This window comes from Nuphar pumila, chromosome 16 (genome assembly GCF_984573655.1).
Source record: "Nuphar pumila chromosome 16, dmNupPumi1.hap1.1, whole genome shotgun sequence".
NCBI classification, from domain to species: Eukaryota; Viridiplantae; Streptophyta; class Magnoliopsida; order Nymphaeales; family Nymphaeaceae; genus Nuphar; species Nuphar pumila.
In genome coordinates, this window is record NC_143264.1 from 19,565,837 (window position 1) to 19,637,925 (window position 72,089).

At 37.8% G+C, this 72,089-nt stretch overlaps 2 protein-coding genes across 2 annotated transcripts in view; one reads left to right on the plus strand and one right to left on the minus strand.

Annotated features, from left to right (window-relative positions):
• Nucleotides 1-16,790: 16,790 nt before the first annotated feature.
• LOC149813058 (putative 6-phosphogluconolactonase 2) lies at nucleotides 16,791-29,045 on the minus strand. Its single transcript, XM_089992020.1, has 4 exons — nucleotides 28,654-29,045; nucleotides 27,778-27,961; nucleotides 27,443-27,578; nucleotides 16,791-17,435 (listed from the first exon to the last, which is right to left on the minus strand). The coding sequence occupies exons 2-4, from the start codon at nucleotides 27,948-27,950 to the stop codon at nucleotides 16,956-16,958; spliced, it is 789 nt and encodes a 262-aa protein (XP_089848146.1). The 5' UTR covers nucleotides 27,951-27,961; nucleotides 28,654-29,045; the 3' UTR covers nucleotides 16,791-16,955.
• Nucleotides 29,046-69,912: 40,867 nt separating this feature from the next.
• LOC149813059 (protein DROOPING LEAF-like) overlaps nucleotides 69,913-72,089 on the plus strand; it is a 3,090-nt gene continuing 913 nt past the window's right edge. Inside the window, exons 1-4 of the mRNA XM_089991743.1 lie at nucleotides 69,913-69,981; nucleotides 70,442-70,582; nucleotides 70,671-70,758; nucleotides 71,907-71,955. Coding sequence (XP_089847869.1) covers nucleotides 69,913-69,981; nucleotides 70,442-70,582; nucleotides 70,671-70,758; nucleotides 71,907-71,955 — 347 coding nt within the window. The remainder of the gene's footprint in view (nucleotides 69,982-70,441; nucleotides 70,583-70,670; nucleotides 70,759-71,906; nucleotides 71,956-72,089) is intronic.

A 72,089-nucleotide genomic window follows, 5' to 3' on the forward strand; every position in this document is an offset into this window, starting at 1 on the left:
AGTGAACTGATGTTGTTCCTAGTGAACCTATGTTGTTCTTAATTGAACTGATGTTATTTTTAAGTGATTTGATGTTGTTCTTAGTTGAACCGATGTTGTTCTTAAGTGAACCGATGTTGTTCTTAATTGAACCAATGTTGTTCTTAAGTGAACCAATGTTGTTCTTAGTTGAACTTGTGTTGTTCTTAAGTGAACCGTTGTTGTTCCTAGTGAACCAATGGTGTTCTTACGAAACTGATGTTGTTCCTATGAAACCAATATGAATTCCCTTTTGAACCATCCCTTATGATCCGATCTTTCATTAAGATCCTAGCTCAAATAATCAATCAAGACTATGGGTCACCAATTTTATCAAGCCGACCTCTGGGTCACCCTTTTTTATCAGCCAGACCTCTGGGTCACCAATTTTTGTCAAGCAAGCCTTCGGGTTATCAATTTTATCAAAATCAATCATTTTTTGACTTACAAGTCACATTTGCCAATCATGGTCTTTCAAGATTCGACCTTCATATCAAACTCGACTGTCAATTGGCTCAATATCAGTTATCAATCATTTTTCTTACAAGGGACCCTTTTTCCAGGGAGAGTTTGAGGGAGCTCGCTCCTTTCGCATGCAATTGTTTTTTGTTCGCTGAACTCCTTTTTTAGGGATAGTTTGAAGGGACTCATGTCTTCGCAAACAATTTGCAAAATTATTTTTATTGTTACACAAGAAACCTTGTTTCTAGGGAGAGTTTCGACGAAAGCCCATTTTTCTTATGGCCCCCAAATGTTTTTTGTTAGGCCATCCCACCATCGATACCCTGTTTATAGGAAGAGTATGATGGACTCGCTCCTCTATGACAATTCATCAACCTTATCCAATCGACCACCTTTTCATAAGAGAATCCTAAAGCTAGGGAGTTTTGACGAAAACTTAATTTCTCTTCAAAAGTTTATTTTACAAACACCTCTTCAGGGAAAAGAGGAGTATTTTTTTATTACCCGTTCTGGTAAGGGTCAAGTCTGAGTCTCTCATTTTGGGAAAAGAGAGAAGAATTTAGTCACAAAAATGTCAATCAGACGTCAAGTGGTTTCTTTCATCAAAGATTTCAAGGATATATGTCAATTTGCTATAAAAAATAGTTGTTGATCTCAAAAAAATCTTATTGCACAAAAAATTACCTCATATTACTTTTAGTATTCTTTTCAAAAGGACAAGACTTTTGTGAAGAAAGGTTCAAAATTCAAAGCTTTTTGTTGGTCAATCAAAATGATCAAGAAAAATCCTTGATATGATCAGTAAAGAAAAAATTCAATGATATTGAAAAGCCATAAATGAATCAGTATTGATCATAGCTATGACACATTTTTAAAGACAGTTCTCTAGTAATAAGGCAGCAAAAATATCCTGGGTAATAAAAAGAATCCACTCAATCTCAATATCTCTTCAATCATTCAAGCTACAATTAACTATCTGCAAAAGGAATCTCTCAATCATCGTCAAGTTGAAGACTGATGGATGAGTTAGACCCCCAGGGCCAAAGAAGACTCGAAATATCTCCAAGTTAAAGGAGCATGTGACGTGTCCTTTGCGGGAAAGTTCAAATCATCGTCATGTTGAAGGCTGATGCGATAAACCTCCTGATAATCCTTAAAAGGTATTTAATTTATATTATCATCAAGAGATTTACAACCAAAGGGATTATACTATCCGTCTAATTTTTGAGACCAAAGAAGACTCCGATCAACTCCAAGTTGAAGAAGTATGGGACATATCCTTTCAGGAAAAATCAGAACATCACCAAGTTGAAGGTTGATGTGATGAAATTCTTGCCAAATCTCAAGAGAGCTTACTTTTCATGTCTCAAAAGTGTACAAAAGACCATCAAAAGACCTCAATAAAAGAGACGATATTATCAATATAATTCTTGGGACTAAAGAAGATTTGAATAATCTTCGAGTTAAAGGAGTATGTAACATGTTCTTCCAGAGAAAATCAGAACATCACCGAGTTGAAGGCTGATGTGATGAGATTCTCACCAAACCCCAGGAAAGCTTAATCTCTATGTCTCAAAAGAGTGTAAAAAGATCATCATGGGTAAACCCCATATATCAAATTGCCCAAACTGCCAAGAATTATCTTTACTTATATGAAATTCTTTTATCAACACCCTTTTCAGAAAATGCTTTTACGATACTGAAAACAAATTTTCTTTCTTTGCATATCAGGGAAATGGATAGTTTCCTTAAAGAAACTCAATAACAATAATTTGAATTTGATTGTTAATTCTATGAAGTTAACCCAGTTAGAGGTAATACTCTAGGTAGAAAGAAGGAATATATTTTCGCACAGATGTGCTCACTTTCAATTATTTAGAATCAACTATAATTTTTATCATTTTGGCAACATTTTCTAGCTATCCCGACATGAAGTGAGAGCTTGATGTCTATTTTGATATATCCTGGTGTTGTTATTATCCCTCTTTAGGAGTTGATAACATGAGTTTTCAAGATCCTTCCCATCTATTTTTAATCTGAGCGCCTAGGCTCTCAGATTCACACACTTCCTTGTGTTCCTCACTGTCCCACCACAAACAGTTCATTTTTTTGTTTTTGGTTCAAGGTCGAGCCAACAAAATGTTTTTTCAGCAAAAGGTCATTTCAAAAGCTATTTAGTCTCAGCAATGAGATGCCCAAAATCAATCCCTTTTCAAAGCTTTAGGGAACCCCATTTTCTTCCTTTTGCAAACTCCTCTAGGATTTATTATGCGAAACTCAAAGGTTCCATCATGGTTTCTTCTTTCGAGGATTCCATTTTTCTGTTTAAGTTAAGGGCCAAGCCTGAACCTCGTTCTTCCATGAGGTGTTTTCTCCTTTGAGGGTAAGGGTTAAACCTGAATCATTTTTGCAAAAAGGTCATTTTTCAAAAGCTATTTAGTCTCAGTCATGAGACGCCCAAGATCAATCTCTTTTCTAAAAGCTTTTAGGGAACACCATCTTCATTGTCTTTTTTGTAGCCCTTTATTTTTTATGAGGTATTTTTAGTGGTTTCCTTAATCTTTTCTCTTGAGGACTCCACTCTAGCCTTCCGTTCATGTAAGGGTTAAACCTGAGCTTCCTCCATGAGGTATCTTCTCCCTATTCATGTAAGGGTCAAGCCTGAGCCTCATTTCAATGTGGTGAATCTTTTCCTCTATTTTTTCTATTTCATATCTACCATCATCACCCAGGATAATTCTTTCATACCCAGTCAGATTCTTCTAAATGGGGCATTTTTATATCCCAAATTTGGTATGTTTTTCTTTACCACTAAGTTCTGCCTTCAACCGACTTATTAGCATAAAGGGACATTTGTAAACACCCCAAATTTTTCTCATTCATCCTCATACGCCCCTTTTAGCAGATGCCAATCCCCTTAGGAGTCTAACCCCTAGGTCCAGTCTAGTTTAGGTGTCATTTCACCCCCCCTTTCTATAAATGAAATTACTATTTTACCTTTGGGTCACCTTAGATCTCAGTCAATCAGAGTCAACAAAGCTCATTTTAAGTTCAAAATAGTTAGAATGTCAGTCATTTCTAGCTCACGATGAGTGAACCCTATTCATTTTTGACCATTTCGACTAAAATTGGTTCATTTCCTCATAAATGAGCTCAATTCCTACTTGAATTATAGTCAATTGTTCCCGAGTCGGTCAATTCCAGTCGACCCTATTCCTTTAAGTGTAACCTGAGCTCACAAATAGTTCAAGTGGCTCACTTTCAGTTTAAATCCATTTCCCGCAGTCTAGGAGCCCATTTTAGCTCATTTCAGCTAAAATTAAGCTAAATACAGTCAGTTGAGTTGGTGTTTGAGCTTCAAATTTAGTTCATCTCAGTATTATTGATCTTCATTTCAGCTCAAACCCAATGAGTCTTGTTACCCATTTCACTCCAGTGGTTATTTCTCATCATTTCTCTAAGAATTGTACAATTTCTCAGTCAATTAGTCTAGGAGTTTGGTTGAGTCAGTATTATTTTAGTTCCTTTGAGTTTAGAAACCCTAAGATCCAGTTTAAATTAGTCGAAACTAGTTCAAACTGCATTCTTCAGTGGCACTTTATGCCCTGCAAGGGCAAAATCATCTATCAGATTATTTTGTCTGAAACATTATTGTGTCATTTCCCAAGCTGGTACAACTTCTAATATGGGCTCAAAGCAATTCCTTTTCTAAAAATTTTAGTCATAGTCGAGACCCAATTTACATTTGAATCAGATCCAATGTCGGGTCTGATGTTCAATTCTCAATTTTCATCCACAAACAGAAATGTTCAGTTCTTTGTCTCTGCCAGGGGTCTGGGACTTCAAATCCCACATCCAGGGTCTGCATTCTGCATATCATTTCATATCATTTTGTATCCTTTCATATCATTTCTTGTCATTTCATATCATTTCATTGCATTTCATGTCATTGCATGTCATTTTCGAGATCCAACACTCTTGTTTTTTAAAATCTTCAATCCAGATTCAAGTTTTAAAACCCTCTTTCGAAATCAATTTCAAAAACCTGGGTTTTAGATTGATATTTGTAATTTGTGAACCCCAGGATCTTATATTTCTTTATTTCAAAATATTTTCCTTCGAAAGCGATCTGGATTCGTTTTAAACTCAAATTTTAACTGATCTCAATTCTCAGACGGGGCCCATCTAGGTGGCATCGCTTCTGGATCAGTTCTTTCATTTCTCAATTTTTAGTTATTTCAGAGTTTTAGTTGATTTAGGACTCTAGATTTTTACCTTTTAAACCATTTTCAAAATTTTATTTTGGTTTTAAATCAGAGGTATCCTGACCCCTTGCCCATTTCTTTCATTTGGCCTTTTTTTTAGAATTTCAGTGGAACTAGGACTCTATCCCGGAGTTTCAGTCAGATTAGAACTCTACCTTTCATTTCAATTTTTACGTGTTTTCAAGAAAATCTTGTAAAATCTTTCAAAAGAAACCAAAATTTTAGAGTTTTAGTCAGATCAGGACTCTATTTCAGAGTTTCAGTTGGATTAGGACTCTAACCCTGACTTTATTTTTTAGAAAATCTTTCAAAAACTTCTTCAATTGTCTTTCAAAAAACTAAATTTCAAAGTTTTAGGACTTTATCCTAGAGTTTCAGTCGATTTAGGACTCTAGACTGAAGTTTTAGTTAGTTTAAGACTCTGTTTAAACTTTCAATTTTTATCTGATGATCCCTTTTTTAATCTTTTCAAAACCCGAATGTGGGACCCACATGGGTGGCGCTACATTTGAGGGATTTTCAATTCATTTAGGACTCTAGTTGATTTAAAACTTTGTTTTTATCTTTTGTTTCAAACCCCTTTTGAAAACCTTATTTTTAATCCCTTTATTTTCAAGTTTTAAAATCATTTTTTGAAAAAACAAATGAGCCCACAGTAGGTGATGCCACATTTGAGGATATTTAGGTTAGTTTAGGGTTTAGTTAGTGTTCTAATTAAATTAGAAGTTTGAAAAAGCCAAAATTGATTTTAAAACTCAACCTTTATTTTCACATTTTAAAACCTTGTTTTTAAATCTTGTAATTAGGGTTTTAAAACCAAATGTGGGCCCATATGGGGGGGGGCACATTTGAGATTTATTTAAGTTAATTAGGACTCAATTAGGTTAATTAGTGGTTTAGTTAGGTTGAAACTCTTCTTAGAAAACTGCCCCCCTTAATTGGGTTAATTAGGAAGAATTTCAAAGAAACAAAACTCTTTAATTAAGCCCTAAAAAAAATCTATATAAAGAAGGTTATGGAGGTCGACCAAGCCATGCTCTCTCACCCTCTCTCTCTCCCAAATTTGTGGCTCTCTCTCCTCCAAGTTTCTCCTCCTCCATTGGTGCAAGCAAGGTAAGCTTCTCTTTTTTTCTAATTTTTTATGATTTTTGCCATTGCCCCCCCCCCCTATGCATGAGTTCTTTTCATTTTTTCATTCAAGCCCCATGCTCCATGATTCAAGATGATGCTCCACTAATCATCCATGATTATTTATATATTTTAGATCCGTTGGATTCGTTAGAAAATCAATTACTATGTTAAATGCCTGAAAAGATCGAGATTCAACCTTTTTATAGGTCAAATCCCTCTTTTAATGGCTAAATCAAAATTCTAATTGTGCTTTCCTGATTTTTTTATTTATTTCATCATATTCATGTTTATTTTAGTTGTTCAAGCGTCAAATCATGATTTATTGCATTATTTACATATTTTTTTTATATTTTTAGCATAAATAATCCATTTTATTTCATTCTAGGGTTTTAGATTCATTATTTATGATTCTGACCATCTGTTAATCTATTTATTTTGCTATTTTATATTCAGCAATAAAATTGGAATTTTTTATGATGAAATCATGCATATGTCTAAGGTTTTCAATAAAAAAGTCGAGATTTTTAGAGGTCTGTAACCCTATTTTCAAAAATAAAAGTCGAGACCTATTTTCTGAGTCAGGAAAATGCTATGGAAATACAAGAGTACCTTTTTGAGGTGATATCTCCTTCATCTAAGATCCGATCGATGATCCATAAAACAAATTGTTTTTGTATGAATCTGTAGTTTGTTTTATAAAATTTCTGAAAATTTCTATGGTGGGTTGCTATTTTATTTTAGTTAAGAATCGGATCTGTATTTCTGTAACTGTTAATCATTATTTAGAATCAAAGCCAACTTACCAGAATGATTTCTCCCTAATCGAAGATTTGATTAATGATCCGTAAATAGGATTGTTTCCGTCTGAATCTATATTATATCTATGTAAAATCTTATAAATTTTGAATATTGTTTGCTATATTTATCTACACCTGAAACCAGATCTATCTATTTTACATTGTTATGCATAAGTCGGAATCAGGTGTCTATTGCCAGAATCATATCTCCCTAACCAAAGATGATTTTTTCAATCTATAAAAAGGGTTATTTTTATTCATCTGTCTAGTTCCTCTATAAAAAATTTTATAGTTTTTCATTACTGTTTGATACCCAATTAGTGTCTGACACTGTGACTAGTACATGCCCGTGGGCAAAATCTTATATTTTTTATTTTTTATTTAATTTTCATATTTAAATAATACCAAAATTATATTTTTTGATTTTATTTTAATTTTAGGGTTATTAGAGGTGCCTATATCATTTTTTATAAATTTTGGAATTCATTTGATGTATTATTTAGTTAAATCATAAAAACAGGATGCATGCGGAGTCTCGATTCAACTAAAATATGGGCAAAATTTGATTTTTTATAATATTTCAAAATTTTCATGAAAAGTTTTGTATTTTTAGGGTCTTATCATGTTCATAGTCATATTAGGGTGTACTCTACCCGATTTTGCATCATTTTGAATCTGTTTGATCCTCAGATTAAGCATTTTACAAAAATATTTTTTAAGAAACCCTGTTTTATAATAAAGGTCAATTTCTAAGGGTATTTTGGCCATTTTTCTCAAAATTTCAAATTTCAAAGTAGTTTATTTTCATTATTTATTCAATTCTACATCATCCTTTATTATGTTTATTTCAGAGAAGCATGGAAAAAAGCTTATATCCAGATAAATCTCTCAATTCCGGATATTGTTGGATAAATCCTGAAAAACCAACATTTGTCCACTAACAAGTTTGCTAATTTTTTAGGGACACTCAATATTATATTTTTCTTTATTTCTCTTTTCTTTTCTTTAATTTATTATTGATGTAAATTATAATTTGGAATAAGAATTTACTTTTTGTGCTTAGATTAGGGTTGCATTGCATATAATTTACTTTTAATATTATTTATTTGATGGATGATGATTCATGCATATTCAAATCCACCATGGTCAACATAAATGCCACATGCACTTGCTTTTAAGGAGTTAATAAACTCGATTGAGTTCGTATTTGTGGCTTTATAGTCAAAATACAAATAATATCCAAATTTATCTTCTTTTAAACCACAAACAACCTACACTCTTAGGCTATCTTCAGAAATCATTGCATACTTTCAAAGTTTTTCAAAGTATTTCCCCTTTTAGAATCAAATAAACTATATTCAATATGTATTCGTGGCCATAGTCAGGGATACATAACAGATTTATTTCATCTAAATTCTATAAGGCACAAAAATCATTTTAATTAATGATTTTCCATAAATTCTTCAGAAAATATTTTCTCAAATTGCTTTCATGCCTCATTTAGGTTTAGATTGCATCATAAATAGTTTTCATAGGGCCACACACCCATCCTTTTGATCAATTCAAGGGTTCAATCTCAGAAAAATCAATTTTCTTAAAGTCACCTTGGTTTTCCTCAGAAATTGATTTTCTCAAAACTTCAAGATTTTCTTTCCTTAAAATTGATTTTCAAGGTTCCTCCCCTTTCAAATATTTTTCTAAGTCTAGATTCATGATTTCCCAAGCTTCAATATTTCCCAAGTTCAGAGTTCAAATTCAGAAAAATCAACTTTCTCAGAGTTGTTTGAATTTTCTTCAAAATTGATTTTCTCAATACATCAGGACTTCTTCAGAAATCAATTTTTCTTTCCTTCAAAAGTACTTTTCCAATGCAATTTACGATTTTCAATGTGTCCTCTTTTCTAAAGAAAATTCCAAATATTCAAAGCATATATGTTTTCAACCAAAAATTTTCTAAGTCATAGCGCATGCCTGATTTTTTGTGCATTTAGGAATAGAACATTGATTTATACAAGTTGAGCAAAGCATAAGATTGATCCTTGGTTCGATTACCCCTGGTTATAATGCCAGGAACGGTTGAACCTCGTACCGACAGGCGAGTCCCAATCTTTAGAATTTTTCCGTATTTTAAAATGGATGCGAGTTATTTTCAAAATCTTTTTCAAATGTCAGTTTGACTTGCAAAAGTAAAATTTTGCAATGATAACAACGATCTTCTTCATCTTATTCTTCAACCCTTTCTTGCATCGGCTTCCACATAAGTGTAGCATCGTAAAATAGAGTGCTACATCCATTAAAGAACGTGTGTGCGTGCGAACCAACTCTAACTAATCGCTCTACCTCACCCCTCCCTCGTCGGATCACCCTTGAGGTTGGTCTTCTCTTCCTCTTCGCTTCTAGAGTAGATCGAGTGAACCCGTATGTGTTATGTCATGTTTGGTCCAGTCGCGAGTTAGTCTGTATTTCATTTTTGTTAGTCCAAGTCCAATATTTTTACAGCATAAAATATCTGTTTGATCAACTTCTTGCATGTGCAAGAATCAATTTTGGGTTTGTATTTTAGATTCAACCAATTGAAACACCCGATTTTGATCTTCCAAATGCAATCAGTTGAATCGGTACATGAGATGTTTACAAATTTCACTTTTGTTTTTCATTAAGTAATTTAGGTCTGTATAGTCATTTTTAACAGACTGGTCATGATCTTGCTGTAGCTAGATCCGACTACTGACATTGCTTAGTGTTAGCCGTATAGTGTTAGGTGTTAGTCTAGTGTAGAGTAATGTTAAGTTAATGATGGATTTTATTTATTTTAATTTTCTTGATGTTAATTCTGATCTTTAACAACATATTGACAGTACATTAATGTTAAATAATCAGGCTTTGTGTGGCTGTTTTGTGATTAGAATGAATAGAGTTAGTCGGTTAGCTTAGCATAACTCGGTATGTTCAAAATTTAGAATAGCATGATTGTCTGACATTTTTCTTTGGGGTAATTAATTTGTATTCAATATCATGAAATTAGGTTAACTAGCTGGAGACTTAGGTTAACATTTCTTTTGGCAGCCACATCATTAGATTAGTATGGAGAGTTTTCTTGAAATTCGATGTTAGTAAAATTTGACTTTTGATTAGGGTTTCCTTTAGCAATTTTTGTGTAGTGCCATTTTAGGTAATCTTTGATTTTGTTGTTCAGCCCTTAGGAAGTTAGACATTTTAAATTATTAGGTTAGCATGTTCATGTTCATGTTCATTGCATTTTATTATTTTAGTAAGAATTGACTTTTTGGCATAGGAATTTCAAAACCGCAAAATCGTGCATTGTGCTGTCTTAGGTAAGTATTGTGTGTCTTCTTTAGTATTAGCTCAAATTCCATATATGTTTTGTCTTAGGTTAGGTTAATTTGAATAGACTTAGGACTATGTCTTTGATGGTAATTAGCATATTAATTTAGCATAGGTATTTTCACATGTCATCTTTTTGGCACAATTTGACTTTTGAATTTGGTTTTTAAAATCGTGTCTAGCAATTTTAGGAAATTTTTAATTCATTTTTTCAGCCTTATGTAAGTTTATTAAGTGCTATCTTTAGTCTTAGGTAGCTGTCATATTTTGAAGGGTTTGCCTTGTATGAAAATCGGCTAGTGTATATTAGGTAAGTAAAGGATTTTTCTTCCTTAGTCTTAAAGAGTTTCCATTCTTCATAGGCTAGATTTCTTATTTTAATTTGACTAGTATATTTTCCAGCTTTCTCTTGAATGGTTGCCATTAGGATAGCATAGAAATTTTTATGGAATTTCATTTTTAGTAAAAGTTGACTTTTATTAGATTTTATTCAAAACCGTGTAGTGTAGTTTAGGCAAGTCCTTTGAGTCCTTTGTTTAGATTTAGTTAAATATGGTATTTTGAATCCTTAGGTTAATTACTAGATGTTAGTTCTTTATTTTAATTCTTAGCAAGTAGTCAATTTTGGTATGTTCACATTAGTGATTAGGGTTAGTAAATGAGTGTTATTCAAAACCGTGTAGGGTGTTAATTTAGGTAAGTCAATTATTTTTTTTCCTAAAGATTAGTTGCTCTTATTTTGAATGTTTAGTTTAATTTCAAGATTTTATTTCTTAGTTTGTAAGTAGAGCAATGTTTATTTTGGTAACTTATTTAGGAGGAGTTAGTACAGGTAAACGTTTCAACCCTTACCTTTCTTCTCGTAGCATTAATTCTAGTAATTTCTTTGATTGCTTTCTTTAATTACTAGTCCAGGTTAAGCTTTGAATTTTGGTAATTTGAATTAGCTGTAGTAGGGTCTGCTAAGGGGAGGGGGGGAGCCTAAGTCAAAATCAAATCTAAATCCGTCCCTCTTAGTGTCCTAATTAGAGTAACTAACCCTAGTTAGGTCTAAGTTAGCTTTTAACTGTAATTTAAAGTAGTTTTAAATTCAATTGTCTTTTTAAAGTTAAGTAGTTAGCTTATATTAAGTGAATTACATTAGGTTAGTAAATTAGAATATTATAATTCATAATTATATTTTAGTTTAATGTAGTTTAGTTATGGCGAGTAATTTAGACTTGATTTAGAATTAATTTGTGTAAGTTTTTGTGATGTTTATGTAATTAGTTTAATTGATTTCACTCACTAATTTTTAGTCTAGTCTTAGGTTTATAAATTATTGTTATTGCATGTGCTTCAATGTAGTGCATAAATTGAATTAGTGAATAGTGCACTAAATTTCAAAACCGGATTTTGCCGCATTTTGCACTCATCATTTTATGTGCATTTTTTCTAAGTTTTTTTGAAAATTTTGTTTTATTCTCTTTATTGGTGTGTTAATTGTCTACTGACCAAAAATCAGCTCAATTGGATTTGATTTGGTCTGATTTTTAAGCATTTTTCAAAAATAGGTTTTTAGGTTTTTTAAATTTTGGGACAAACAATTTCCAAGATTTTATCAGATTTAAAACACTTATATCCAGAGCTTCCAGATAAATTTTTCAATTCTGTAAATTCTTGAATCTGTCAGAAAGAGAATAGAAGAAATTTCATCAAATTCAGACTTCATTTTCCCCTCCAAACAGTCTGTTTTCAAAAACCTATCAGATTTCAATTTTGCACTATATTAAGGGCAAAATAGACATTTAGCTAATTAGTTGATTTTTGGTAGTTTTTCTTATATTTTTGCATATTAGTTAGTGTATTTACAGTAGTTAGCTTAGTTAGATTTAAATTAATTAGTTAGTTTAATTAAATATTGCATGCTATTTTATTTTTAGCTTAATTATAATTTAGATTTAGTAATTAATTTCAGAATTAGTTTTACTATAATTATTAGGATTAATTATCATAATTGTTTACTAACTTCTTATTTTTTTTGTGTTTAGGTTGATAAGTTCAATACAGGTCAATAGGTGTATTCATATTGAGAGCGCGAATGTAGTTGTGGTAAAAAGATGAAAATGCTCCTAGCGATCTCGAGAAGTCTTAAGCAACCTATTTTTAGTTAACTTTTATTTTTAGTTTATAACTTAATCATAGTTATAGTATCTTAAGTAGTTGTAAACATTTATGATATTAATAAATTGAAATTCTTAGATTTAATTTGAGTATTCTCCCATTCCTAAAGGATTTGACCTGTACTTGTCATATTCATGGAAAGTCGATTTTTATACTTTTGGTTGACGATTTTCCAAATCTTTTATTGAAAATTATGTTTTAAAAATACCACTATAAAAAGATCAACCAAATTTTGGCACCGTTGCTGGGGAACAACAATTATATTATGTTATTTCTAATATTTTAGTTTATTAATATTTGTTTAGTTAGTTGTTTTTATTTGTTCTAGTCAGTAGGATTAGTTAGTAAATATAGGTTTTAACATAGTTAGTAAATATATGATTCACTGGTTGTTTTCTTAGGATTAACTGAATTACATACCTCAATGAGTGAATAGACAGATGAGTTTTAGAGAACATAGTTTATGATTTTCTATATTTACTAAATTTGCTAATTTAGATTTATTTTTGTTTCATAGAGTAATTCTGACATAGTTTAGATTAATTACTGTTATTTACCTTGTGCTTTTGTGATTTTATTTTTGTGTTTAGCTTAATTTAGATAGTTTTACTGTCTTTACTTTATGTTTTTGTGCTTTGAGTTTATTTAGTTTAATTTAGATAAATTTAGGTTCCTTCCATATATCTGGTCTTAGTACCAGTGTATGCAGGGGCGAAGAGCTCTAGGAATTCTCTTGCATACTTTTATCGAAGACCCAAAGAGAATTTTATATTCTCCTTGAAGTCCTAGAAAAATGGGTGACATGGATCCTCCAGTTCTAGCTCATCTCCACGCTCTGAGGGAGTACTTCACTCTCACATAGTACATCCAGGCATCCTGCATTCGGAAACCCGATGTAGGAGCACCCCATTATGAGATTAAGGTCAATGTTATTCAGATGCTTCTATCCTTCTATGACCTTAGTCACGAGGATTCCTATAGGCACCTTAATGAGTTCCTCAAAATCTGTTTTACAGTGAAGATACAGAATTTCAAGGACGATGCTTTGAGATTGAACCTTTTCTCATTCTTATTGAAGGACAAAGCCAAGTATTGGCAGAAATCCTTAGATTCTATAGAAATAGGGTCCTGGGATCAGATGCAGCAGGAGTTCCTGAGGAAATACTTTCCCATAGGTAGGATAAACAAGTTTAGGCGAGCCATTACTAGTTTCTCAGAACTAGATGGTGAGAAATTTCATGAGACCTGGGAGAGGATGAAGGATCTCCTTAGGAAATGTCTCCATCATTAGGTACCGAGATGGCAACTGGTGTAGAGTTTCTACGATGGATTGTCTGATAAGAATTGTCAGATGATCGACTCTTCTTGCGGGGGGACATTCATGTTGAAGAGCGAAGATAAGGCATAGAGATTGTTTGACACGTTAGCAAAAAATTTGTTGCATCATGCCGCTAGCTCTCGTTCTGAGAGACCCACACCTAGCATTCCCAAGAAAGGTGGTATTCTCGAGATTAATCTGACTGCTGCGCTGCAAAACAAAGTGGATATGCTTTCGCAGAAGCTGGATCAACTTCTCGCGAGCCCATCCCCCATTCTTCAGGTGTGTGCTCTTTGTGCCAGTCTGGCACATTCTGTCACTGAGTGCCCTTCGGTAGCTCAGTACACTGAATTTGTTCACGAGCAAGTTCAGGCTACTTAGGGGTTCACCAATCCCCTGAATGACCTATTTTCATCTTCATACAATTCGGGTTGGCGAAACCACTCAAATTTTTCATGGAAAAACCAACAAGCCCCAGTCCTAGCCCCTCAGTCTCACCAGGTTAGGCCTAGCTCTTTCACTCAGACATTTCATAGGCCGAATTACCCCCAGCCCTCTCCTACCTTTCCCATGGTTACCCCTCAGGAGACAGCTTCACATTTGTCTTTTGAGGAGAAAATTCTTCAAGCACTGTAGGAGATGAAAACCTCTAGTCACAATGCTATGGAGAAATGTAACCAAATGATCAACTCCCATACCCAGTCTATAGCCAAGCTTGAAACGCAGATGGGCCAATTAGCAAATGCTTTGACGAGGAGAACCAAGGGTAGTTGTCCGAGCCAACCTCTGATGAATTCCAAGGGCAAGGAACTTTAGGTTTTCGAGATCTGAGCAGAGACAGTCTATCATATATACATAGTAGGAGTAGGCTGTTATTTATTTTGATTTTATTTTGACTTGAATTTCATTTTTGTCATGCAGGTATGTGTATTATTTGGTGCTTCAGTGTATGAGTACAGGTTACCAGACACATGACTTGGCTTCAGGAGCAGACCATTGACCAGATCAACAGAAAACTATGCATTCGTATATGCATAGTGGTGGTACAAAGTCAAGTCAATCATCAGCTCAAGAGGCCCTGCACATATTAGGTTATATCTATCCTTTCTCCCATATTTATTTTTTTGTTCTTCAGTGTGCATCTGCATTGCGTGTTTACATTTTTGTATGCCACTAGGGACAATGTCATTCAAGCATGGAGGGATGGTTTAGATGCATAATGAAAAAAATTCTTCTGTTCACATAGCTTAAACTCATAAAAATTAGGTCTTTAAGAAACAAGTTTGTAGCATATATGAATGTTTTTGACATAATCTGACAATTTAAAAATTTGTAAGCCCCATGCGAATTTTTTTTCTGAACTAATCTAAAAAAGGAGTAGTTATTTATGTAAAATTCAAAAAAAAGATAATATTTGAATGTTAGAATTGTTTTGAATAACTTTAGTATAAGTATGCACAGTATGTTTTAAAAAACTAAGCAAATGAAAAATATACAAAAAAAAATGAGCTTAAAAAAAAAAGAGAATACGTTTAGTTGTTAATATCTTTGCGATTCTCAGTAGCTGAGCTCAGACACAAGTTGAAGTGTTTGAATCTCATGACAAAAAGGATAACGAAGAAGATCATCTTTTTGTCTAGTCAATATATGTGGCCTATTTGGTTCAAGCATGTAGAGTCGAAAGGGTATTTTACACCTGGTGCCCTAAAGCCACCTGGTTTGGGAGCCACCGGTTCGAAGGCTCGTTACATAGACTTTATAAAAAGTCTAATAGATAAAGACATTACACATGACAAGAGGAAGACTATACATAAACTATTAAAATGAAAGGTCCAGTGACTCGAGCAATTAAGTCTGAGGGATACTCTGTATCCGGTGCCCTAAGGTTATTTGGTCTGGGAATCACTAACCCAAAGCTCGCTACACGGGTCACGAAAACTGAATATTTGAAATAGTGCTTGACTAAAAAATTTTAAAAATTTGAAAATTAAAAATTAAAAGAAAAAAAATGAGCTTAAAGAAGATTCATTGCTTAGGAATAGGTGTGAAATACTGTGTAGAAAATATACAAGTGATGATAGATGGATAATAACATGATAATACTGGATTTTCTGAGGAAATTCATAAATAATCATAATTTTTAGAAAAGTGAAAGGAAAAAGTTTGAGAGTGTAAATTACATTAAATATTTGCTTAAACTGATTTCTTAATTGCTTAATATTTTTGAAAAAACATTTTTATTTCATGTATGACATTGATGTTTGTGGGTAGCATCTCTGCAAACCCTCACGAGACCTTACTCGTCCACTAAAGTAACCAAGGAGTTTAAAGGGCTTGTTGCATGAGCTAAATGCAACTGTAATTCCTACAAAAGTGAGTTAGGCTATTTAGGATTTACATTTTATTTTTGTTTTTATTTGCATATTTGTTATTTTTTAGTTTCATAACGTAGGTAGTTTAGTTTAGTTTGTTAAGGGACTAACAAACATTCAAGCATGGAGGTATTTGATAATGCATGAAATGCACATCATTTCTATACATAATTAATGCATTTTCACGTATTTTAAAAGCTTAGAACCCATGTATTGATGCAATTAGATATAAGGAGGTCTCAATTCAAATTTCACTCGAATCGGAGTTAAAACGAAGAAAATATTGCATTTTTAGGGTTTTGGATTGAATTTCAAGGTAAACTGGATCCAGTTATAACCCAAGAGCTTCAATTTGGATCTTGTACTAGACCCAAACCCTAAATATTTCAAACCCACATGATCTAAAGTGTTTTTCATAAATACTTTTTGAAAACCCCCTCTTTCTAACTCATTTTGGTAGTGTAGTGCAAATAACAAGTAATTTAAGATTTTTATTAAAATATACTTTTTAAGTAGATAGTTTTTAGAATTTAGCCTAACTTATCTGTTTGATCAACTTCTTGCATGTGCAAGAATCGATTTTGGGTTTGTATTTTAGATTCAACCGATTGAAACACCCGATTTTGATCTTCCAAATACAATCTGTTGAACCGGTACATGAGATGTTTACAATTTTTATTTTTGTTTTCCATTAAGTAATTTAGGTCTGTCAGGTCGTGATCTGGCTGTAGCTAGATCCGACCATTAACATTGCTTAGTGTTAGCCGTATAGTGTTAGGCGTTAGTCTAGTGTAGAGTAATATTAAGTTAATGATGTATTTTTTTTATTTTGATTTTCTTGAAGTTAATTCTCATCTTTAACAGCATATTGACAGTTTCTTGATCACATGCAAAGCATGAACATGATAAAAGAAAGATAGCTCTCAAAAGGCTTTCTTTGGCCGTTTTATTAGTCATGCCTTGTTACAGAGAAACACAATACAAGCAAAAGAGATAGGTGGAACAAAGAAGTAAAATGAACCCAAAAATAAAAACTGAAAAACATCTTGTAAAAGCATCACAGCATGACCTTGAGCATTGTTTATCAAGATCCCTCAGTTGGCTGACTAGCAGCTTCCCTGTCCAAAAACCAGACCAAGCTTCCATTGCTTGGGTTAACCAAACGTGCCGGCACAATGTGCTCAGGAGTCTCGCCACCAACAGCCAAGCGAACAGCTTCAGCCTTGTTGCTGCCTGTCACGACCATCACCACGTTTGCTGCAGAGTTGATGACTGGCAAAGTAAACGTAATTCTCTCAGGTGGTGGTTTAGGGGAATTAGTGATGAAGGTTACCCATTCATCTTTCTCATTAATCTCTGGGTGGCCTGGGAAGAGGGATGCTATGTGCCCATCTGGGCCCATACCCAGGAGGATGAGATCAAACTTTGGGCAGTCACTGCTCTCCAAAACATCCACAACCCGCGTCTTCACCAGCTGCCGAAGGACAAAGCCATATTCTTCTGCTGCCTGCTCTGCTGAGAGAGTGTCATTGATTGAGTACACGTGGCTTGGCAAGATTGGGACCTACAATATAAGAATTAAAGAGGGGTCAAATCATCCAGTAATCCTAGATTTCTTTCCACCTAAAGAAAGATGTTACTGGTCCTAAGGAGAAAAGTATAAAAAACAAAGTGTTCAAATTGAATGATAGACCAGCAAAATTCTCATTAGATACACAGAATACATAGAGAACAACTAAGAGACTATACGGAGGAAAAGTACATGAGCGCAAGTGCACGTTGCCACAACTAAATAGATGAATAAATTTACATTCTAAACTGCTCTATCAAAACTTTAGGAAGGCGCAGATTCTTGACAACCCTTTGCACTCCTCTCTCTCTCTCTCATAGTACATCTTGGATGTCGGTATCATATTCGAATATGAGAGGAAGACTGATCAATCTCAATCCAACTTGTCATATAAGTAGTAGCAATCAAATAATTTGATTGTGAAAATTAAATAATTTTACTTCTCATTGAGATTATAAATAATCGAATAATCCAATTATGAAGAACACTATTATGACTTAAATAATTCCACATTCCACTATAAAAGTTAAACACTAGTCTGAATGGACTATGAACCACTTCAGTACTCATGGAATTGTGTGTGTGAGAGAGAGAGAGAGAGAGCGGTGTGTGTGTGTGTGTGTGTGTGTGTGTGTGTGTGGGGGGGGGGGGGGGGGAGGGGAGGGTTCCCACTAAAATGGTAACCAGTAGTCTGTCAGCACAACTTATTAAGATGGCACTGGACACCGTTATAGGTATATTGGTGGATTGACGTGACATAAATGAAGATCAAATTAGCAGTTGACATGGACCAGATCTAAATATCAGATTATAAATGCATACAACGTGAATAATTAAAAAGCTAATACAGTCCAACTAAGAATGTGGACAGCATACATTGTGATAAGTTGATCATCTCCCAACTTCATGTTTAAAAGCAACCAAATGTGCAAGGTAGTGCCATATCCAGTATATTGGTCCTTTTCAAGAAAACTAAAGCATACTTTTCTGCCCAATGATTATGTTATGGCTTTAACCTGAACAGCTATTGCACTATTATTTCTCCAATCCCACGTGACTATTAGCTATGTCACATGGGTGCAGGTATGGGTGCGGGTGCGACACGGGTGCGGAGCAATTTCAAATTTTTTGGACACGGGGACAATATATATATATATATTGTAAATTTTAAAGCAATAAGTTGACCGGTCAAAGTTGACAATATATATATATAACAATAATAACAATAAATATATATATATATATAACAATCATAAATGAACAAAAATAGACTCGATCAAAGTTGACCGAGTCCAAAATTAATTTTAATAAATGGACAAAAATAGACTCGGTCAAAGTTAACCAAGTCCAAAATGTGGACAGACTCAGCCCCAGTGCGTTGACCGAGTCTGACACTACTTAGTTGACCGTGTCCGCCCCGTGTCCGAAGCCGCACCCGTGTCGGGGCGTGTCGACGCGGGTGCATCGACCTTTTAGCCGAGTCCGTGCGACTTAGACTATTAGAAAGTACACTCGATTTTCCTCCGGACATTGCATGGCAAAATACTGTAACTTATTTATCCATTATAGGTTATGCAAACAAATAAATGTCTAAACATCAGCTTGCTTCATCGTCAATTTTTTAGATAATTATTCAGATATTCACCAAATATTTAGTTGTAATTAATATATCCACCATAGTTTTGGTACTGTCAAGCAAATAACTTGAATTCTTTATCAATGTTGGTTTAACCTTGAGTTAATATCAATTTTAGAATTATTATTTACCACATTATCCTCGCAGCTTAAATGCATGTACATTTATTCTTGCTCAATGAAAATTTATTATTTTGTCTTTAAAGTATATCAAGGTTCATTGTTGTTGCATATATGATGCTACTACCCGATGGTTTTGTTGTTGCAGACAAGAAACTGAAATATCCAAGAACAAGTTAAAAAGTTGAAATTAAAATGGGAAGAAATATTGACAGAAATTTCGGAGGTATTTGAAAATCACCCTAATTTCTTTCATTCTAATAAATGAGCATAGATCAGTAGAATATCCATAATCCTTGCATGCTCTAGTCAGGATCTCTTCCATAGCAGATAGAATGAGAGTCACTGACATAGTAAACAGCCACAAGAGAATCTCATACCACAAGTCTGTACCAGTATCATGTACAAGTCACCTTACAATATTGACTTGTTTCCAATAACCATCCTGTGGTGCAAAAGGATAAGAAAGCGCTCAGTCATTTCAACTGTTGGAAAGCAATAACTTAAAATGTAAGATGCACATTCCCCTACTCCACTGCATCAAAATTCAATGATGAATATAGACTCAACAAAAAGAACAAAATGGAAGAATATATCAAACTGCAGCATTTTGCATTACCAGAAAAGGAATTACATGATGTTGTAATCCCCATCAAAGGAATATACAATTTAGGATGATATGTTCAACTAAGTGCGGAACCTGGATGTCAGAAAGGCCAAGTCTATTTAGAAGAAGCTCCTTCATTATTAAGATGTTCAGTATGACTGATAAAAAATGATGGCTGTTTCTGTTTTTCATCATTCTTATTTGACAGATGAATTCTCAGTTGTCTCATGCTATTTTGCCCAGTTTGCACCAGCAATAGATCCATTGGAACAATTTGGATGTCCGGAAGTGACCTATGGGCTAGGATGTTTGCTTGGTTGGTGGCCCAAGAATGTGTCCTAAAATAATTTTTTTCTTAGGTGGAGGCGTTTCACCTTGACTAGTAGCTGTATTCTTTGCTGCTGCATGGAGGGAGAACTGCAGCACCTTTTCTGGTATTGCAATTTCTTCCAGAAGAACTATAACTAGGCTTGGTAAGACTTATTTCCGAACAGCCAGGGTGATATTCCATTAGGGAGGCTACTCAGACCATTGGATGAGGAATAAAGAAGTTAATAATTACCTTATGTGGTTGGTATGGAAGGAACAAAATGCCAGGATATTTAAAGTGAGACTGCATAGTCAATCTATAGGACTTTACTGTTAAAAATGTAAATATACATGATGTAAATACATATATATATATATATATATATATATATATATATATATATATATATATATATATATATATATATATATGTGTGTGTGTGTGTGTGTGTGTGTTTTAATAATTAGGATTAGTTAGTTTAATACTAACTAAATGTTTGAGTTTGAACTAGTCAACACTTGTTGACTAGTCAAACAAAGAGCTGTTGGGAAGTCCCAATGACTCTATTTAGAGCTGTTGGGCCCTCCCAGAAGCTCTTTTTGAGCTTCCCACTCTTGTGTATATATATGGGGTGAAACCCCTCTCATTTGTAGGCTTCTTGCATGGATTTCCCTTGAATAAAATAATATCTTTTATTTTGAGTGTTCCTTGTGTGCCCATTAAGTGGGTTTTCTGTGTGAGCCCATTTTGTGGTGTTTTCGGTAGATCATATTGTGATCCTTTTGTGTATATACTTTGGAGATTTGGAGAACATTGTTGGGTTCTCATTTCCTTACATTTACAACACCTTTTGTGTTGCATTTGTTGATCTTCAATTCTGTAGATGCATATTGAATTGGTGTAAATTACATTGCAGTACTATGGTTGTGACATTCTATTGTTTCCTTAGGGCATGTTTGATGGCGCATCCCACACGTCATGCGAGATGAAAATCACAAAAAGAACATTATTTTTAACAAATTTTGGATGCAACAGACGCATGGAACGCTGTCCGTCGTGTCCATAAAACATCATTATTTTCATTCCACCATCCCCTTGTTAGGAAAAGAACATGATGGGGGAAACAAAGTTTTAAAACAAATATTGCCTCAACAGGCGCACCCCCTCTCACTCTCTCTCTCCGATGCAGCAAAGGGGAGCCAGAGGAGGAGAAGGTTGCATAAGCAATGTCGGTGATGGTATTGCCGATCTGCAAAGACGCACTGGAGGAGGTGGCTGTGACGCCGGAGTGCGGAACAAAGAAGTTTTCAGCTTCTCCAACTGTTGTGCTTCATAGGAAGGCGAGTTCCTCCTATTATATGGTGATTGGGAGACAGTCCTCGGCATCTTCTCCACTCGAAGAAACGATCGGTGACTTCTGTTCGTATCTCCTATGATCGCATCAAACAAACTCCTCAATCGATCAACAACTCTCTTGCAGTTTCATCGATCGTGGGTGTTCCCCCATCAATCATAGAAGATCTCACCAAATTCCCGAAGTTTGAGAGAGAGAGAAGAGACACAATCGAAGGGAGTAAACCCTAGAAAGACTCGCGTTCTTAGTGGTTTGCCCTAGAGAGAGAGAGAAGGAGAAAAGAGATAAAGAAAACCAAGAAAATTTTCTAAAAAAATACTATTGACTATCTGCCGGATGTCTCTAATAAAAAGTGTAGTTCTCTTCAAAACAAAAAAAAAATATTATATCCGAAAAAACAAAATAAAAATATTTGAAATAAAAAGTGTCTACTAGGGTGAATCATATATTGGAACATTTATTTTAACACAAAAATATGATTTTTTATTATAAGTATTAGTGCATTGTGAATTAGCAAATATTAAGATCTACTAAATAATTAGTATTTTCTTTGAATATGAATTCTTATTTTTTTTTTTTTGGTTTTTGGTTTTTGGTTTTTGGTTTGTATATAAATATATTGCATTTTGGTATTTGGTTATATGAATATGAATTCTTGCATTTTGGTTTTTGGTATAAAAATATGAATATGATTTATTTTCTTGCATTTTTGGCTTTTGGTTTGTATATAAAATGAATATGAATATGCATTTTAAGGTTTTTGGTTTGTATATAAAAAAATATGAATTCTTATTTTTTCTTAAATTACCCAAAATTTAGTAAGCAACGAAGTAGTGATGGGAGTGTAGTGAAGCTTGGTGAGCAAGATATACCGGTGAATGATTATTTCAAATATTTGGGATCCATCATTCAAAAGTATGGAGAAATTGATGGAGATGTAAATCATAGGATAAAGGTTGGGTGGATGAAATGGAAAAGTGCTAGTGGAGTGTTGTGCGATCGTAGAATGCCATTGCGGTTGAAGGGAAAGTTTTATAGGACGACTATTAGACCCGCTTTACTATATGGTACGGAATGTTGGGCTGCCAAGAGACATCATATTCAAAAAATGAGTGTAGCTGAGATGCGGATGCTTAGATGGATGTGTGGAAATACAATAAAAGATAAGATTCGGAACGAAGAGATACGTAAGAAGGTAGGTGTTGCACCCATTGAAAATAAGATGCGAGAGAATCGTTTACGGTGGTTTGGACATATTCGGCGAAGGCCTAATGATGCTCCAGTTAGAAGGTTGGAGAAATGGGAAAATATATTAGTTAAAAGAGGTCGGGGTAGGCCTAGGAAGACTTGAATGGAGATGATAGGAAAGGATATGAATGCTTTGAACCTCACCGAGGACATGGCGTTGGATAGAAATGATTGGAGGAAAAGGATTCATGTGGAAGACCCAAAATGAATTTCTTTTTTGGTTCATATCGCTGACCCCAATTGTTTTGGGATGAAGGCGTAGTTGTTGTTGTTGTTGGATCCAGTTCAAAATATATATTTGAAGCTAAAATCCATAATTTTTTGATAAATTTTCATAATTAGATCTAATAAGACACTGATTAAAGCATTTATATATAAAAAGAATATCAATTCTTTTTTTCAAATTACACAAATTTTAAACATTTTTTAGTTTTTAGATCAAATCTGATAGCTATATCCGATGTTAAAATCCATAATAAACATGTTAAAACACTCGTATGGTTGGGCGGATCGGGTCATACAATTCAAAATGAAGTAATCCGACCCATTATCCATGACTGTCCAAGTTGTTCGCACATCGTCATCAAACAATGGACATTTGGAACACAACATCCGAGTATGGTCCAAACAAATGTTAGACTTGGTACAGTTGTTACGGAACAAGGGACTTCTCATCACACTTGTCCTCTACTCTATTACAGTTCAAGAAAATCTTTCCTTACCTTTAAAAAAAATGCATTCTTGTTTTGACAGGAAGGCATCATTTAACACTTTCTTTTTTTTAGCCTAAGATTTGAATATGATGTCATACACAATGAGCGCCACTGGTGTCATATGGTCTCAGTTACCACCGGAAATTAAATCAAAGAAATGAACAATAATTGTAATAAATCCTTTATCATTCAAGATATTTTTGTGGAACTTTTTATGAGAAAAGCAACTTGATGAAATACAGGTTTACTTGCTGTATTTCCCCAATCTCTTCCTTTAAAAGATCTTTTAGGGACAGATAACCAGATAGCAAGAAATACTATAATATCTGGAGGTTGCAACATGTCAGTTTATATTGGAAACAAGAAAAATATAGAACACACAAGTGATTGAGGAACAAGAGCACTTCCAAAAATTAATCAGCAGCATGCCATAACTAGGGACGGCTTCCCCTTCTACCAATATATGAAGCAAACTAAGAGAATCTAATTTGCACAGCAAGTAGTCAAAGGCAAAAGGATAGCCGCATTGCCATGTTGTATAGGTAAACAGGTATGTAACATGGACACTTCTAAAAGGGCAACACACCTGTGTCGCACCCACACTGCTTGGACACAGCTACTGCAGTGTTAGGTGAGGTCAACTGCAACAGGGTCCATTTCTGTCCGAAACAAGACTTGGTTAACCCTAACCAAGTTCAGTTTTATCTATATATTAATATATACATAAATGCATACATGCACGCATACACACACATAAACTAATATATATATATATATATATATATATATAGTAATGGGACCGTGCTAAATGAAACGTTCTAAATGAGTTTTTCAGGGTTTTTTAGTTTTAATTTTAAATTCTGACCGTACAGATGTGATCTATGTACTTGATTTTATAGGGATCAACTCTTGAAGTGTTTGGTTCCGACACATGGGTGGGTTTTTATAATGTTCGAAAAATCAACGGTCCAAAATCTTTGTAAATTTTCGAGGCTCCAAATATAATTTTTTTCATCGAAAACACTTGAGGTGCGGATTCCTTGTAAATCGACCATGCCCAACACATTTATGGGGTTGGAACTGCAAAAAACACACTAGAAGAGCAGAAAACCCATTTAGCACGTTTCATTTAGCATACTCTCTCTCTCTCTCTCTCTCTCTCTCTATATATATATATATATATATATACACGCACCCCCACACTACACCTAAGAATTTTTAAATTGTCGTGTCATACCCTTCACACCCACACCCACACCCACACTTATGTGACATAGGTAAACAGGAACATGCTTAAAGAAAGACACAAAAGACAAAAGAGGGAATAACTCTTCCTCATGAACGTTGCTTGAATGACATAGGAGTTCACCTTTTTGGCTTCCCCTAGCTTATGTTAGGGTAGAAAAGAGAATAAAGGGTCTTTAGCTTTGCTTTTTCTATTCCAGAACGGACTAGCAAGGCCACCTTAGTCGGAATGACTCATATCTATGTCACATGGAAGCACCCATATAGATAACTGGCGGAGAATCAAAATATGATTCTCATCCTAAACATGTGAGGTCACAATACATTACAAAAATTCTATGACTGAACGAGGGGGCAACATGATGGTCAGATACCATATTAGATAAGTGCTATTAATACCTCCAGTCCAAGGTCTACATCAAGATCTAGTTGGCTATTAGTTAAGCGATAAACATAAGATCATCTGACAGTAGGTCTCTACCACATCCTGGTTGCAATTGTTTATCCCTCCTGTGGCATCTATAATATTTACAAATGACTTGGAAAGGTGGAATTCAAGTACACAAAGACTGATTTTTTTGTGAACAACTCGTTATGTTGTAATGCAAGTGAGCACCAGTCACTGAATCAGGATACTGAAGGCTTAAACTTTTGTATGAAAAGCATATCATATTCCCTCCCAGAACCTCCAAATAGATGTAACATTTCAACAGCATAGCTGACTTCATGACTATTTGCAGACAATGAATCACAAGGTCCTTTCACCTTGATGAAATGTCCGCTAGTGAATCTATTATTTCATTTGCATTGTTATATTTGAGACCAAGTAAGCACTGCCCCAGATGTTCGCAAGTAAAACAAAGAACTCAAAATTCACCACTGAACATGTGATGCACCTCTAATGCAACATCTTCATAAATGCAGCATCAATCCAATCCAACTGATTGATCTAAATAATGGTTCCACGTCAAAATATAGGAGAAAATAAAGTTTGGTGACCTGTCAACCTTAAATTATAAACAAGCAGAACTCTCCAGTTATGGCATTGAAATCTTAATTTAACAGAGACAATGTGTTAAGCAAATTCGGAAGAAAAATATGGAATTCAAGATGTACTTTGAACAGAAAGAACAAGAAACACAATATGCAAAGACTGGAAAAGAATTAAGACATCATGATGAAAGAATTTAGGCATGTAATCAACTCTGGTTCCATTCAGATATAGGTATCATCCTGATCCAATTGTGTATGGCGTAACCAGATAGTTGTTTGGAATGGGACTCGGATAGGAAGAGCCCTTTTTGTACACAAATCTGATAGGAAGAGCACTTTGGTACACAAATCTGATAAGCACCTTATCCATACCAGGTCTAATTTTTTTACATGTAAAACAATCTAATTGGATATGGATAATCATATACTTTTGGATTTTACTTCAATTCAGATTTTCCAACCCCAGACCAAATCTATGTATGTAGTCAAATCTAGAAAGGGCTTAAGCAAATCCTCTATCTTTCAAGTCCAGTGGAGACCTCACTGAGATTTCAAGCACAAAAAGTGAACTGGATAAGTCTGGACAATGCAGCAGCCTGACCCATATTTTGGATGGGATGATCGGTTGTTGACCAGGCTGCGCCCAGTTCATTAAATTTATTTGCAGGGCCTAGGCTCAGTTTAAGCTGGCCCATGTCCAAATACCTGGTCGACGCCCCCCCGCATTCGCCTGCTGAAATTTGGCTGGGCCAGGACCAAAAAACCTGGCCAAGGTCCGGGCTGCAGGCAGCCAACCTGTTGCCCACCTCTACAGCTGGATGAAAATGTGTGTGTGTGTGTGTGTGTGTATGTGTGTGTGTGTGTGTGTGAGAGAGAGAGAGAGAGAGAGAGAGAGAGATCAGGTGAATTTTATGAGTAGAAAGTGAACTATGTCTAGTTGCCTACGTTAAGAAAACCCCTATAATCATGTTAAAGGACTACACTAAAACAAACAGAAATAATATCCAGTGGCTACAAAATGACCAAATATCTGGTATTCGTATAAAACATAAGCTAAATAGCATAACCATTTCCTACATCTTATTTCTTTTGATGTACCAGACATAAAACAATTCCCACATTAAAGCACCCATAATAATTCAAGAATCAAATTCTTCTAAGAAAAAGCAGAATTCCTGTCACAACAATTAGTGAAGCCTAAATCAAGAGTCTGAAACAGATATGCTCAAGCATCTGCCAGGTATAGATGATTGAAAAACCACAGAAAGACAAGAAAGACATCTTTACTCAAGATTAGTCAGAACCATTACTCCAATCCAAGAAATAGGCACACAACGAAGATGCTGAAGCATCTACCAGGTACAGAATATTGAAACAAAAAAATGGACAAGAAAGGCATCAGCACATGATTCATTCTCCATTTACTACCCCAGTCGTGTCAGAGTATATAACCAATGTAGATACTGCCAACAACCATGAGTTAAATACCAGTTACATCAGACAAGTGTTAAACAAGAAATACATTTTGTTGGAAAATTAATCAGATCAAATATGGTGACTGAACTTTACAGATGAGCAACAGCCAACTTTGATAATCTTAGTTTCTTAATTACCAAGGTCAAGTTTAACCAGACTTTCCTCGGGCAAGCTTGGTGGCACCTACCCTAAATCCTACTTACCCAAAATCTGCTTGATTCCAAAGAAAGGCAAAGAAAAAAGAAAGAAATTCACCAAGAAAATCATTGAAAATGAGTTCATAGGGATAATGCAATGTACCTTCGAAAGTAAACCGTCCTTAGCTAATTTGTAGTTGCTGTCCGGATGATTTTTGGCTACCACTCTCTCATCAACCCAAAATATATGCCATTTTGTCCAATCCACTGTTCTCTGATAATGCGCCTCACAAAGCTTCCTGTTTCTCAGCCCAAAACATAAAACCCAAAAACTTCACTACAAACTACAATTCATAGAAGGAAAGCAAAAAATGAAACAGGAAATAACGAATTGCAAAATCAACATGTACAATGGAAAATCAGCTAATGATAGACAAAATCATCACATAATTTAAACAAACAACATGAGAACAGATCTACGGAGAATATTGAACATACCCCATCAAGCTAATCAGCGATCCACCAGATAATGCGACGGCAAAATAGCCCCTTTCTTTCACAGCAATCTCTGATAACTCTGCTACATAATCAGCCAAGTCTGTGGCAAGGTCATCCAAACTATCATAAATTCTCACGTCTCCCCTCTTCGCAAATTCACCACCAACATCCATCTCTTACAAAGCTACAAGTTAAACCCAGTCTCAAGTCAGCCTTCCCACTAAATCCAAGTCCAAAAGAACTGAACTACCACCCCCTCGAAAAAGGAAAGAAACCCAAAATTCAATCAAAGCAACTAGCCTCAGAGAAACTCAAGACCTGAATGAGACTTCTCTCTTGAAGCCTAGTACTAAAAACAAGAAGGATGCACCACCCAAAGAGCCCAAGAATCAAATAGGGTTTTATTCAAATCAGACCATCAAGTCTCAAACTAGAGCTCCTAAATCACAGACTCATACTAAAATATCACAGCGCAAAATCAGCACTCCCCTCGAAACCCTAAATAGAGGCAGCCTTACCCCACGAAACCCGGAAATAAAATCTGGGTGTTACTGAAAACGCAACAAAAATCCAAAAGTTTCCAAAAATGGTTCTCCCCAACAAATTAATCCAATTAAAAGAGAAAAGAAAACCCAGAAACCAAGTCGGCCTTTGATTTAAACTTCAGTTTAGGCTCCCCAATTATCTTGAAGCAGAAAACGAACACCCAAAAGAAAAAGAAAAAGTAGGAAAACCTGAAACCAAGCAATCGCAATAAGCAAAGGCAAGAAACTAATAAACTAACAAGAGAAAGAGAGAGAGAGAGAAACAATTATACAATGCAAAATATATGCGATTTTTGGAAGGAATGAATTATGGGTGCAGAAGAATTTTTACCTTCTTGCTACATGCACGTGCACCCACGACGCGATCGAATCATCCGTCTCTCTATTTCTCGGCCTCCCACTTTCTCTCACTAGAAATGCAATAAGTGTGGGTGGTAAGGGGATAAAAACGCCCCCCCAATTCCTCATTTCACGCAAACCCATGCAAGATCCTTTGGTAGCGAATCCACACGCCATATTTTCCCACTTTGATTTAGAAGGAACCCAAACATCTCCATCAGCCAATTATTTTCCTTCTGGGAGGGCAATTGGGAAAACTCCAAAAAGCGAATATTTGAAAATGACAAAAGGGGTGGCGTATATCTCTCCTCGGGAAGCGTTTCGACGCGACAATGGAAGCCTACTCACGCTGACGGAATCTTGAATACCGGGCGTTTGGTTTTTTACTTCAACGTTGCAGTGAAGGACTAAAAATGATCTGGAATTTATTTGGGAAGCGTGAGAGAGAGAGAGAGAGAAGGCAATCTCTCACTTTCTTCCTCTGCCCGGGGAGGGTTGTCAAAAACAAAAAATTACGCTGATGAGAGAGAGAGGTATTGATTGGGTTTATGAAGTGAAAAAAAAGATTGACTAGTGGAAAAAAAGATTGACTAATCAAAGAATCAACTTGAGAGAGAGAGAGGATGCAAGATGGACAAAGTTAGGAGAGAAAGAGGGTTTGGTATTGATTGCGTTTATCAAGTGAAATAAAAGGATTGACAGTCAAGAATCAACTTTAGAGAGAGAGAAGGGGATGAAAGATGGGAAAGTTTACAGGGAGAGGGGGGAAAGAGCAATTTTTTATTTTGAGCAATCGGAGAGGGGAAAAGTGAGTCTGCATTTTTATACATTTTTTCTATAAAGGTGCATTTGAATGCCGCAGATTTCAAAGCTACGTAGGGTGCATTTGAACGGCTTAGAATATGAAATCTTAGGCTATAAATATGAGATTTTAGGATCTCATATCTTCCTTTTCCTGGTTCTACCTTTATCAGACTTGGATCTCTGTTAACTTTGAGGATCTCAAATTCCAGGATATGAGACCTTTGTTTGGAGGATGGATCCAACTTTCATTCGTGTATCTGTGGATACCTAAGTGCATTAAAGCGCACCCATGTTGAATCTAGCATATAACTTCCACTAAGAATGAATGTAATCAAACACTGAATTTTAGAACTACTTAAAACAAGGATTTCATATTCATTTTTTCGGGTGAAATTTAAGAGAGAGAAAGAGATACAAGCAATCAGATGCATCCATAGTGACAAAAGTTTTTATCGGCAATTTCTCGTTTTTCAAAAACTTGCAAGAAATTGAAAAAATTCCATAACTCTTGCATTTTTTGGCAAAATCTTGGCAATAAAAAAATAATTAAAAAATATAAAAAATATTTTTTACAAGAAAATATTAATAAAAATTAATTAAAATAAAAAAACATAGGATTTTTTTCATGATAAATAGCCATTTAAAACATAAATATCGTGTTTAAATCACGGTATTTATGTTTTTTCATAAATCTCACGATATTTTAAAAATCTTGGGAGAAATTGCCATTTTAAACTTTTAGGCAATTTCTCGCGATATTATCGCAAGATTTTCATAAATCTGGCGATATTTGTCCCACTGGATGCATCCTTAGAATTAAAGTTAATAAAATAATTAAATAGGCAATCAAGTCTACCATTTAATTATATCATTATTTTATTTCCCCATCTGCATATGAGTGAAAACATTTGATCCATTGTGCACCAAATTGGGAATTGAATGTAGGCCTACCCACAAGTGCACCTTGTCAATTTTTATTTTTTTAACTCCCATATGGCCAAACCTCAATTATCAACAGCACTGTCGTCATCACCATTATTTTCATTTCAAAAGTATACTTTTTTTTCTTTTCTTATTATATCTGACTGACCCTTTTATGAGTTTCTTTTTGACAATAAAAAGAGGTTATAATTTCGTATCTTGCACAATTTCTACCTCAAGGTAACAATGGAAAACCACCAATTGCATAATTTCGTGTCCCAGTGCTCAAGCTGAAACAACAATGCTCTCAAATGGGATTGCGACACCTCCTGGAGGGACAAATTTTTCTGATATAGTTTTCTTTTTGTCTTTTTACGTCTATCTTCTTTTTCATTCCTCTTGCATGCCTCTGCCTCCCACTATGCTTATTTTTGGATCATTGTGGTATTGAGAAGGCCCACTTAAAGGTTATAGGAGAATTGTCATCACCAATTTTTAGTTAAATCGCTTGTTGGCGTGCAAAGTTATAAGCCCACTTCTTTTTTTTTTAAGGCAAGCTGGGTTAGGCAGACCTCCACCAGTTATTCAACGTACCATTGGATTTTGAACCTGCAACGTCCCACCACAAGGGTACGTGCACTAACAGCTCCTATCAATGACACAGAGCACCTGTTAGTTATGGTTACTCCCATAGTCACAAAAGTTAAAAACAGCAAAATTTTGGCAGGCAAAAAACTTGGGAGATTTTGGAAAATTTTCATAAATCTATCATTTGTTGGCAAAATCTCGGGAATAAAAAGTAAAATTTATAAGAAAATATAAATAAAATACATTTGAAAATAAAAATCTCAGGGGTTTTTCACGATAAATATCTTTTAAAAATATAAATATTATGATATTTGTCACCGTTTGAAAATCTTGCAAGAAATTGCAGTTTTGAACTTTCAAGCAATTTCTCGTGATATATGTGCGAGATTTTGGGTTTTGAACCTGCAACGTCCTAACACAAGGTGACTAGCACTAGCTACTCCTACCAGACAAGCAGAGCCCCTTTGGTTAATAAGCCCACTTCATACTGATTTAGTTTCCATGGGAATTTAATTCTAGGTACGGAAGGGCACTCGGACAGTCTCACAAAGTGGGCAATTTTCCTCATATCTTTTCAACCAAACGTTTGTCCTGATACTGAAGATTTAAGTTTAGGGATGGCAGTGGACCAGAGGACAATGAGGCTTCGTCCCGCCGCGCCCCATTTGGACCGGGGATACAACAACAACAACAACAACAACCACTACAACAAAGCAGTAGATTAGCGATGACCACATTTCGTCGCTAATCCGTCGCTAACATGGTTAGCGACGGATTAGCGACAACGTGGCGACAGTATGCTTACGTCGTGAATATTTCGACGCTAACTGGCGACGGAATTATTCCGTCGCCAGGTCCGTCGCTAATGGCGACGGAATAACGAGCGCTATATTCCGTCGCCAATCCGCCGGTACTAAACGGCGACCACGGCTTGGCGACGGATTTACTTCCGTCGCTATGCCGTCGCTAGATTAATATGAATAGCGACGGATGGTTCCGTCGCAAACACGAAAAAAAATTAAAAAAAATTTATTTGAAAATTAAATACCGAGCAATTTCTATTTTCTGTACAATTTATATTTCCTGTAAATAAAAAACAAACCACACAAAAAATTTCATATAACAAGAATCTACAACAATTAATCGTTCCACCTTAAAATTAAGAAGTTTAATTATTTACAATTCAACAATTATAATTAGGAAACATAAAAAAAATAGAACTTCTTCAACACAGTCCTCTAATCATCGCCAAGATTTTGTGCTTCTTCTTGTTCATTGTCTTTATCTGTCCCTTCAGCTCCACTACGCTGATTATCGCTAGCAGCCTACACAAGAAAAGAACAGTCAATATTGATAAACAAAATATAATGAAATAAATTACACACTATATGTGATTCTATCATGTGCTCATGTGTGATCTAAGGCAATAAAAAAACTCTATATGTGATTCTATCATGCTCATATGTGCTCTAAGGCAGACAAAAAGTTATATATATATATATATATATATATATATATATATATATATATATATATGTGTGTGTGTGTGTGTGTGTGTGATTCTATCATGCTCATATGTGTGCTAAGGCAGTCAAAAAATTGAATATGTGATTATATCATGTTCATATGTGTTCTAAGGCATCTAGAAAAACTCTATATGTGATTCTACCATGCTCAGATGTGCTTTAAGGCAGGCAAAAAACTATATATGTGATTCGATCATGCTCGTATGTGTGCTAAGGCAGTAAAAAAATTGAATATGTGAATATAGCATGCTCATATGTGCTCTAAGGCAAGCAAAGCAAAAAAATTTATATGTGATTCTATCATAAATGATATATAGCATGTTCATATGTGTTCTAAGGCAGTAAGAAAACTCTATATGTTATTATAGCATGCTCATATGTGTGCTAAGGCAGTCAAAAAACTGAATATGTGATTATAATATGCTCATATGTGTTCTTAGGCAGTCAAAAAACTAAATATGTGATTATAGCATGCTCATATGTGTTCTAATGCAGTCAAAAAAACTTTATATGTGATTCTATCATGCTCATATGTGTTCTTAGGCAGACAAAAAAACTTTATATGTGATTATACCATGCTCATATATGCTCTAATGCAATAAAAAAACTCTATATGTTATTATAGCATGCCCATATGTGCTCTAAGGCAGTCAAAAAAATGAATATGTGATTATAACATGCTCATATGTGTTCTTAGGCAGTCAAAAAACTGAATATGTGATTATAGCATGCTCATATGTGTTCTAATGCAGTCAAAAAAACTTTATATGTGATTCTATCATGCTCATATGTGCTCTAAGGCAGACAAAAAGTTATATATATATATATATATATATATATATATATATATATATATATATATATATGTGATTCTATCATGCTCATATGTGTGCTAAGGCAGTCAAAAAATTGAATATGTGATTATAGCATGTTCATATGTGTTCTAAGGCATCTAGAAAAACTCTATATGTGATTCTACCATGCTCAGATGTGCTTTAAGGCAGGCAAAAAACTATATATGTGATTCGATCATGCTCGTATGTGTGCTAAGGCAGTCAAAAAATTGAATATGTGATTATAGCATGTTCATATGTGTTCTAAGGCATCTAGAAAAACTCTATATGTGATTCTACCGTGCTCATATGTGCTTTAAGGCAGGCAAAAAACTATATATGTGATTCGATCATGCTCGTATGTGTGCTAAGGCAGTCAAAAAATTGAATATGTGAATATAGCATGTTCATATGTGCTCTAAGGCAGGCAAAGAAAAAAAATTTATATGTGATTCTATCATAAATGATATATAGCATGTTCATATGTGTTCTAAGGCAGTAAAAAAACTCTATATGTTATTATAGCATGCTCATATGTGTGCTAAGGCAGTCAAAAAAACTGAATATGTGATTATAATATGCTCATATGTGTTCTTAGGCAGTCAAAAAACTATATATGTGATTCTAGCATGCTCATATGTGTTCTAATGCAGTAAAAAAACTTTATATGTGATTCTATCATGCTCATATGTGTTCTTAGGCAGGCAAAAAAACTTTATATGTGATTATACCATGCTCATATGTGCTCTAATGCAATAAAAAAACTCTATATGTTATTATAGCATGCTCATATGTGCTCTAAGGCAGTCAAAAAACTGAATATGTGATTATAACACGCTCATATGTGTTCTTAGGCAGGCAAAAAGTTATATATGTGATTCGATTATGCTCATATGTGTTCTAAGGCAGACAAAAAACTGAATATGTGATTATACCTGAGAGGGACCTGGAATCGAAGATCCCCTATCCTGAACAATGGCCTTGATCTCATTTCGGAGAAAGGGGGCGACGGTGTATTGGAAGTAGTTATTCAGTGATTCATTAATGATCTCGCGTACATCATCACCGGAAAGAATAGTCGGCTGCTTGGAGCTTATGTCGGCGCAAGCAGTCGGTGAGCCGTAACTGGAAGAACCAATAACTGGTGAAGTGTTCATATTACTCCCAAACCCGAACACGCGACCTTTTTTGGGTTCACCTGCTGCAGTCACCCATGCTGTAGGATCAAATGATGGATGCTGAGTAGCATCATCGCCATATCGCTCTACCATCTGTTGCTCATATGCCTCCTACAAAATAATGTTTAAAGTATTCATTAATAATTAATGATAACTTGCATATATATTGCAATGATTATTAATAGAATTAATACATACCGTTGTCGTTCTCGCCTTCTCTGATACGAAGACTCCCGTGGTCTTCCGTTTATGTGTTTCTACAAACACATCTTTATATGGTACACTGCCTTCTTTTTCTGCTTCCTGCGAAGTTAAATGACAAAAGATTTAGTACACAAGTTTGCAACAATACTTATAAAATTAATATTATATATTGATGAGTTACCATTTTCTTTAAGTAGCTCCCAAATGTCTTAGATCCACCTGTGTGTAGATGGGCTTCGGGCATCTTCGATCGATTTTGTGCAGCCTTCGCAGAGCGATTTCTAAATGCATCTCCCGCCCACTTATCGCACATTTCATCCCAGTAATCTCTCCTGATAGTAATAGGACCATGGCCCTTCCACAGTAATGGATCATCTACTACGCCAGATGCTTTTTTTGCTGCAGTTTTCATAGTGTGCAGCATGTCTGCAAATCGATTGGCAGCCACCTTCTGCCACACCTTCCTTGCATCATTTTCTTCAACCGTAGTTACAAAGCGATTCGAAGCCTACAAATATTTTCAGTCATTCTGTAGACATTGCTTAAATAAATTAACTATGAAACACATTAACTATGAGGAACAACTGTATACCATGAATGATGACCACAATCTGTCTAACACCTCCTTTGGGTACTCTTTCCATTGAGCAACTGGTCCTGGTAGATGTTGAAGAAGTGAATTCCTAATCTCCCGTACTACTTCTTGTGGCTCAAACCTCGTGCTGCACATGAATTGTTACACAGTAAATATCAATATAAAATATTTAAAAGATATGCAATAATTGAAAACAAAATACTTACGGTCGATTATCGATATACACTATTCGAATGAGTCTTCTTGTGCCAGCCTGAGAAGACCCTGTTTCCTGTGTTGGCTGTTGACTTGTGTGATCAACTGGTGTAGGTGGGTCGTGTACAGGCGCAACATCATCTGTAAAAAATACATTAGAAATTCTCAGAATGCGCATTTGAACTAATCAAGCATCCAATTAGTTATATGATATACCTATCACAGGAGCCCGTGAAGATGAAGGCTGAGCCTAGCTACTACTGGATGAGCGACCACTATAACCTCCACGAACCATATTCTAACAAATAACATATGTCATACAATACATTCAAATAATTCACATCAAGTATTACAATGCATTCAAGTCATTCACATCAAGCATTGCAATGCATTCAAATAATTCAAATCATTCACATCAAGTATTGCACTAATTCAAATCATTCGTTGCATAAATTATAATACATTCAGATAATTAAAATCATTCACATCAAGTATTACAATGCATTCGAATCATTCGTATCAAGTATTACAATACATTCAAATAAAATTTTTAATCATTCACACCAAGTATTGCAATACAACTCACATCAAGTATTACAATGCATTTAAATAGAGGTTTGTAGTATAAGATTTTGCTCACTAGCTTGAGAATTCTTCCTCGTCACTAGTTTGACTTTCTTCTTCTTCTTCTTCATTGTTTGCCCATCCACTTGGTACATCATTTGGATCACATTCCTCTATGAATGTTTCATCGGCCAATGGAGATATGACATGCATATCATGCGCAACATCGTGACCATAAGCGAAGTCATAGACATCATCTGATTGATAGTAATCACTGTCTTCAGCTAACTCATCTTCCTGTAACTGATCATACTCGGGGTATAGTTTGGATTTCACCTTGCAAACTGCCCACCATTCATTTCTATCTGACTTTTTTATACTCGGATATGAAGTATAATAAACTTGTTGAGCTTGCGAGGCTAATATGAATGGTTCATATATTCCAAACCTGGATTTATGATTTACCTCCACAATGCCTGAAGCTTTGTCGAGTCTTGTTGCAGTTGGATCAAACCAATGACACTTGAATATCGTAACCCTGTTATTCATGCCTAAGTAAGTCAACTCCATTATTTCCTCTATAACACCGTAGTAATCATGTTCATTTTCACCGTAGCTGCTACCCTTGACACACACGCCACTATTTATCGTTGATTTGTTTATACCGTAGTCTTTTGTATGGAATCGATAACCATTTACGATATACCCGTTGTAGCATTGCACAATTTTGGTCGGAGCATTTTCTAAATCACATATTCCTTGATCTTTAACATCACCATGGCGAACCTATGCACAGACATAAACAATTATTGTGATCACGATCAATTAAGTAACTTAGTGTTGTTTATAAGTACAAAATTTATGTTAGCTTCTTTACCAACTGTTTCAACCACTCCACAAACTTAGTTTCACATTCTTTTTGTACTTCTGCATCAGTGAGATGTGAAACTTCGCTTTGCAACTCCAGATCAAATCGTCTGCAAACTACAAATACTTATATTACCGAGCCATGTATCCACATATAGAACATAAAAGGATTTATAATTGAGTTGCATATACATATACTTACTCGATGTATGGGTCGATCGCTGAGCAATTAAAAAGAATATAGATGTGTGCTGCATCTTGCTCTCGATCTGTCAATAGCCTTGATCGGCAACTACCAAATGTATGCCCAAGTGGTTGAAATATCGACAGCTTGTCAGCTACAGTTACTTGTTCTCCATCATCGTTACGGGGCGGGCATGTGTAACGTGTTGGAATATGAGGTTCGAAGTACATAGATGAGAAATTTGAAATCTCTTCTAAAGTGTATGCCTCACAAATAGAGCCTTCTACTCTTGCTTTATTACGAACCTTTTGTTTTAGGTCGAACATGCATCTGACAAGAATATACATTTCAAATTTTAAATATTTGTCATTAAAGAGACAAATATAAAAAAACATATACCTTTTCAAATGGGTACATCCATCGATATTGCACAGGGCCACCAACCCTTAGTTCATATGACAGATGTATGATCAAATGTTCCATAACATCGAAAAATGCTGGCGGAAATATCTTTTCTAACAGACAAACAGTGGTGATGACAGAGTCTTCGAGATTCTTTACATCTGATACAACGACCTCCGATGCGCACAATATTCTGAAAAATCCACTCAACTCAGACAATACCCCCCATATAGGTTTGTCTAACATATCATGGAATGCTAGGGGTATCAATCGTTGCATAAAGATATGACAATCATGGCTCTTCAACCCATATAACTGTCCATCGTCAATCTTCACAGCCCGAGCAATGTTAGAGACATATCCATCTGAAAATCTCAGTTGTCTCAACCATTGACATACATGTTTTATTTGATCAGGTCCGAGCACGTACTTCGCCTTTGGTTTCAGTACTTTGCCATTATACTCTTTGAGTTCCAATTCTGGTCTTTTACATATTAATTTTAAATCCATACGGGCCTTCGGATTATCCTTCGTTTTTCCTTTAATATTCATTACTGTATTGAACACATTATCAAACACATTTTTCTCTACATGCATCACATCCAAATTATGTCGTATCAATAGGGTCGGCCAATACGGTAGTTCCCAAAAAATAGATTTTTTCGTCCAATTGTGATCCTTCCCAAATCCACGGAAGGGTGTAGGACTGCGGGCATCTGTTAATACATCTGGAAAGTATCGCAATCTTCTTAGAATCTCTATGTGGGACAATCTTGAGGATGGACCTTCCGTTTCAGTTGTGCCTGCTTTAAATGCATTCTTTTGATGTCGGAACGGATGATCGCTGGGTAGAAATCGACGATGGCACTCAAACCAGTAAGGCTTCCTTCCATGCCTCAATCTAAAAGCTTTGGATTCCTCCATGCAGTACGGACAAGCCAACCTCCCATGTGTGCTCCAACCAGATAACATACCATATGCAGGGAAGTCACTGATTGTCCATAGAACAACGGCCTTCATGTTGAAATTTTGTTTTTTGTGGGCATCATACGTGGTAACACCGTCATCCCACAGTACTTTTAGTTCATCAATCAATGGCCTTAGATATACATCAAGATTTTGGCCAGGTGAGGTTGGACCAGGGATCAACAGAGACAAGAAAAGATTTGGACGTTTCATACACAAGCTTGGTGGAAGGTTGTATGGAGTTACAAATACTGGCCAACATGAGTATGGAGTTGATCTACCCCCAAATGGATTAAATCCATCTGTACATAGACCGAGTCTAACATTTCGCACTTCCATTGCGAAGTTTTGATGAGTACGATCAAAGTGCTTCCAAGCTTCAGCGTCAACAGGATGCGTGATCTTGTTTTCATCATGTCGAACTTTATTTGCATGCCATCTCATGTGTTTAGCTGTCCTTGAAGACATATACAATCGCTGCAATCTAGGAGTGATAGGAAAGTAGCGAAGCGACTTGTATGAAACTTCCTTTGATCTCGTGCTACCATTGCCTCTTGTCTTTGGCTTGAACCGAGGATGCCCACATGACGGGCATGATATGTTGTTTTTCTGCTCCTTGAAATACAACATGCAGTGATTTGGACAAACATCAATCTTTTTGTAACCCATACCTAGAGCGTTGACCATAACTTTCGCACGATAGAAATTTTGTGGCAATTTCTCATCTTTGGGCAACATACTCTTCACAATCATGCACAAACGGTCAAAACATGATTGACTCAAATTATACTCGGACTTCAAATTCATTAGTTGAAGAACTGCAGACAAGATAGTGTGACTCTCACAACCGTTCCAAAGTGGCTCATCAGCATCTCTAAGTAAATCATAAAATTTACTAGTTGCATCGTTTGGTGATTCTTCATCTACGACAGTTCTTACATCACTAGAACTCATAGCAGAACCCAGTTCTGTTCCTGCGGCATCAAATATCAAATTCGTATATGGATTATCGTGCACCACATTCACACGTGCATCAAAATCGTTTCTAAATTCTTCTCCATGAAACGTCCAGTTCTGATAATCACTCAAAAAACCCTTCCTGTATAGGTGATGTCTAACGCCATGAGGTTCTACAAATCGATTATTCTTACAAATCTTGCAGGGACACCTAATCCGACCTGTGGGATCTACTGTACTGACACTTGCCGTTGCAAATTCAATAAAACTGTCAACACCATCCATTTATTCATGCGATAACTCATTGTCCACTATTCTACGGTACATCCATTCACGGTTTGCAGTCATTTTGTCGTATGATGTTACGAATAGTATCCTAACCAGTTAAAAGAGAACCATCAGAATGCTATGATGAAGAAAATATCAAATTTATCATGCAATATATGATGTCATACAATCACAAGAATTATGATGCATGCATTGATAACTTAATATTTTCATGTGCAAACTATTCATGACACGATACATTCATTTGAATCATGCTTTCAGTATACAATTTCACATGGAAGACATAATCAAATTGAAAGTAACTACATGTAAGCATGGATACAATCACATCAAACATTGCAATACATCAAAATAATTCATATCAAACAAATGTCAAACATGTACCTGCAGCAAACACACTTCAATATCCCACTAACTACTACCATGTCTAGCATGGACTCCGTACTCCAAAAATAAGAACACTTCCATATTCATACATTAAAATCATGCTCAGCATGATCTCCGAACTCCAACAAAGCAGTCCTAGATATCAACAACTAAGTGAGTGTGTGAACAATAAAGTGTTACACTCAATAAATTAAATAACGTGTGAAGGGATGATGAGGCACTTACTTACCACGGGGCACTTACTGAACAATAAAGTGTTTTTGTTACTTACTTACCACGGGTGGCGGGGCACAAGCGAGTTCCGTTGAGAAATCTGCAAAAAACAATGTGTTAAAATGAATATTTTTCAAAGCTCACAATGCTCCCCCTGCGTACACTCCCAGATACCATATTCAATCTATATCTAGTTGTTTGGTACTCAGACCTCAATCAAACTGTACAAATGACAATTATGTTCCCAATATCAAAACTTGAACTTTAAAGGGATGATTATGATCACTGCTACTTTCTTTACACTCTTTTGAAGAAATTAAAACCACCAAGATAACTTGTCTGAAATGCCAAAGATACAAACTAGAGTGCTAGAAAAAAATGGACAAACCCTCAGTTCAAACAATAAATATGCATGCGGTGCTCAAATCTGTTACAATGTGAAGGCTGAAATGATGCCTATCAAGATGAAGAAGACAATGGGAATGGGTGCCCATTGTAAGATTGCTTATAACAGATACAAACAAATTGCTTAAATCATAGTCATGCCACAATTGCATGATATAGCAATGTGATGTTAAAGTGAAAAACACACGAATTGTAGCAGAAGCAGACTTATCTTAAATATAGCACAAATACAATTAGAAGGCACCTAACAATGAGCAGATACAGTCAACAAATCTCAAAATTTCAATATCCTGCATGATGAATCTTTTTTTCCTAGCCATATTGAAAGGCATTGAAAATACGAAAATCAACATAAAGTTCATGCAACACTGCCAAATCAGGAATGAATCAGAAGTTTATGATGTCTCAGTTATAAGCATCATAAAGTTCATACAACACTCCCAAGTCCGCAATGAATCAGGGTTAAAATGTCTCAATTAGACAACATGCAAAGAAATGTCAATGTGTTGCAAAGGAATTGCAATCTCATTCATTAATTGGAACTGAGGTTAAATCTACACATAACATCAAAGAAATAAGTTGATGTGCTATTGCAAAACATTGCTACAATACAGGAGAATACAAGAATTTCCACAACAGTTAAATTTCGGTTTGTTTCAATCTTCTATCCAATAGTTACACGGCATACAGATAACACACGAGAACAAGCTGGTGCAACATACTGAGAACTCATAGAGGTTTTTTATTATAATGGCTACTATTTTATATGGTACCCAACAAACACTTGGAAAAGTAAAAATTTCCAATACCATCTCAACAATTAATTAACAGGGCATCTGATCATGATGCATGCTATCCCTTTAAAAGAAACCCTAAAACATCTCCCACCTCCAGTAGTGTTTGAGGGATTGAAAGAGCATAACGGCTAGGTTAAAAAAGAAAAGGCGATAGAGATTGGGAAAGAAGAAGCTACATAAGGAAGGGAGATGACAGAATTCTTTACCTCGCTAAGGCAACACTGGATGCTCGTTGTAGTACCCAGACGAAACCTATCGATCAAACCCCATCGCTCAGACCCCTGTCGATCAAGAACTATAGAAACCTGACGATCTAACTCCGTCGCTCAAACCCCTATTGAGCAAAACTTGAACCCTGACGATCTTGCATCATGTACGGGATCGTCCTTTTGGGTATTCGAGGGTTTCAAGGAAGATGGTGGTGAAGGGATCAGGTGGATAGGAGAAGGTGAGAGGGTTTTGAGGAAGATGGTTCGCAGGTAGCAGGGTTTGCGAAGGATGACGGTAGTCTGGCGATGGAGGAGCAACAGTGGGGAGAGGGCGCAACTAGGAAAGGGGAGCGACGGCTGGCGAGCGGCGGCAGGCGAGCGGCGGCTGGCCAGCGGTGGACGAGGAGCGGCGGCAGGCGAGCGGCGGTGGCCGGGCGGTGGCGAGAGCCGACGGGCGGCGGTAGGGAGAGGGCGGCGGGCGGGAGCAAGACAGCAAAACAAGAAAAAGAGAAAGAGGGATGAGATTAGGGATTTACGCGACATTTAGCGACGGCTTAGCGATGAAATAATTCCGTCGCTACGCCGTCGTAAATCAAAAAACCAAAACAGCGACGGAATATACTCTGTCGCTAAGCCGTCGCTAATTAGCGACGGATTCGCGACGACAGAGTTCCCTCTCTAAATCCATCGCTGAAATGGTGTTCTTGTAATAAGAATTAGCGACAAAAAATTGCAGTCGCTAATCCGTCGCTAAGTAGCGACAGATTAGCGATAAAAGTTGTTTCCTCGCTAATCCGTCGCGAATTAGCAACAGATTGTTTCTCTAGCTAATCTGTCGCTAATTCGCGATGGAAAAAATCCGTCGCAAATTTCCGTCGCTAATTAACAATTTTCTTGTAGTGAACTACGCCTTCATCCCAAAACAATTGGGGTCGGCTATTTGGACCGGGGATGAAGGGCATAAAACAGGGATGCTTTTCCCCGTCCCATCCTCACCTTGCCCTACCCATCCCCATCCCCATCCCCATCCCCATCCCCATCCCCAATCCTTCAAGGAATGACTAGAGACCAAGAGGAAACAGGGTACCGCCCCGCCTCACCTCACCCCTGTTTGTACTGGGGATGAAGGACATGAAATAGAGATGGAGGCAGGGGTAGAGGTTAAAATCCATCCCCGTGCGGGGATGGAGGTTCGGATTTTGAAACAGGGCGGCGGTGAAGACCTTGTCCCCCGCTTAGGCCCACTGCCATCCCTATTCAAGTTGTCTTATAGCAGGAATATATGGAAGAAAGTATTTATTGGTTTCACTGGCCCCGTGCAATAGAGTGACCACAAGGCAACTATTTTTTATTCTTTTTAAAAGGCAAGCTGGGCACCCACCGTTATTATTCAACGTACCACAGGGTTTTGAACCTGCAACGTCTCACCACAAGGAACAAGTTGACGTGTACTGACAGCTGCTACCACAAGGCAACTATTGCTTTTCTATATTCTACAGTAATCAACTGCTTCCCTGGCTAGCTAATATTTTCCCATCTAGACTCTTTTTACGGTTAGGTCAAGGAAAAACTCCCCATCAACATTGGCAGACGTTCTGTTGGTAAAACTCTTGAGTCTTCCTTGTCCACCTGAAAGCACACTTAGCTTTGATCTTGCAGCAAGCAATGCCCCTCACAGGTTTCAAACTTGCGACGTCAACTTGGCAACGTTTATAAGTCGACCTTACCAGATGAACAGAACCCTTGTGAGCAGTGTTGAAGTGACATGAATCGAGAGTCCCCTCCCATACAAGCTCCTGACTAGGGGCAGCTCAATTTGCAGGACATCTCGGGTTCAAACCGAGAAAATAGTCTCATGCACAAGCCAAAGGATAAGGGACAGCTTTCCCAATTATGCAGGGGAGTAGTAGTCTTGGAGTTTCATACCAAGAGGGGCCAAGCTGGGCATGATTAACATTGAACCTCTCAACAATCCAATAGTTTTCCCCAACATAACAAAAAAAGGAATGAAGGCTTTCGTCTTTAGTCACAACATCACCAACCTCAGACGATTTATCTGACAAAAAACTTAAGGAACTACCAGATGAACTCATTGATTGCCCATGTATTCCTCTGTTGTCATAATTAAGGAAATGGATTTTGTAATATTCAAAAATCAAAATCTTATCTTTAAAGATTTCAAGGTGCTACAAAACAAGGAGCCATATGCTTAATAGAATGGAATCAATAGTAACTCTGTTGTATATGCACTGACATGGAGGCAGTTCTGAAAAACTTTGATAATCTCTTGATTCCCACTCTTATTCTGCTTATCCATGTAGTTGCAATGACTGATCATGAACTTGAATTCTTGTACCATGAAATGTCTAGTATATGTGGACATAATCCTATACCTGTCATTGGTGTAGATCTCTTTGCTAGTACCATTCATCTTCCAACCTAGTAAAACTTGTTCCTCACATAGTCAACAAGCCTTATCCCAACTTTTTCTTATGCATTATTGAAATATCAACAACGAAATTGACAGCTTGTCTTATATTCATGTACTTACTAAGAAAATCCAATAGTATTGCACCATATGAACTACCAACCAAATAAGTACCCATAAATTACCCTAATGGTTTAGTTGTGTCAAAGAAGCTATTATATCTGCTTGTAGTTCAATAATGACCATATCTACAACCTATAATCTCATTAGATCAGCATCTACCAACCATAAGTTTTATAATGTCTAGGATTGGACTGATGTTAAGTTGCCAATCTTAACCTCCTAGGTTTCACTTAATGATGCTACATGATTGAGGCGAATAAAAACAGATTGCACATTGAAGTTGCACCACACCAGGCCATAGATATTGCCCATGGTTTTGCTTAATATCATTGAAGAGTGCCCCCGTGGGGTCGCCTAGTTGGTTAGGACTAAAGTTTGGAGATGTTTGCACTTTGCAAGCCTTGCAAGTAGGGGTGTCAACGGGTCGGGTTTACCCGGACCAAATCCTATAGGGTCTGGGTATGGTGACAAATAAGAAACCTGATTACGTCCAAGGTCCGGACCTGAAGGTCTGATTAATACATGAACCCAGGTATAGTTTGTGAAATTTTATACCAGACCTGGGCCAGACCTGAGTTCTGATTAAGATCCACAACTTTTTAATGTAAAAATAATAAACAAGTATTATTTTAACGGGTATGGTCCGAGTCTGGTTCATGTAGTTCTTATTGGGTCCGGGTATGGTTTATCTTATAGTAAACCCGATTAGACCTGTGTCTGGACCCGGTACCATACCCAAAAATCTCGTCCAAGTCTGGTTCCACCTGGGTCGGAACCAAACCCAACCCGTGGACACCCCTACTTGCAAATCATAAGATTGATTCCCCAGCAGTATTATGGGGGCAGGTTCACTCTGTTTACCACTATGTGGTGAGGCCAATTGAGCTCAATCTTGGGGGGTTCCACCCCATAGAAAAAAATAGCAAAGAAAAAATTGAAGCTTCATCACCTCTTGCATGTCACCCTTATCTCAAAAGTCTCTATCATCAGTCTTCTCAAATTGCTGTCTAAATATGGTTAAAGAGTCATATATAATTGCAATAGACTATATATGTATAGCCTAATCTCTGCGTAGTCAAGAAAGATAGACATAAATCCACTAATATGATAACACAAAGCTAAGCTTACTCAAATTAATTAAGAAATTTGAAAAAGCATTACATGGCTTGCTCGCAGAGGAATCAAAATGCTTGGCATTTTTCTTGTAGACATACAAAAATGGTTGTTATTTAAAATGATCATATTTGTCAAAAAAGTTCTGAAAAATTCGCTGATATAAGCAATTTGAGTAACAATATCATATAGCTTTATCAAGTTCGCCAGTACTTGATAAAAGGTCATGAACTTAAACATAAACTAATTTTTTGTGTTGATTACGTTTCTAGGCTGCAATTTAAAGCATCCAAGGTTGACATTAAATGATGAGACTTGACTTTGGATAGAGCAACTTGATTTGCTATGACCATAGTTTAGGTGGCACATGGTTGATTCAGCTTGGATGATGTAACAAAACTTTCTTATTGTCACCTTTGACTGATCCATCTAAACCTTCAATTTTTTAAAGCTGATATATACATCTGAAGTTCTTTGGTATAACCCATGCATACATGCTGAAATGCATTTGTTGATCATCTAGACACTCGCGATCTTGAACCATTAATTGTGATTAGTACAAAATTTTCATTCCAGTATCTCCGAAGAGAATGTTAAACAAATGAATATTATAGAGACAACCATAACAAATACATACATGTAAGAACAAGTAATTTGAGACTAGGGGCACAAAGATACTATGTCACAAAGATATTCGGATATGAGGACACATATATAATGCAGCTTCAGATTATTTATTTTTTTTGCTAATAGGACACAAAAAATTTAATCTTTATAATCAATAAAAAACTATTTTTTAACATTTTATATTAAATTTGTTATTGAAATAATGTTAAAAAACATTAAATAATTAAACTAATATTAAAACAAGGGTCATTCGTGTCATTGTATGTCCATCTGTCTGCACATGTCCGGTAGTGGCACCAGGACACGCTGCCAAAGTGGCATGTCCCTGTGACATAGAGAGAATATTCTAGGAAACGTTTTTGAAAGTTTAAGATATCTTTAGGTATGTCAACGGGGGTCGGATTCAGGAAGGATATAGGCATTACTGAATCCGACTTAATCGGATCTGACCTAATCCGATTCAAAAATTGACTGAATCCGGATTCGACTAGTCCAAAATCTAATATTTACACTTAATGGGATTCAGATCTTAGTTGGATTCAGGTTTTAATCGGATTTGAATTTTGATTGCAATGAAAAACTAATACCGAATATGAATATGAATCTAATTTTTAATCAGATATGTATTTAGCTATTGAATCTGACTAATTGGATTTGGATTCGGGTTGGATATGGGGTTACGTCTGACCCGTTGACATCCCCTGATATCTCATTTAGAAACAAGTTCTTAAAACATTTTCTTTGTAACTACCGTCACTTCATTCCCTATGCAAAACTGAAACACCAATTAACCCGTTGGGAGTCTCTTCTGTGCAATCCTAAGAAAGCTGCAGCACGTTTGGAAGTGAGAAAGATGTAGGAAAAGTGATACAAGGTGAAAAAAACTGTATGATTTTTTTTCACTCTTTGAAATGAGAGAGGTTTTTTTCTGAGAGAGTTTTTCTAAAATGTACAATTTTTATAGGAAACATTCCTCAGGGGAGGAGGTGAAGGAATGTTTCCTTTCAAGAGAATGTGATTTACACTCCCCACCACCGCCACCCACCGTCATCACCACCCACCTCCGTGAAAACCACCCTCCCCACGATGATTTTTTTACTATCCATCTTACCACCACCACTATCACCCACCTTTAGGAAAAATTTGTCGGAGAAGCTCCTCCACCGCCACCCACACCACCACCATAACTACCATCCATCTCACCACCACCCACCTCCTGAAAAACCGCCCTTCTCACCATCCATCACCACCCACCTACCAAAAAATGGCACTCGAGAAGCTCCACCACCACCCCACAATGATTTTCCACCACCACTATCCATCTTACAACCACCACCGTCACCCACATCATGAGAAACCATACTGAAGAAGCTCCACCACCCTTCTCATTTTTTTATGATTTACTATTTTACTTTTTTCATGCTATCCAAACAAGTGATTTTTTTTTTCCTATGAGAGTTTTTCTTGATTTCAAACTTGAGATTCTTTAAAATACAATGAGAAGGAAGAATGAAGAGAAGCTCTGTTCAAATAGGTCAAACATGGGTTTTACATGAGCAAAGGGCGGGTGTGAACCATTTTTAGATGTCTAAACTGACCTCAATAGATATTAATCTATCGTTTCAAAGTTTTCACAAAAATGAGTTTAACATTATTTTTTTCTACTCTTCTTTGAATGCAATGGTCAAATGGATAAAGACAGTTAAACACCCTCCCCAGTGCTACCTACCTTGGTCATTAACTTCATTTATGAATCCTTCATAGGGCATTTGATGCCACGGAAAAAAAGTCGCCAGATGCGTTTTGTTCAGGATGCCCCGGAGTCCGACTCTGGTATCCCCATATTTTGGGACAAAACAGCTCCATACTCTGGGAGCGACCCTTGCAAACAAGGGGCCAGCAGGTCACATGGACTACATTTTCCCTAACTGGCGCTTTTCCTGAGTTGCAAACGCCCCCTTTAAGGTCTGAAAATGATCCTTTAATCACACGTTTTAGTCTAGGCCATCTTTGTCAATAGCGTAAATTGGCAGTCTACCAGGGTCAATCCAGTCAACATGGTCAAGGTAATAAGTTCAGTGCAACAACAACAAAAAGCATTAGACATTACCATCATCATCAGAATTAAGGGTGTCAACTGGTCGGGTTTGGTTTGGACTCAGGTAGAATCAGACTTGGACCAGATTTTCGGGTATGATATCAGGTTCAGGGTCTAATCGGGTCTACTATAAGAGGAACCATACCCGCTAAAATAATATCTTTTATCATTTTTACATTGAAATTTTATGGGTCTTAATCGAAACTTGGGTCGGGCCCAAGTCAAACCCGGGTCTGGTATAAAATTTCACAAACTATACCCATGTTCATGTATTAATCGGACCTTCGGATCTGGACCCGGGTCTTATTATTTTTCACCATACCCGGACCCTATAGGGTTTGGTCTGGGTAGGGTCCGGGTGACCCGTTGACACCCTCAGAATGCCACACACACATGCACGTGTGGCTATGTCTATCATTGCACATTGCACCGCCCTTACTGTGAGGAGTTCACCAAGAAAACTTTATAAGGAATTTAAAGGCTACATAGTTGTCACTCTTCAATGGAGGTCTAATCGTTTTCAAATAGTTTTTAGTGGGAAAGTAAATAAGGTCACATGGAATACATATGATTCTAAATCACAAGGCGCATAATGATTCCGAATCACACGGCAGACGGTTTGATTTTAGATCACATGACAATTGAGTGAGATGAGCCCAAAAAGGTAGCATTTTGGAAAAGTTCATAATTAGGGGTGGCAAAATCTGACACGACCTGCCAACCTGCTTCTTAGCCGGGTTCGGGTTTGGCTTAAATGGGTTCGTGTCATAAATGGGTCTACCCCCCTAACACACGTTTATTAAACGGGTCGGGTTTGTGTTAAGGGTATGCCAACCCACCAACCCACCGGGCTGACCCATTTAATAAACGGGTTAGGCGGGCGGGTCAACCCGTTTACCCAAACTCGATCTGCCAACCCGTTTAGCCGACCCCGACCCGCCCGCCAACCCGTTTACCCAACCCGACCCATTTATTAAACGGGTTAACCGTGTCGTGTCGGGTTACCCGTTTAATAAATGGGCCGGGTTCGTGTTTGCCACAGCCGACCCGTTTAATAAACGGGTCGGGTTCGTGTTGAGGTATGCTGACCCGCCGACCTGTCCCGCTAACCTAACCCGATTGCCACCCCTAATCATAATACTCTAAAGACCAACTACAATTGAATTCTCATTCTAATATTTTGGATCCAAAGTATACAGTTACATTTTGTGTCTGTCAAATGATGTTAGGACAATTGCGAGTAAAATGAGATGGTTGCAGGATGTTTAGGTTGCACTACCGTAACCGAGGGGTCTTACGTTCGAATCTCACAGGTTATCCCTCAGCATGCCTATCAAAACAACAAGAACAAAAAAAAGAAGCTAGGAGAATTTTTCAATATGGATACAAGAGGGCAAAATATGGATCTCACCTGGCAGATTTTTTAACCACCATCTCCATACGAAGCTTAGTTTTTTTCAGGGGTGGGCACTCGGCATGGCTTGGGCTGACTTTTTGGAGTCTAGCCTGCCCAACCAAGCCTAGGCCCAGCTCAGATTTTTGCGGGCAAGTCATGGGTGGCCTGGCCTAAGTGGAAGCGTGAGTGTCAATTGTGTTGGGAACATTGAAAGCTTGCAGACATTGTATTTCTATAGCAATTTTTTATTCAAAATACTTGATTGTGATGAGTTGTGGAGCTTGATTCAGAGTTTTTGCCCTTGCAAGAAGGGGGTCCGGGGGCTCCCCTGGTGCGGATCCCGTTGTGCGGTCAGCGGGCGGGGGTCGGGGGGGGGGGGGGGGGGAAGGGGGCAGTGACCCCGAGAAGAAATTTTTTTTGGGGCTTATGTTTGGGACCCAGCTTTTTATGGATTAGACCCAACTTGTTTAGGTTTAAAGTGGTCGCCCTTGCCTTATAAATACTTTTTTTTCTCTGTTGTAACAGTCGAAAAGAGCAATAAAGGTTTTTCTCTGAGTGGTCGTGGTTTTTTACTCTCTCTCAGATTTGAGGGAAGGTTTTTCCACGTAAATTTCTATGTCCCTCTTCTTTGTGTTTTGATTGTTCTTATTTCTTTGTTTTCTTGCTTGAGCGTTTTCTAACAGATTGAGCATTATTTGTTGATTGAGCATAAGCTAACCGTCTTGCATGCGCTTTTCAATTCAAGTTGGCTCTCAATATGTATAGATCTGAAGTCAAAACATAGAAGCTTGCAGTTAATTTTAAAATTATAGGCAAAGGTTAGGTTTTGACGGACCACTGCTGGTTTTTGTTACTGAAGAGCTCAGATAACTCAGGCATAGTGCCTTTTCGGCAAAAGAATGGTGTTGCAAACCTTTTTGGTTTTTGGTTGATAACAGGGAAAACCATATCTCCCTTAAGCTCATTAGTGCAAAAATCTCAGGTCACTCTTGCCCTCCAGGGATATTAATGGATTTGTGTTTCAAAATTACGCATTTACAAAGCTTAACATCTTGATCATGTCTCACTTGACTTTTGACCAAGCCACCTAACTAAGCTAACCTCTTGGTCATGTTTGATTTGACTTTGACTTTTCACACTTCTAAATTAAAGGTTAGAGCAAGGTTGTTAAATGCGATGAGGCGAAGCGAGGCGTTGAAGTGTAAGCTTCATGATCAAAATAATAAAATATATAATATTAATAAAATAATGAAATTTTATTAATAATTTTACCGTAAAACATAGATGATAAAGAACATTCATTTTTCACTTTAGCACCACGATAAAAATGCAATATGTTGCTTTGGCATTATATTGGCATTTTTAAATATCTTGCTTTTGGCATTATATCGGTATTTTTAAATATCGCATTGTATGTGTGTTTTTAAAACACACATCATCAAATTTGGCCCGAAACAAATCCCCCCCCCCCCCCAAACCTCCCTTTCTTCCCTCGCAAGCTTCTTTGTCTCTCTCTGGTTCTCATTCTGATCGTCGATTCAATCTATAGTTCTTGCCCTAATTTGCATCTCCAATCAATGATGGACGCCGCTTCCTTGCTCTCCTGCTTGGAAAATCTCAAAATCAAAAACCTTCGTCGGGACTTCACCGCCTTCTTTCAGCCTCTCCTGCAACACCAGAAGGAGAAGCAAAAGAAGAAGAAAAAGAGGTGCGTCTGCAGAGCGGCTTCTATTTCAGAACTCGCTCGTCGTCTTCCTCGAAGTTGGAGATTGTAGAGCTTAGCAAAAATCGTAAGATTTTTGGGGATTTCGTGAGGCAAATTTCCTTTTTTGGCATTCTTTTTTAGTTTAAATTTGCATTATTTTTTTTCGTTACATAGGCAGAGCGCCTTTTGTATAAGAAGATTCAGAACTCACTCGTCGTCTTCCTCAGAGTTGGAGATTGCAGAGCTCAGCAAAAATCGTAAGATTTTTGAGGATTTTTAGTGTTTCGTGAGGCAGATTTCCTTTTCTGGCGTTATTTTTGAGTTTAACAGAGAATTTGCGTTATTTTTCTTTTTTGTTACGTAGGCAGAGTGCCTTCTGTATCAGAACTCGCTCTTCGTCGTCCTCAAAGTTGGAAGTTGCAAAGCTCAGCAAAAATCAGTATGATTTTTGGGGATTTTATACTGTCTCGTGAGGCAGATTTCCTTTTTTGGCATTCTTTTTGAGTTTAGCAGAGAATTTGCGTTATTTTTTTTTGTTGCTGAGCTCTGCGTGGAGGCCGGGCCTGGTGACGCTGATGCTTACGCCTTAGAAGCGAAGCACGTCTCGATGTGAGGCGCACGCTTCACCCATGTGAAGCGTGCGCTTCAAGACTCAAACGCTTCACTATAACGCCTCAGTACCTTCAGCTTGCGCTTCTCCTCTAAAGCGTACGCTTCAGGTACTTGAGGCGTTCGCCTCTCACAACATTGGGTTAGAGGCATTGATTGAGTTATATAATTGTTGGACACTTAATTGAGTTAGTTTGTTATTGCTACCCACTAGAAGTTGGAATATGACGTTTTACATTTATTTGTAGCAATCCATTCATGATTGTTAGACAATTTTTCATCACCATTATACCTAAACTTATATATACTAGAATCTGTTGTAAGATTTGCAGCTTTTCATTCTCTTGTATCTCATCACTCACTTTTCCTATTTAAAGGTGATTGTGTCGTGATAGATCGATGTCTTCTATGGTGCAAGTTAAGGTCGTATTTTAACATGAGAAGGCGTGACTTAGTTGTATCATGGAAGCAAAATGGCAATCAATCCTATTACACCGAAGAATTAATCCTAAAGGAGCAACTATTGCTTCCAAGTAAATTTCTTATTTGAGTATATGTTTAAGCAATATAACACCCAGCTTCGGCCTTGCGACATGGAACACACACTCATGAGTTTGAACATGTGACGTCATTTGTAAACTTAACCATTCACTTGATCAGGCTGAAAGGTGTTTATATCCCTTCTTTTTAACAATCTTTTTTTAGTTTATGAGCCACTTTGCTCCAGTTTGGAAACAAAACAATTTAGCTCGATTTTTGTTCTTCATTAGAACTGTGTAAACTAGATTATTGAACACCTTAAGATACCGTAACTCAAATTGTTTAATCATCCATACCAATATGGGTTGTCCCTTGATGTTGAATTATGCTTATGAGGAGATTACCTAATATAATTCTCTAGAATAACATCCATTGCACATGCAAGAGTATTCTTTGCTCCTATCAAAAGCACTTTTGAGATGAACTCAAGATTCCTATATATATATATATATATATATATATATATATATATATATATATATATATATATATAGCAGTATTCAAGAGTTGTCCAACTTTTAATAATTAAAGATCTCCAATCAGGATTTGCCAACCAACGAGAATAGTTTCGTCAATCTGCATAGATCTGAACCGTTGCCTATGGATGTGACTCAAAGATTTTGGGAGGTCCAATGATGCCTTACCACTGCCAAGCTGAGTGATTGCAACCATCTCTAACAGTAGTGTTGCCATCCTATAAGAAAATGATCGCTTTTGAAATCGTCCCAAACAGAGGGGCCCGCCTACTTCCATTTTTCTTCGGAGATCTGGATTTTCTTCATAGTATTTGTGCTCCATCTTTGGCGCAAAACTGATGATCTCCAAGTGGATCGAGTGCAAGGTTCCAGGCTCATATGGTTCTAAGGGGTCATTATTGAAATCAAGGTCGATAAAACCCTCACACTACAAGAAAAATGCTAATTAGCGACGAAAATTTGCGACGGAAAAAATCCGTCGCAAATTTGCGACGGATCAATGAGCGAAAACTATTTGTCGCTAACATTTGAAATTTTTGCAAAATTAGCGACGGAAATATATCCGTCGCTAAATCCGTCGCTAATTAGCGACGGATTAGCGACAACGTTTTTTTGTCGCCAAAACACTACAAAAAATGATAATTAGCGACAGAATTAGCAAGGGAATTTTTCCGTCCCTAATCCGTCGCTAATTAGCGACGGATTAGGGACGGAAAAATTCCCTCGCTAATTCCGTCGCTAATTTTCGATTTAAACCCGTCTCGCCTGAGGCGCGAAATTTTCCCTTCCCTCCCCGTTCGAAAATTTTCTTCCCTCTGTTTTTCCCTCCTCCCGTTCGATTTAAACCATCCCCACCTTCCTCTGACGATGCACAACAACCTCTCACACCACGGAGGTCGACCTTCTCAGGCACCTCTCGCACCACGCGCAACTTCTGCAGCCGCTCTACAGCGATCCCTCCGTCCCCGTCTCATCGTCCAGCCCGACGGCACCTCTCGCACCACGCGCAACTTCTGCAGCCGCTCTGCAGCGATCCCTTTGTCCCCGTCTCGTTGTCCAGCCCGACGGCACCTCCATCCTCCATTCTCAGGCACCTCTCGGTGGAGACTGCTCGGGCACCAATGGCACCTCCATCCTCCGCGTCGTCGTCCAGCCCGACGCCTCCTGCAAGTTCTCCCCCATGAACCTTGGCTACGCCGCCTGCCTTGACCGCCCCTCCCGGCGGTGCCCCTCGGCAGTCTCCACCACCTCTCCCTCGCCGGATTCTGTCTCCACCACGACCCTCGCCGGATCCCGTCTCCAGCCGTGACTGGCTCGCTGCGGAAGAGCGTCCTGACGCCAGTTCTGTAAAAAAAAAATTGCTCTCTGCCGGAAAACGCGCCGACAGCGAGCAATTTTTTTTTATTTTTAATTTTAAATTTAACGACGGATTAGAGACGGATATTATCCATCGCTAATTTAAAATAGCGAAGGACTAGCGATGGATCATACCCGTCGCTAATCCGTCGCAAATTAGCGACGGACAAGTTGTGGCACTACTTAGCGTCAAAAAATTTGCGATGAAAGTTATTCGTCGCTAATCCGACGCTAATCCGTCGCTAAACTGTTTAGCGACAGATTAGTGTCGGATTAGCGACGGATTTAGGTTGTCGCTAATCCACAGGTTTCTTGTAGTGTCATCATAGCTGCCTCCTCCATTTACCATGGCCACATTGTTGTCTGCCCCAAGGTTGATTTCCTAGAATAAGAAGGTCAACCCTTCAACCCTTTTGTCTGTGAACTCTTGGGAGAATTTAGTAACTGACAAATGACTTCCTCGGGCTCTCTGACTCACAGTCTTCCCTGAAATGGGTTCTAAGAGTTCTCCTCTATGGATAATTCCTGCCTTAATGAAATTTGGTGGTGATCTGGAGATGATTCTTTCTCCCTTATTCTTCTTCTTGTCTTGGTACCCCAAACCTTCTTCATTGTTACCTTGGGTAACTGTAAATGGTTCTTATCGCCCTTCGTCATGTTTCCCAACACCTCTGAAAGGTTTGTAGCTCATTCTGAAAATCATGAGCCATCTTTTTATAAATTTGTCAAAGATGAGGTATCTTTCACAATTTTTAAAGGCAGAGCAATCAACAATTTCAACCTTGGAAGATTGATCTAGCCCAGACTGTTGGGTCAATTGGGGTTTTTCTCCGGCAGGCTGGTGCGCCAGCGGCGGTGCATCATAGGATCCGGAAAAAGGCCCTGCAAAAGCAAAACATACAGCGCATGCGTACCTGATGCCGCCATTGATGGAGTTGTTGTGCTTGCCGGAGAGGGTCGATCTTCAACTCAGCTGGTCTGCAACCACCACAAGCGCATGCCTCCGAATGCTACCGGTGAGTCGACCTCTTCTCTCTTATTGTTTTTGTATATTTGCGCTCTCTCAAAGGGTTGCTCATGAAACCCTTTTATAAGCTCAAAATGGGAACGGTTGAGTAATCGTTCCCTCTGATTGCAGGTTTAACAGAAGGAGCACATTCATGTGGGGAAGCGTTACCCACATCGTGGGTAACCACCGCCAATGTGGTGGTTTAACCCAACATTCTCCCACTTGTTCCGACGATAAACCCTTTAACCAGAAAACCTTATGGGAATAACTTGATGAATAGAATGACCTTTTTATTCTATTCTAAAGGTCCTTAGTTGAATCTCTAATCCTTAGGAGATTGACAACAACCATAATGAGAATCAAAAAACTGAAAGTGATCACTTTATTTATATGCATATGTCAAAAAGAGTTTAACAATCCCATCCTCATTACATGTTCGGAATATAATCCCGGTGCTAGCCCTTTAGTAAGAGGATCAACGATCATTTCTTTGGTACCAATATTGACAATATGCACTAAATGATTCTCTGTCCTTTCTTTAACAACAAAATACTTCAATTCCATATGCTTGCATGACGTAGCACTTTTGTTGTTGTTCTAAAAGGACACTGCAGCTTCATTATCACAGTAGACCTTCAGTGGCTTCCCAATGGAATCAACCACCTTTAATTGTGATATGAAGTTCTTTAACCATATAGCCTGCGAAGTAGTCTCGTACAATGTTATGAATTCTGCCTCTATGGTGTGGGCAGCAGTGGTCATCTGTTTTCCACTCCTCCAAGAAATCACGCCCTCAACAAGAAAGAAGACGTACCCAATAGTAGACTTTCTACTATCAAGGCATCCTCCTAAATCCGCATTTGAGTAGCCAATGACCTCGAGGTGATCAACTTTATGATACGTTAACATATAGTCTTTTGTCCCTTGCAAATACCGCAAGACTTTCTTGGCAACCTTCCAATGGGGTAAACCTGGATTAGACTGAAATCTATCAAGTACCCCTACTGCAAAAGAAATATCTGGTCGAGAACATGTCTGCGCGTACTGCAAGCTGCCAACAACTGATGCATATAGATAAGCACTCATCTGTGCTTTGTCAATATCGTTCTGTGGACAATCTTTTAGGCTCAACTTATCACCTTTTGATATAGGTGTAGAACTAGGAGAGCAATTCTCCATTCCATATCGCTTTAACACATTTTCTATATAGGATCTTTGGGAGAGGCCTAGAACACCTTTTTCTCTGTCTTGACGAATCTCTATGCCAAGAACATAAGCAGCCTCACCCATATCTTTCATATCAAAATGTGATGCAATAAACTGTTTTGTCTCTGAAAGCAACTTTATATCGTTGGTTGCAAGTAAAATGTCATCCACATACAACATCAATATAATGAACTTACTCCCACTTTCCTTAAAGTATATACATTGATCAATAATGTTTTCTGTAAACCCGAAAATTACAATGACTTGGGAAAATTTAATATACCACTGTCGGAAGGTCTGTTTAAGTCCATATATTGATTTGTTAAGCTTGCAAACCAAACGATCATTTTCAGAGAAACCAAGAGGTTGTTCCATGTATACCTCTTCATTCAGATCTCCGTTGAGGAACGCTGTTTTTACATCCATCTGATGTAGCTCTAAGTCATAATGAGCTACGAGAGCCAAAATTGTCCTCATTGACTCCTTAGTTGAGACAGGAGAAAATGTCTCATTATAGTCAATGCCCTCTATTTGGGTGAATCCTTTAGCAATCAATCTTGCTTTATGTCTCTCTATGTTACCTTTGGAGTCCTTCTTGGTCTTAAAGACCCATTTACACCCTATGGGCTTTACTCCTTTAGGTAACTTGACAAGATCCCACACTTGATTTTTAGCCATAGAGTCTAACTCTTCTTTCATGACTTCTATCCAGTGCGAAGATTGTTTGCTTTCAACAACTTTCATAAAAGTCAACGAGTCATCATCCATATCTATAAAATCACCAGGCTCCTGAAGGTACACCACATAATCAAGATGTATGACAGATCTCCTAATCCTTGTGGATCTCCAAATAGGTCATTCCTCAGGCTCAGATTGAACCTGATCACCCTGTTCGTGCTCTTCTGCATTGTCCACAATAGGTTCACTTTGGATTTGTGCATTAACAATCGAATGATCAACCACACCATCATTAGGAATAAAAATGTGGTATCTTTCGATGTTTTCCTTAACAGGTGACGAAACTGGATCCTGTACTTCCTCAAAACCAAGGCTTTGAAGTGCACTTAATCCTACTGAACCATCTTCTAGGAATTTTGCCTTATCCGTTTCAATAATCTGTGGTGAGTGAGATGGGCAATAAAACCTGTACCCTTTTGATCTTTCTGGATAACCAATGAAATATCGACTGGTTGTTCTTGGATCAAAGGCTTTAATGTGGGGGTTATATAGTTTAGCCTCTGCAGAACATCCCCATATGTGCATATAAGACAGTGATGGTTTCCTACCTGTCCACAGCTCGTAAGGAGTTTTAGGCACAAATTTCGTAGGAACCTTATTCAAAATATGCACAACAGTCCTTAAGGCTTCACCCCACAACTTTATGGGAAGTGTTGAATAATTCAACATAGCTCTGACAATTTCCTTAAGCGTATAATTTCTTCTTTCAGCTACACCATTCTGATAGGCACTACCAGGCATGGTATATTGAGGCACAATGCCTTCCTCTTTAAGAAATCACACTAATGGTCCTTCCCTTTGTCCCATCTCAGTAAATCTACCATAATATTCGTCACCTCTATCAGACTTGACTATCTTAATAACCTTATCGGTTTATTTCTCTGCTTGTTTCTTAAATTCTTTAAACATCTGAAAAACATCAGATTTTTCGAAAATCAAGTAGATATACATATACCAAGAATAGTCATCAATAAAGGTGACAAAATATTTTCCGCTTGTGTAACAGGGGGAAAACGGTCCACATACATATGTATGGACTATTTCTAATATCTCACTATTGTGTTTAGCACCCTCTTTATATGTGTTTGTATGCTTAGCCTTTATGCAATCAACAGATGGATCATTGTCAGTAAAATCTAGAGATTGCAAGATCCCTTTATTTACCAGTCTCTTTATTCTCTTTTCAGAGATATGACCCAACCTTTGATGCCAAAGCATGTAAGATTTATCATTCGTCATGTTACGTTTATTTCCAACTAATGCGTATTCAGAAGTTAGAGACTCCTGAGTTTGGATCTTCGCATTCAATCTATATAAACCATCATAAACTGATACAGAACCAATTTCAATTGAATTTATGAATATGAACAATTTAGAATTTTCAAACTTAAAACAATATCCAAATTTATCCAACTTTGAAATTGAAATTAAGTTTCTACTATACAATGGAATATAAAAGACATCATGAAGATCTAAAACTACGCCTGTATTCAGAGTAATCATGCAGGTTCCAACACTCTTCACATGTGAACACATCTTGTTTCCCAAATAGATGCTTTTCTCATGCATTGTTGGTTTCCTTTTGCTCAGGAATAGCTGTAGACGGTTGGAAATATGAACAGTAGCACCAGAATCAATCCACCAGCTATTTTCAGGAATTTGTAATAAATTACATTCATGAGAAACAAATGACAAATTACCTCTCTTTTTTAACCACTTCTTGTACTTTATGCAATCTGCCTTTATGTGTCCCTTCTTCTTATAAAAGAAGCACTTTATGGGAGCAGAGTTGGATTGTTTGTCTTGTGATGACTTATCCCCAGTTGACTTCTTCCTAGCATTTCTCTTAAATGCATTCTTCCTTGGTCCTACCTTTGACGTATGAGAAGCCATATGTGCACTTTGCACCTTTTCACCTTTCATCCTCTATTCTTCTTCAACACACTTGGACATGAGTTCATTAAATGTCCATTCATCATTATGTGTGTTGTACGAGATTTTGAAAGGTCCATATTTCAAGGGTAAGGATGTTAGGACTAAATGCACTAGGAAAGAATCAGAGATAGTGAGCTTCATGTCATTCAGCTGAGATGCTATGTTCCTCATCTCCAAAATATGCTGACGAATGTTTCCCCCTCCAGTATATTTTATAGATATGAGTTTTGACATCAAAGTACTGGCTCTGGCCTTGTTTGAACTTACAAACTGTGTCTCAATGGCATTCATGAATTCCCTCACTGTTCTGCATTGTGGGATAGCACTTCGAATGTTCTTCGCTACTTTAGATTTCAAAAGCAACAAGCTAAGCCTGTTCGAGCGCTCCCACTTCTCAAAAGCAATCTTTTGATCAGCAGTACTCTGATCAGTGAGGGCAGCAGGTTCATCTATCCTTAGGGCCAGATCTAGATCCATATACCCTAATGCAAAAAGAACAGTTTCTTTTCAATCACTAAAATTAGATCCATCAAGAAAAGGTATAGAGCTTGATCCATCTAAAATCACAGAACTAGAAACTGCATGACAAAAGACATGTATCAAGAAGTATTCATACGAGACTAAACTTTAATGGAAAAAGCAAAAGAATAAAGGCCCTTGATGTGCTTCTTTCCAGGCGAGTGAAGGAGGTCATGGGAGTCCTACTTTGGTAAGAGCTCTGACATGCGAAACCACTTCGCCTACCAACCATATTCGGTAAAACTAAAGTTCTTATGAAGTTAGACTATCAACACAAGGTACCTTTGGATACTCATGTGTGATGTATCTCGACACATTTACCTTATTTTACCCTACTTAAATTTCAAACACGATAAAACTACCTTTGGGTCGTTTATCGTTTCATGAATATAAGTACAACAATAATATTGACTAAAACCATATGATAGTACAACATTTTGACAACATACGTGTATTCAGTTACTTTGGTGACATAAATACACTAAGTTATCTGACTATCCTTAATGCCAATATTATATACAAAATAATATCTTAAAATAGTCCGTAAACCGAATGGACCAGACATATGACCCTCGAAATGACTCTAAAATTGAATGAACCAGTCATATGTATCACGAACCGGTCTTAAAACACTCTGAACCGGTCTGAAACAGCCCCAAACCGGTCATCCAAGGGTCTGAACTGGTTCTGAACCTTATGAACTGGGTCAAGTATGAACAAAAGTTCATAAAAACCCTATAATCACATGCCAAAATCCCTGTATTTTCTTATATTTAAGAAAACAGGGTCTTAGCATCTCGAAACTGGTGAGAAACTGAAAGGAACCGGTCAAAAACGGCTCTGAACCGGTCCCGGAAGGAGGCTGAATCAGTCTCTGATCCGGTTAAGGCCAAATAGTGCTTGGACCCTACTGGATCTGGGTCAGACCCGACTTAAACTAGATCTGGGTCAGACCCGGTATGATCTGGATCCGGGTCGGACCCAACTGTATTCGGATCCGAGTCAGACCCGAAATAATCTGGATCCGGGTCAGACCCAGTACTAACTGGATCCAGATCGAACCCGGGGTACAAACCGGATCCGGATCGGACCCGGTACAAACCGAATCCGGGTCAGACCCGGTACTAACCGGATCCGAGTCGGACCCAGTACTAACCTAATCTGAGTCAGACCCAGGTTTTAACCGAATCTGGGTCGGCCCGATAGGAAACGGATCCGGGTCAGACCTGGGGTTTAACCGGATCCGGGCCTGACCCGGTAGCTACCAAATCCAGGTCGGACCTGGGGTTAAAAGATCCGGGCCGGATCCATATCCGACCCAGTAACGGACCCGATAAAAAAAAATTTGAAAAGTGCAGAAAACCCCGATCTTTCAGAAAAGAGGGTTTTCCCCATTTCCATTATCGGCGACCAATGTCCCCCGCCGGCGACCCACGCTGCCTGCCGGCCGGCGACCCATGCCGCCGCTGATGGCGCCTCTTCTCCGGCGAAAGCAGCCATCTGCCGGCCAAAAACATAGAAGCCTTCAGAAATCTGGCGACTCAATAGTCGCCGACGATGGTTCCTGCAGCCTTTTAATGGCGGATGGAGAAGGAAACGCCGGCGATGTCCTTGCCGACAGAAAACCCCAAAAATAGAGGTAACACGGTTTTTTTTTTAATCTGTCTGTCTGTCTGTCGCCCAACGACAACAGTCGCCGGTGCCGGCGACAGGCACCGGTGACCAGCAGCAACCTCACCCCACGGTGACTTGCTTTGCTGGACGACCCAGAGCACACCCCGCAGCGGAAGCGGGGTGTGGGCCCATAACCCAATGTTGGGTCGATTGAGGTTTTCCTCTGGCGGGCTGGTGCGCCGGCGGCGGTGCATCATAGGATCCGGCAAAAGCCCCTGCAAAAGCAAAACATACAGCGCATGCGTACCTGATGCCGCCATTGATGGAGCTGCTATGCTTGCCGGAGATGGTCAATCTTCAACTCAGTCGGTCTACAGCCACCACAAGCGCAGGCCTCCGAATGCTACCGGTGAGTCAACCTCTTCCCTCTTATTGTTTCTGTATATTTGTGCTCTCTCAAAGGGTTGCTCATGAAACCCTTTTATAAGCTCAAAATGGGAACGGTTGAGTAACTGTTCCCTCTGATTGCAGGTTTAACGGAAGGAGCACATTCATGTGGGGAAGCGTTACCCACATCGTGGGTAACCACCACCAACGTGGTGGTTTAACCCAACACAGACTCCTTAACCGATGTTGATGTTGCCTCTTTTCTCTAAATGATAGGCATATATGTTTGGTTATTTTATCTAGGGATCATAGGTTGGGACAAGCAGATGGTCGAATCATTCCAAAAAATCTTTACAAATTGATGGTAAGTCAAAGAAACCACTTTGAGATCATGATTCCAGGGCCACCCCATAGCAGATTGTAGGGGGCAAGATTATTTAATCAGGATACATTATTCTGTTTTTTTCTCATATGTAATTGAGTGAGGATCAGGTGCAATGTGATTGCACACTATGAGTGTGTTGTTGCACCTGAGCAACCTCGATCTTTGGGATGCAACTTGTCAATTGTGGGGCCTAATAATAAATGGTGGGAGATCAGGTGTAGCAGCACACAAAAAGTGTGCAATTGCATTTCACTTGATCTTCCCTCTATTTACTAGGGCTTCCTTTTTATTTCTTTTATTTAGTCGGTTCAGAGCGCTTGCATGCAAATTATTAGAGATGTAGTGTTTTACCACATATCATATTCTTTTAGAGTGTGTTTGCCTGTCGTAGGAGGCAGATCAGGTGCAATCACAGTGCGCACTTTAGTGTGTTGCTGCACCTGATCTGCCCTCTATCTTCTGTTGGACCCCACAGCTAATTGGATTTACCTCAGAGATTGATGGAAGCCAGCTGCAACGGTACACTCGAAGTGTGTAATGTGATTGCACCTAATTCGCCCTCCCACAAGAAATGATGTTTTAGAAAGAAGGGGTAATTACATTGAAAACAAAGCTTGTTTTCCTTGAAGAAATTGAGCTCAATGTTTGCTTTTTGTTGTAGGGCCTTGATGCAGGGGCAAACCCAGAAAAGAGCAATGAAGAAGAAAGGAAAGAAGAAGCTAGAGAAGTACTAGGTTCATAATCCGATTTAGATTAAGAAATGTTCATCTATTTTTTGTAATTCATCTAGATTTGTTTGGATTTTGGATTTATCTGAAATCTGTCGTAGGACTAGGGTTTTATGCTTTAGTATAAATATATTATTTTGGGGTTTTGTAACTAGATTTGATTATTGATTATTCTAGACTCAGTTAATTCTTCTCTTTGTTTTTCCCTAAACCATTTCTTGTTTTCTATGTAATTTGGTAGTGTAAGCATAGATTGTAGCATAGTTTTCTTCATAAATTACAAACGTCTCTATTTGAAATGTATTATTTTTTCTCTGCTTTTCAAACATCTAAAATCAAAGTACAATGCCTTTGATTTCCTATGAATATGGCAAGAATTTCTCCAACTCCCTTCTATATGGATTGCTTTTAAGTTTACCTATTAACCATAGTAAGCATACTTTTTCTTTGTTTACCATTTATCAAGCTAAGTAAAATTTAGATTACTTTTTTTTTACTTTTTGTTCTTGTTGAGAAAATTTACATATTCCTTGTAAAGTTTTGATGCATTTATTGCTTCCCACTAAATATGCTGTTAAAAGTGTTTAATCTCATATCTAAGTAGGAGAAAAACTTCTGGTGGTTTAAATAAAGTCTTTGCTCTTTATTTTTATACTTTGAAAACCCTTGTGTCTTAGGGTGACTTGCAGACGTTGATGCGCTTCCTGCAAGAATGGATGTCATTCACACACACGCACACGCACATGTGTGTGTGAAAGGGCACAATGTAGCACTTTGATGACACACTTCACTCGCAAAGGCACGAGGTGTTGAAGTCCATTTTGACCGCACATTGACCTCTTGACCAAGTCATTTTGACTTTTCGTTTCTAAATTGGTTTGGTCCTTTAAATAGTTCTTAGATTTTCTAATTGTCTTAGTACCGTGTAATTTGTCCCATTTATACGGCCTCACAAACTGTCTCTTCTACAATAGAAGCATACTGTTCTAGGAACCATAATACCGCAACATTTTGAGACATGCAAACCTAGCTTTTTTACATCTACAACAACTTGGCCTAGCTCAAAGGATCATACTTCAGTTTGTCTAAAAACCAGTTGTCACTTGGGATTTAGTAACCTCTCAAAGGCAAATGCAAATACCATGTTTGTATGTATGTTTGGAATCCGTGGAGCTGAAGAGGTAACTAAGAAATCCGCACATCCTCCCAAACAACTTCAATAATGGATTTGGAAGTTTTTGCCGGAATTATGATGGTGCTCCCAAACAAGCAGGTGGGAAGTACCAAATCCACTGGATTTGTGGATTCCATACTTCCTTCCCCAGCTACCATGGACGTCGAGATTCTAAACAGGGCCTAACTCGCATCCCAGCTACGGTTTCCAAAAAACAAAGCCTAAATGACTAACCCAAAGTCTTAAAACATCATGAAATAACTCTCCACGACAAAGAAAAAGAATTCAATTTTTTGGAACGAAGCGCAATCAAAATCACAGAAACAACATCAAAATCAAGAAATGATCTCAACAAAGAGAAAAAAAAAACAAATTACCGGTAGTTTTTCTTGGACCCAAATGTGCGACTAAGAAACGACCTCACCGAGCTCGCTCCAAAAGCAAACGATCGACGCTGAGATTCCGTCCTTCAGAACCCTCCCGACAGAGAAAAACCCATAAATAGAGCTAGGATTCCCCGGCCGGCAGCTGACAAAAACTCTAGAAATCGTCCCATAAGATATTGACGGTTTGGTCTGGAAACGACAGGAATTTTCCATGAGAAACCCAGAAAATCGTTGGATTCAGTGGCGGGGAGTTCCGGAAGAGGAGATCCTGCGAGGGTTTCCCCCAACTGGCTTTCGAGTTCTGGATCCTGATACCACTATGATTTCGCATTGGACTCCCGGTTCAGGTTCGCATTGAAACGATAAAGTGGGTTGGGTGTTACCCAATTCTCCGTATCTGTTTACCCATCCCTGATCCATATCTCTGTACCCTGATCCGATCTGGAATAGCTAAATACATATGGAAGTCGGATCTGATCAGATCAGAAACATCCAATAGATGCAAAGCCTCCATCCTGGATCCAACCCATTTGCACGTTTACCAGACCACATTTGTTTTGAATCCAAACCATATTTGGAAATACACTATCCAGAACAAATAATGTGGGTCTGCTTTGGTTGCGAACTCCAACGGATTTGTGCTCCTAGCAAACTATTGCTTCCAACAAGTCGGCCCTGATCGATTGGACCCTCTTAAGTGGTTATGGTTGGATTACTGGGTTGGGAGATCTTGGATCCAGCATGTAGAATTTTCAGGCCTGAATCGGAACTAGAGATAGGGATGATAATAGATTGAGTTTGGTTCTGATGACTGACCAATCAGTTACCGTTTGCCAAGCAGATTCAGTGAGCACTTCCTGGATATCATTATGTAGCGGACATGGTTTTGGTTTATAGCAGATAGGGGAGGACAAGGACACATTGTCATGTTCTGTCAGTTTGCAAACAACCTAGATAAGGACAATTTTTGGATTTTCATTTTTTTTGAAGGTGTCCACACTGTCATGTCCTTCCTTGTTCAAGAGGGAGGGCCAAACAGAGTGGGACACAAAATCACCTCCCGTGAAAATTTGCTTGGTAGGGTGTCTAGCCACATACACTACAAGAAAATCGTGGATGAGGGACATACACCATTCATCGCTAAATTGTTTAGCGACGAATTAGCGATGGATAGTGTTCATCATAAATTTTTGGTCGTTAATTAGCGATAAAACTGGTCTATCGCTACTTTCATCACTAATTTGCGACAGACATGATCTATCGCAAGTCCATTGCTAAATAATCACAAATTTGGTTTTGCGACAGACATGATTTGTCGCTAATCCATCGCTATTTTAGCGACGGATTAGCGACGAATAATATCTATCGCTAATCCGTCGTTAAATTAAAAAAAAATTTGCTACCTGCCGGGCGGTATTCCGGCAGCAATAAGCCGAACTTGTACCACACCCCACAGACGTTGCACAGGGTCTTAGACCCGAGTGGCCCCACCCGCCACTGCGGGGTCTTCTACACAAGGCAGTGGTTGCACCTTCGAACGACGTGCTCTTTGGTGCTCTCCCGACCTGGTTCCTCGCTTGTCCGGCCCGACCCGCCATTGCAGGGTCTTCTGCACAAGGCAATGGTTTCACCTCCCAACCGGCGCGCTCTCTAGCACCCTCCCGACCTGGTTCACTCGCTTGTCCGGTTCCCTCGCTTGTTCGTCGACCTGAAACAAGAACCCCCAACAGAATTGTTAGGCCGAAAAAATAAAGGTCAGGAATGGAAAGCCATGCTCGGAAAAGAAAACCACTTACCGGGACGGAAAGCTCGCTGCCATTAAGAACGTCGGCGAAACCGACGAAAGAAGAGTCGTTCGAGACCAGAGAGGTCGGGCCGGCCTAGTTTTTCAGCATCGACGACTCTGACTCCTCTTCTTCCTCACGTTCCTCTGCCACGAAGTCGTCCTCGTTCGAACATACTGTCAAAAATCGGTTTAAATCGAACGACTTTTGGGTCGGTTTAAATTTCGCACGGGGAGAGAGGAAAATTTTCACACCCTAGATGGGTCGGTTTAAATCGAAAAGTAACGATAGAATTAGCGACGAAATTTCGTGACAGAAAAATTATGTCGCTCATTCATCGTGAAGTTGCGACAAAAGTTTTTTGTCATAAATTTTCGTCGCTAATTAACATTTTTCTTGTATTGGGAATTAGCAACGGAAAAATATCATCGCTAATTAGCGACAGATTCGCGATGAAAAACTTTTCGTCGCTAAGTTGCGATGGAGTTTGAGACATAATTTTTTTATCGCGAATCTGTCGCTAAGTAGCGAGGAAAATTTTCTCATCGCGAATCTGTCGCTAATTAGCGACGGATTCATGGATTTTTTCCGTCGCTAATTCCACAAATCATTCGAATATTAGCGATGGATAGTTTTCTCTAGCTAATCCGTCACAAATTTGCGACGAAAAAAAAACTGACGCAAATTTTCATCGCTAATTAACATTTTTCTTGTAGTGATAGGACTCATCAGATGCAATGTTTTGCATTCACGTGGGTGCATGGGCCCCACGTTGTGGGCATCCTGTGAAATCAAGCACCTCCATAGGGTGCATTTGCGTGTTGCGGAAAGTCAAAACACACAACTTTTAATGTGTTTCCATGGGGCCCATCGCTGCAACACAAACGTGGGCCCCCTTTCCTCGCAGAAAGGAAATTCCAAAATCAATGATAGACGCCCCTTTTCAGCATAAACTTTTCTTGTTGGGGTCCAATTCATTTACTGTGAAAGGAGGTTGTGTGTGGATTGAGGCGTAGAGACTCCTTCCGCAACATGCAAATGCCCCTTTAGGTGCAGCGGATAAGGCTTTGTGGCATGTGTTGTTGAAGAACCATTGTCCGCATAAATGAAATCGAAACCCACCCCAAAAAGCTTTCAACAAAAAGGAGGGACTGATGGTTGAAAGAAAGACCTCTTTTGTAATGCTTTGGATTTTCAAAACAAAACTTTGTTCAAAATTCATAAATTTTCTTTCCTTTGCAGTTGAATTTAAAAAAAGATTTCAGTAGCGAAAATAGATGTTAGTTAATCATCGATTTTAGAAGATACCGGGCAAGTCATAAATATGTAGCCAATCACCCATTGTCCACCAAAGTATTTCATGTAAGCAAACTAAAATGAGTTATTTATTACAGACAATGTTACTTAGTAAAGTAGTACTAGATAAAAACTGAGTTTATAAATGAAATGTCCAACACAGTCGGGAGAAATCCTAGATCTCGATGCCACCCTGCTCCGCATATCACACCGCAGGTTCAATACTTGTATCTTCATAAAACGGGATCATAATCATTTATGGTCTGATAAAAAAACATTTCAAATCTAATAAGTATAATACTTTGAAAGCATAAAGAGTCACTTTAGGGCTGCAGTTGAAAATATTGTAACTCAAGTCTCCATGACTTAGTTCATCATAAATATCGAGCAATAGTCATAAGGGTACGTGCATGATGTTTCTCTTTTTATTGATGGTTGTAAAATCTGTAGATTTGTTTTGTTTTTCTTCAACTGAGAGTTGGATTGAATATTTTTTTACTTTTTGTGTATTTGCCATGTTTCGATCTTGATTTTTTCTGTTTTGAGATAGGGAAATTACCTCATTTTGGATTATTTTATTATAAAAAAATGTTGCCCTCCCTTTTTAAACAAAATCCAGGATAACTACCACCAGCACCCTCCTCCCCTCTCATAACAAAGAGAAGAAAAAAGGGGTTTAAAAAAGAAAATTTATTAAATTTGAAAAATCCAGTGTAGAGGGCAACTGGCAAGAGCTTTCTCTCATGTTGATTCAAAAGAATAAAGCGACAGAGTTGAAAACAGAATAGGCTGCTGAATACATGAAAAGGGTAGGGGCCCCAAGTAGCTCCTATTTCCTCATCACAGCCCTATTATAAGATGCTATGGCCATTGTTTGACTGCTCGCTGTTACAAAAGCGTCCAGCATTGCAATGATGTATTGCAAAAAAACATGGCTTTGATTGGGAAGCTTAATTTGGAAACTGAAAAGATAAGCCTCTGATCGTTGCATTCAGTCATTTTAGATTTTACCTTGTATGGGGATCAAATATTCCTATAAACATGTAACTGGCCTGTCACAAAAAGCAACAAAATAGAAAAAAAAGGAGGAAAGAAGAAAACACGCAGTACAAAGGGAAATGCCAAGGTAAAAGTGCACATGAACTAGGGTCGAGAATGGAGCAGCTTGGGACTGGAACCAGATGGTACCGATCCAGTGTGACCTATATACTAATCCTAAAGAAGGTAGGACCTGTTTGATTGGATCCATATTGCTCCTTTTGTTTTAAAATTTACTTCTTGATTGCAATTCACTTGAAGAAACCATGTGGGATAGAAACGGATGAAAACAGGTCAGGTAAAACTAGCTTTGAACTAAAACCGCGACATAGGACTGATACCTGTACTGGGACGCCCTTACATACAGCTTTGGATGCCAAAGAGGACAGGTGTTGCGTCCCGTGTTGTCTCGTTTTACAATGAACCCTAATATGGGTTTTTACCAAATTCACTTTTGAATCAGGCTGAAGTTGGGTAAATGATTTTAAATCTGTATTTGAATCTGAATCCGACTTTGATTACACCTAAATGTTTATCCAATTAAGAGAAACAGGTATCGGAACTGGATTTGGTGCAGGCTTTCTTCATCAGACTCCAAACCTGACCATGAATCTGATTAGAATACATTGGACTATATCCGGCCCCAGTCTGACCCATTTACATCTAGGGATGTAAACAGGTTAGGATTTGGTTAATTTGATGTAGCCTTTACTGAGTCCAACCAAAACAGATACTGGATGATCATATTTTGGATTTGGATTCAGATGGAAAAGGGGCAGTACCAAATCTGGATATATATAGATAGTTGGATTCAAATATCTGTCATACATGAATGTAAGACTCCAAACCAAAACCATTATTACCCGGATTCGACTTGCTTTACCGAATCCGACTAATTGGATTTGGATTCAGTATCTGATCCATTGACATCCCTATTTACATCATTACCCATATCCGAACCTCATAGACCACCCACCTATCCTCCATATAACTTAATTGCCGTATATGGGTGGAAATGCTCAATGGACTAAGCCAATGATTGTGTACAAATGGGTTAAAGAACTGAACTGCTTGGGTGGAACTGGGAGAATCTTTTGGTGTTGTGGTGGTGACAATTGACAAACAACAGCAAAAGAACAGGAGGAACGAAATGTGTGTGTGTGTGTGTGTGTGGAGGGGAGGTACGAGGGTCGGGTATGCGGATCACATGGGGAAACGCGATGCATGAGGTGGGGAAGTTTTGAAGGCTGCCATGGTGGGTTGGCCCCTTCCTCTCTTTGGCAAAATCGGCGAGTGGTCACCTCAACTCGGCGCCGATGCAGTACGAAACACACAGGAGAGAGAGAGAGAGCACCTCTCTCTCTCTCTCACTCAGTATAAAGCTCTTTGGGTGGAACACAAGCCTTTGAACACCCGTTGAATCACCGCAAAGCTCTTCTCCCGGAGACCAATACACCACCATCCTCTCCGTCTCTCTCTCTGGCAAAGAGATAGAAGAATGGAATTCATCTCATCGTCTGGGCACCTATGCTACGTCCGTTGTAACTTTTGCAGCACCATCCTTGCAGTGAGTTGTTTGCAAACCTTAATGAGAATGCCAAATCTTTTTCTTTTTTGCTTTATTTATTTGGTAGAGGGGAAGATGATTCTTTTAGTTTTTTGGTTTGTGAGAATTTGGTCTGTTCATTTTTTAAAATATTTTAAAGCTTCCTTCCTTTGGTATTCTAATCATGGGGATCCAAAAGATAGCCAAAATTCCTGTAGGAAAAACATAGTTATAGGGGCAAGTGACGTTTTTTCCTAATTAAATCGGTTGGTACTTTCCTTGTAGTAGGGGTCATGTGCCGATACTCTTCTTGATCTTCTTTTGTTATTTCCTCTCTCTCTCTCTCTCCTGGGCCTAATCTCTTTCTTGTGATAACTTATTTATTTTTTTGTGTTTATTGTCGGCTTCGTTGCATATTTCTTACTGTTTTGTAACATATTCATTATTTACTCTCTCTCTCTCTCTCTCTGCGAGTGGGCAGGTTGGTGTTCCTTGCAGGAGGCTCCTTGATGCAGTGACTGTGAAATGTGGGCACTGCAGCAACCTTTCCTTCATAACCACAAGGCCTGCCTCCTCTCACAATCTTCACTTTCCCGGACCACTTGGAGTTCACATGAGCATGGTATTTGAATCTCTAAAGTTCATTTTTTTTTTTCAGCCTGTTCCGTTAGCATCTGAAAATTCTTAATAACTTGAAATTGTGGTGGCAGCAGCAATCATCATCATCATCTTCATCGTTACCATCATCAACGTCAGCCAATGATGAGGACGCCCCCAGGGTGCACCATGTTGTCAAACGTACGAGCCCACTTCCCTGACCTTTTTCATTCGTTTTGTTTGTGCTTTTTCTATAATTAATAATCACCACCATCAATATTGATATTATTTTTCCTAAGAACTGTTGTGTATCATTTCAATGAATCACGGATCGTTGAGGCTATTCGTTCAGCTCTTAGGCACTTTATTACAATGAAACATGCAATTTGTCTTGCACTTTTTGTCTCATCTTTTTGCCCTTTAGTTTTCTTTCTTTCCATTCTCGTTTTCTTCGTTCATTCTTGTACATTTCACCACCATCTGAACCATCAATACCAGCAGCACAACTGCAACTAAAAGCAATCACCAATGCGTGCTGGTGCTGCTACTGCTATTTATTTAAAGAATCAAGCCAACAGACTCGACTAGCTCTCACCTGAATTGCTCCATCTATCTTCATAAAGAGAAGTTTGATTTCAAACTCCAGTTTGAACTGTAAGAGTATGCCATGCTAATGTGCCTTGAATGAACCACATCTCTGGGTCAGGCACTGATGAGTACATTGAAATATTCATGTGGTTGAGAGCCCCACAGACCGTGCACAATGACAATTATCAGGGGTGTGCTTTACCACTGAGCTAATAGCCTGTCATACAGGCCTTCCTAATGGGAAGGCCTACTACGCCAAAAGCAACATAAACCCCATCCCTCTCTTTCCTTTTTTTTGGCCTCCCATGTTGCCACCTGAGAGGGACATGAGGACCTAAAAAAGGGATCCTAACATCTGGTTTCATTCTTGAATTCTGTGTCATGAATCAGGCAAAAGTAGAGTCAGCTCGTCCAATTTACTGAATCACGCCCACTTAGACTCATTTCCAATTATTTTTTCACTAAAGATTTAGATAGTATTAGTAAATTGAATATTATGTCCTTTTACTGCTTTACTAACAGTATTAGGGTGTTCTGTACTAGTAGGCTGAACTTATGGTGCATATTGTTAATGTCATTGATGTTTGTATGCAACAGACCTCTACTAATCACACTTTCATCATCATTGTTTTTTTTTTCTGATAATGAAGAACCTAGGCTTGTGGTATACTTACTACACTACGTATATAGGGCAACACCATAGTGTTCATATACACTTTTTTTTTTTTGTTACTAAGTATCATACTTGGATTTTGTGGCAGCACCCGAGAAGAAACACAGGCTTCCATCAGCGTACAATCGATTCATGAGGTAAGGAGGATGTTTGTATTTTTCATTTAGACTTCGTTTGTTATATATATTTATTTAAGTTACATTAACTTGTCATGAGATTCTTAAGGCCCCTTTTACTTATGTACACTTCATGGTTATGAACATGAAATATT

Bases quoted from the DNA above. Each gene is read 5' to 3' on its own strand.
- LOC149813058 (XM_089992020.1), bottom strand. From the start codon at position 27,950: ATGGATGTTGGTGGTGAATTTGCGAAGAGGGGAGACGTGAGAATTTAT. The intron at 27,579-27,777 runs GTATGTTCAATA...GCTGAGAAACAG, and splicing joins TCGCTGATTAGCTTGATGGG to GAAGCTTTGTGAGGCGCATT. The intron at 17,436-27,442 runs GTACATTGCATT...CTTATATTGTAG, and splicing joins AGGACGGTTTACTTTCGAAG to GTCCCAATCTTGCCAAGCCA.